General features: G+C 49.5%; 1 protein-coding gene and 1 pseudogene across 1 annotated transcript; both read right to left on the reverse strand.

Moving 5' to 3' along the window:
• Positions 1-29,199: 29,199 nt before the first annotated feature.
• Positions 29,200-43,707, reverse strand: CCR7 (C-C motif chemokine receptor 7). The gene is made up of 3 exons (XM_043584375.1): positions 42,927-43,707; positions 36,409-36,458; positions 29,200-33,476 (listed from the first exon to the last, which is right to left on the reverse strand). Exons 1-3 carry the CDS (start codon positions 42,934-42,936, stop codon positions 32,397-32,399), a joined length of 1,140 nt encoding a protein of 379 aa, XP_043440310.1. The 5' UTR covers positions 42,937-43,707; the 3' UTR covers positions 29,200-32,396.
• A 9,953-nt stretch (positions 43,708-53,660) lies between these two features.
• On the reverse strand, positions 53,661-58,702 carry LOC122484676 (annotated as a pseudogene).
• Between the last annotated feature and the right edge of the window lie 12,099 nt (positions 58,703-70,801).

Raw genomic sequence — 70,801 nt, forward strand, 5'->3', positions numbered from 1 at the left:
ATGCTTGCTCTCGTCTTACTGCCTTTGGGTATCTACTCAAACCTCCTCAGATCATGGGGAGGGGTGTTTGGAGGATAGGACACTTGTTCCCCCCCTGGCCCCCTTTGTCCTGGCACTCTGGGTATTTAGATGGACTATCATGGAGCTGTGGGCTTTCTAGAAGGTGGGGGGTGGGGAGGAGGCGCTTGAGTGGCTCAGTGGGTTAAACATCCTACTTGGGCTCAGGTCATGATCTCGAATTCTGTGAGTTCGAGCCCCGCATTGGGCTCTGTGCTGACAGCTCAGGGCCTGGAGCCTGCTTCGGATCCTGTGTCTCCCTCTCTCTCTCTCTCTGCCCCTGCCAGCTCATGTTCTGTCTCTCTCTCTCTCAAAAATAAATAAATAAATAAATAAATAAATAAATAAGAAGGCGAGGGAAGGGGGTTAACAGTGCAGAGGTGATGAAGGGAAAAGGGAATTAACCCAAGCATTCTGCTGCAATCTTCTACAACTGATGGGGCTGGGGGACAGCTCCACAGGCTTCACGTGCAGGTGAAACAGGAAGACCGTGAGTGACCAGGGATGCACGACGGGCTGTGAGAAGATCCGAGGGCACAGGCACAGCCTATGTGTTCAAGGGCTTCAGAAATACCCCACACAAACTCCCTTCTTGAAGGACTGAGGAAAACACTTGGGAGTAGCCTCCAAATTTGGCAGGGCAAGGACCACAAGGGGAGTAAAAGAGAGACACGTTCAGAAGGTTCAGATACTGAAGGGGGAGGTGTTTGGGGGAGGTGGCCTCAAAGAGAAGCCATATTTTCTAAAAAAAATTTTTTTTTTCAACGTTTATTTATTTTTGGGACAGAGAGAGACAGAGCATGAACAGGGGAGGGGCAGAGAGAGAGGGAGACACAGAATCGGAAACAGGCTCCAGGCTCCGAGCCATCAGCCCAGAGCCCGACGCGGGGCTCGAACTCACGGACCGCGAGATCGTGACCTGGCTGAAGTCGGACGCTTAACCGACTGCGCCACCCAGGCGCCCCGAGAAGCCATATTTTCAAGACTTCTGAGATCAAGAGTTAGGGGGGTGGTACTCAGGAGCAGAGAAGGAGAGAAAACTCCTCGGCCTGTTCCAGCCCCGCGTAGGAACCTCCTCCTAAACGGGGAGTCCTGATTTCAACCCACACGGCAGAAAAGGATTGAAAACAAACCCTGTACAAAGGTGTTCTTAAGCAAGAAGGTAGGAGGCCTGAACCTTTCTTCAAGCAGAAGCCTGCCGGCAAGTGTGGACGCATAAAACAGTTAAGTCGGAGCTAATCCAGTTGAAGGGAGGTGGGCATTGAGGAAAGGCATATGCACCCCAACTGTTCGGCCCCCTCCACCCTCCTGCACCCCCCTGCCCTCCAAGGGTTCTCTACAGCACGGTGTGCTCTCACCCCCTCCTGGGCAGTGAAGGAAGGCTGTCCTGGGTGTTGGGTTGTGGCAGAACAGGAAGAGGTCCCCACGGACTCCTGCCCAGCGCTCTTCTCTTTATACCATCTGCCATCCTCGCCCGCACCCCTCCGTTCACTGGGTGCCTTCTCTTACCAGACCCTGAGGAGCTACCCAATGCGCACACAGTCACTTGGCCCCAGAAGGAAAAGAGGGAAGTGTTAAAGCCCCATCTGGCGCACCATTTTGGGGGGGGGGGGCTTGGGGACGTGGGAGTGAGGTGTAGAACTCTCTGCTTCTCCCCGGCAGCCTGGGCTGGCTGCAGGGTGTGGTGGGAGTCAGGAGGTCGGGGCGTGAGCCTGGCCCCAACTCCTCGAAGGCAGCGAAACGTCACTGGGCCCCACCTTTCTTGCTTGTAAACTGGGACAACCCTCTCTGCCCTGCCAGCCCCCTGTTGTCAGAGACAGAATCTTCACGTTCTGTGGCAAGATTGCCTGAGTGAATTATACTCTCAGGAGTCCCCTGGCCCACTCTGACCCCGGGTGAGAGTCCCCGTGCGTCTTTCTCAGGGTTGGAGGTGACCTCACAGCTCCCCCTGCACTTCCTCAGCGTGAGTGGCTCCGCATGGAATGTCCTCCCACACCGTGAGCTGTAAGAGGTGGATCACGGCTGAGGGGAACTCCTTGTGGTTACCTCACCTACCTCCCAGACACATACAGACACAAACGCATACATATCCTGAGGTATTGAAGAGTTTACCACACCCCGGAGAATGCTTTCCACAAAGCATTCCCTCAAAGTCTTGAGTCACCCGACTCCTTCACTCTGGGCACCCTTCTAACTGATAGTTGTCCTTTTAGTGTTTCTCTGTGCATGGAAGCCAGATGTCATGGGTTCAAGTCCCTCTTCTACCACTGAGCTGTGGTATGCTGCTGGCCCCACATTATTTGCTAAGCTCCGTTTTTTCCCTTCTATAGAATAGAAATAATAGCGCCAACCTTATAGAGTGGCCGTGAGGCTGAAGTGAGGTAATATGTGTGTGACAGGATGGAAATTATTAGTGCACGAGTGTTCCTTCCCAGGCGTTCCCTCCTCCCTGCCCGTTGGAGCACATTCGGCTTGGCTTACTCAGTTGCTTTGCCTGCCTCAGCCTCTGAGGAGGGTGCCGACTTGTCAGAATAATCCTTGAGCAAATGTGATGTAGCATTGAGAGGAGGGAGAGAGAGGGGGAGTTGGGGGCGGGGCTAAGAGAGCAGGGCCTTGTGAGGGCAGCTGCCCTGTGTCAGGAAGGAGAGCCTGGAGATCAAGGAGCATCGGAGGGCAAGGAGGTCTCCACAGCATCGCTGTGACCTACAAATCCCTTCTGGTGGGGTTAAGGAATTCCAATCCACAAGCTGAGTTATTTTGAAGTTATCATTTTTTGGGTGGCCATTGTGGATGGTAAGGCGGCTTTGAGACGGGACCACTTGGGTGATGACCTTGTAAGCGAGAACATATGTTAAACGCTTGGCACACAGTAGGGACGCAGTGGGCAACATGACCAGTGCCGAATCCACTCAGTTTTGGATGATGCTTGTGTGCACATGCACTGTCTCCCCCACTGGACTGGGTGTTACCTCGGTGTGGATGTGACCACATCAGCCTGGGAGTTGTGCTTTGTCCCCCCGCCCCACCCTATCAGACTGGGGCTTCTTGAGGGTAGGGACTTTGGATTCTTCATTAGGCCAGTGACTCCCAGTATGTTCTTCCACCCCCCAGGCTCTGTGCGAGGCCCGGGAACAGGGTCCTGCTTGCAGATTGTGTCATATCTTTATTTTGCCTGACTAATGGCATGACCGTGCCTGGGTGGGAGGTGAAGGTAGAGGGGAGAAGAGGGGAGAGGTCCAGGCCCAAGACATCTTCTTCTGCCGTGTGCTGCCCAGGAAGGTAAAGAGAAGAATAACAGAGAAAGCATCCTGCCCCTGCCCAGCCCCAGAGCTAAACATGTCATTCTTGCGAATGAAAAATCCTATCCCCACCCAGTGGGTTCCCATAAATCCAGGTAAGCTCTGTCTAGTCCTCCTGACTCTGTCTCATGGGGCGGGGCAAGGGCGAAGCCAAACCAAGGTTCTGTCTCGTGGAGTTGAACGTGTTTACTTGTGTTTGGCATAGTGGCAAGGTTGGAGGCAGAGGTCATTATGACAACAGCTCAGAAACTCCCGCAAGAAAGGAACAAGGTGTTTGCAATGTGGACAAGTTAGAATCTGTCTGCCTTGGGTCACGACTTGGTTTTTGTGTCTCAGCCTGGAAGTTGTTTAAGGCTACCCATAATCCAGTTTAGTTTGTTGCAGTGCAATTCGATTCCAACATTTGCTGAGTACCTACTATGTGCCAGCTACCATATTGGGTGCTGGGGGGAATCTTAGGAACAGGAACAGGATGTTGCCTTAAAGGAATCCTTCTCCACCCAAAGGACAGGTGTGTGCACACAGCTGTCTCTTTTGCAGAGAAATAGCAGCTACAACAGAAGTGTGAACAGGTGCCAGAGGTATGAACAATGAACCTTCTGCCGGGTTGGAGAAGACTCTGTAAATGTGGGAATGTTTGATGTGAGCCTTGAAAACTGAGCAGTCATTCAAGAGTGGAGAGGGGGGAGGTGGAAAAATAGCATGAACAAAGTGGGCATGGGGGATAGCTCAGTATGAGGTGGGAAGGAGGAAGAGTAATTCCATTTATTGAGCACCTACTAATCTCCAGGTTCTGTGCTAGGTGCTTTGCATGTGTATTATCCCATTTAATCCTCCCGGTAATTAAGGAGGTGGGTACCGATTAAGGAGGTGATATCAGTGTTAAGGAAACTAACATTTGGAGAGAATCGATGATTGAACCATGTTCTGAATCAAGTTCGTCTGACTCCAAATATCAGGCTCATTTTACTAGGCCAGTGGTTTCTTGAGCATATTCTATGAAACTTAGGATTCTGAAGAGGTGCTTTAGGGACATGTCCGATTTTAGTTTCATAGATTAAAATATATTTTAATCACACTCTCAAATATTATGTAATAAAAACAAGTTTTCCTTCCATCTCTGTGCAGATTTTTGAATTTCTTGTAAATGTGCCATTGATTAGAAAGACTGCACAGTCTGCTTAGGTCCATCCGTGTAAAATCATAAAAGAGAAAACACTCCCGTGCCCGCCACCCTCCATCATGAGGCAGGTGGGACTTCCAGTCCATGACGGTCAACTAAACGCACATTGTGTCCTCTTTCTTCAGAAATGTCTTAGAAATAAATAATAAACATATACACCTTTCCAAAGAAAGGCTTAAGGGAAGGGCATCTGTGGGCAAGAGAAATCTCAACAAATTTCTGGAGGAGTGGTTTGATGGGGGAGAAACTTGGGACTTGGGTTTGCTGGGTTAAATGGAAGACGGCAAGCGATATGTGGCTGAAGATGGGGGCTTAACTGAAAGTCTATAAATGGAGGGCACCTGGCTGGCTCAGTTGGATGAACGTCCGACTCTTGGTTTCGGCTCAGGTCATGATCCCAGGTTGTGGGATCAAGCCCTGTGTCAAGTCTGCTGAGTCCACGCAGCGTGGAGCCTGCTTGAGATTCTCTCTCTTTCTCCCTATGCCCCTCTCCTCTGCTCATGTGCTCTCTCTCTCTGTCTCTCTCTAAAAAGAAAAAAAGTCTATAAATGGGACAATAAATTTCCCTGAGCCTTGCACACAAAGTGCTCGGCCAGACAAGCATGGTGCTTAGCTCTACTCCCCACCCCCATATTACTTTTTCCCCCTAAAATGGAGAGTCTTCTTTAAAGAAATTAAACTGTCTGAGGAAAACTAGGAAAGTTGGGTTTTGAGGTGGTATTTTCAAGTAAAGCACATCACAGGCTGACATTTAGAAGCCCAAAAGTGTAAAGACCAGCTCACTCTGAAACAAAGCCTGCCATTCATCTCCTCTTATCCATGTGCACGAAACTTCCAGGAAACTTTTCTACTGCCTGATTCTTAAATATGAAGGGACAACCACGAGCCAGGAGCTATTTAAGGAAACCTGAAATATGAAATAGAAAGACAAAGATAAACAAACTGAAAATAAGACCTCCGAGTCAATCACAACAATTTATAGGTAGCAGTTAAAAAGAGAATTCAAGAAGGCACTGAATTTCTCAAAAATGAGTAGTATTAAAAAAAAGGAACACTTAGGGAACAAAATAGTCCCTGGACATAAAAAAAAATTAACTAATATTCATAGAAATGTTGGAAGTTAAAGTCAGGATAATCTCTGAGAAAATAAAGCAAAAAGGAAAATAATCAAAATTTTATTAGAGAAAAGATGAGACAGAGGAAAAAAGAAACAATGCAGGAAGTCCACATTTGATGAATAAGTATTTTAGGGAGAAGAGAGCAAGCAGGGGAGAGAATTTCCAAATAAATAATTGAACGGAATTTCTCAGACCAAAAAGACTCAAGTCTTCAAACTGACACAGCTCACAGAGCCCGCAGCATAAAGAACACACAAGATTTTGAAATTTCAGAATACCCAAGAAAATGAGAAGGCATCTCCTAAAAGTTTCCAGAGAGAGAAAAAAAGTGACCTACAAAGGGATGAAGATCAGAAAAATGCCAGATTTCTCACCAGAGGTGCTGGATGCCGAAAGACAGCGGAACAGTATCTTCAAAATTCTGACGGAAAATGACGCTCACGTTAGAATGCGCTACCTGACTCAACTGTCTGTTAGGGACCAGGGCAAATCAAAGACATACAGAGACAGACGAGGGCTGAGGAAGTTTACTTGCCACACGGTCTTTCCGAGGAAGTTATTTGAGGATGTGCTGAAGTAAAACAAGGGGGGAACCAAGAAAGGGAAAAGCAGAATTTTTGTCAGCCTGCAAGTTAGCTTGGTATGTGGTTTTAACTGATTAATTAATTAATTACGTTAGTATGTTTTCTCTTAGGTTTAGGCATCAGGGTTATGTTAGCTTTGTAAAATGAACTAAGTTTATGATCTTTTTTATGCTCTGAATGTGTTTGCACAGGGGATAATCTCTTTCTTGAATGTTTGCTCCCCTCCCCAGTAAGCCCAACCCATTTAGATTTTTTTATTGTTAAAAGTTTTATCCATTCAGGGGCACCTGGATGGTTTAGTCGGTTAAGTGTTTGACTCTTGGTTTCAGCTCAGGTCATGACCTCACGGTTCATGAGTTCCAGCCCTGAGCCAGGCTCTGTGCTGACAGCATGGAGCCTGCTTGGGATCATCTCTTTCCCTCTCTTTTTATGTCTCTCTCTCTTTCTTTTTCAAAATAAATAAATAAAACTAAAAAGAGTTTTATTCATTCATTCATTCATTCATTCATTCATTCAAGCTATCTCTATGCCCAATGTGGGGCTCAAACTTACAACCTTGAGATCAAGAATTGCATACTCCACTGACTAAGCCAGCCAGGTGCCCCTAGATATTTTTCTATTTTAAAAACTTTTTAAATATTTATTCATTTATTGAGAGACAGAGAAAGAGAAAGACAGAACAAGTGGGGGAGGGGGAGAGAGAGAGAGAGAGAGAGAGAGAGGAAGAGAGAATCTTAAGCAGGCTCCACACTCAGCATGGAGCCCAATGCACTTTGAGATCATGACCTGAGCTGAGATCAAGAGTCTGATGCTTAACTGACTGCGCCACCCAGGCACCCCTAGATTTTTTTTTTAAAATAAGCAATACTTTGACAATATTTTCTATGTTTTCTTTCATCATTGTTTTACGACCTTTGTGGCAGGTCATTCTGCTATCCAGTATTTGTTCTTATTCTTCCTTTGCTTGAAAGAAATCAATTTTGCCAAGTTAGAAATTAAATTTCACGGGTCCTCTTGCGGAGAGGTGGGGAAAGTGACCCAGTTCTGGCCAGTGAGAAAACACACATGTACTGAATGAAAAAAACGACCATTTTCTGGGTAAAAGGGACAGACTCAGCTGCCCTTTGGCCCTTCTCCCTTCCTCCTGCCTGGGACGTAGATAGCATGCCTAGGCATGGAGTAGGAATCCTGTGAGTGTGAAGACAAAAGCCACTTGCTAAGAAAGTGCAGCAGAAGGACAGAACGAGCCCTGGTCTGGGGTACATCACCTAGCTTCACACCAACCCAGGTCTGCTCACCTCTGTGTTTCCTGTTGCATAAGAAAAATATATCCCTTATTAGTTTAAGTTACCAATTGTTCAGATTTCTGTGGCTTCTCCCCCCTCCCACCCCCAGCAAATTCACCTTTCACTTGATCCAATCTTTAAACTCGGAGCTGCCTTCTGGAACACAGAGGTATTCAGATCCCTGAAAAGGTGTTCAGATGCTCTGGAACACAGAGGTATTGAGTGAATTGAGGGCTGTCATCGAGGGGGACAATTTTTTCCTCTCCCCATTCTCCCATCAGCCTATGAAACAGGAACTTACATCCTCTTGGAAGTATTGGGAAGAAACCTTTCGACTTTCTTGCCACCCCCTTCCTGGGTCCTCAGTGTGAGAGAAGCAGTGACCTCTTGGGTTGGTGGGGCAGGGAAAAGGTATCAAGTGTGCAATTGCTCAGCCTGTTCTTGGCTCTCGCTCTGGGACTGACCTGACTCCAAATGGCATGTTGCCCTCTCTGCTCCTGCGTCCTCCAGGCGCTGAGCACCAGGGCAGGCCCAGCCCCGGCCCGAGAGGACTTCAATAGTCCAGCTGCTCTGGTGTGAGTGGGTGGGTAGGGTCAAGTCAGGGGAGAAGGGAAAGGAAGCCCATTCGGGTCTTGGGTCTCAGCCACATCCTCCGATCCATCTGGACCAGCAATAAAGCCGACATTTTAATCCCTACTTGTCTCCTGTGACTATTTCTCAATTGGATCAGAACTTGGAAAATCGAGGGGTGTGATTAACTAGCACCCGCAAAACCCAACATCTGTTGACTACGTAGCCCCAGTGGGAAAAGCCACAGTTAGATGAAAACAGTGGTTTCAAAGTTTGATAATTATTGGACAGTGCTTCTCTATACTTAATTGCATATGTCTTTTGATCTCACTGTAGAACGTGTATCACTTTTTTTTTTTTTCCCCCAGAGTAAGAGGCTGGATTGAGAGCGACAAGCTTCTAGGTTATGCTACCACTTACTGGCTCTGTGGCTTGACTTTTCTGGGCTTCAGCTTTGTCAGTTATAAAACAAATGGGTTCGACTAGGTGATGGGTAGGAGCCAACCCAAGCGTTGATATTCTTTCATTCATTCACCGCAGTTTTATGGAGTACCTCATTGACATGTGTTGAACGTTGTGTCGGGAGGCTGGTTATCCAATATTGTACAAAAAAATTATGGCCCCACCATCTTGGGGTTTAGAATCTAGTAGGAGAGATAGATGTCAAATAAGCACATAGATAAGTGTGTAGTTATAAGTATCTCACTCTTAATTAATAAAATTTTAAGAAATAAGCACCTGGATCATACGCAGCACTCCTACTGGGTATCGCTTACCCACACTCAGGGAAAGCCCTGCTGGTTGGTCCGACAGCCACACAAGGTGGTGTCACAAGTTTTGTAACTGTGTCAGAACCGCCGTGCTCAGGAAGACATGGCAGAGGAACTTCCAAAGGGCCAGGCTTTCAGATTAAAAAATGGTTAAACACTTTGTTTTTGAAAGTGACAAATTAATAACATGCTTGTTACAAAAATTCAAGCAGCACAGCAAAAAAATTGCAAAGAAAACCTCTTTCCTTCTCCCCCTCCAAACTCACTTGGAAATAGAAACAATGGGTAGATGTGTGCCCCTCCAGCAACCTGCTCCCCCAATTGTACAGGCTCTAGGAAGGCAGGGATGGGACCCGCCTTATTCACTGCAGTATTCCTAGTAGGTGCTCGGTAAATATTTGTTGAATGAGTTAACAAATAAGTAATAATTACACATAAAGGCTCAGACGTAGGTTTTGTAGAAGATCACAAAGAGGATCATGCCATGCATGCTTTATTTCATGTACCCTGGTTTTTTTGTTTTGTTTTGTTTTTACTCAAAGTCCATAAGGAACTTTCTTCCGTGTATCCGTTTCTAATGTATGCATTGTCTTTGTTGTGGGTTGAATTGTGACCCCAAAAACGTATGTTGAAGTCTTAATCCCCGGTACCTGGGAATGTGACTTTATTGGGAAAGAGGATCTTGGCAAGGGGCGATTGAATGCAGATGAAGTCACACTTAATTAGGGTGACTGGTCTCCTTATAAGAAGACGAGAGACAGAGATGCAGCGATGTCACGTGATGACAGAGACAGAGGCCGGTGTGATGCAACCACAAGCCAAGGAGCACCAAGGATTGGTGACCACCACTGGAAGCTAGGAAGAGGCGAAGAAGGATTCTGCTCAGAGTCCCAGAGGAAGGCTGGCCCTGCTGCCTCCTTGATTTTGGGTTTCTAGCTTTTAGAATTGTGAGACAATGAACTTCTCTTATTTTAAGCCACTTCGTTTGTGGTATTTGTTACAGCAAACCCAGGAAACCCAAGACACTCCTCTTGAAGGACATTTATGTTGCTTCTAATCTTGCATTATTATAATAGTGATGCTTGCTATTTTCTGAGCCGTGTGGCTGAGGCCTGGCCTGTTTGGAGAGAGGAGCCCTAGAATTAGTTCCTTTCTCCAGAAACTCCTTGGAACAATCATGGACTCCAGCCCGGGTGCCAGAGACTCAATTCATACTTGGCAGGGTTGCCAGATAAAATACAAGACGCCCGTGTCATATTTGAGACATACCTATTCTAAAAAGTTATTTGTTGCTTCCCTGAAATTCAAATTTAATGGGGGCATCTGTGTTTTTATTTGCTGAATCTGGCAACCCTAAATCTCGGGACTGTGGGCCACCCACACTGTACCTGAAGGAACCCAAGGATCCTGATTTTCTGCAGGAATTCTGGAAGATCTCTGCTAGTCCTGGATCTCTGACTCTCTCCTGGCATCCTCAGTGTTCTCAGTGGAGCCCAGATGTCCTGTGGGGCCTGCCTCCCTCAGAACCAAGCTGAGTCTCCCTCCTGTCCACATCAAAGCAATCAGTGCTGCTTTGCTCTGCCCCACCTTTTCGGTGGCAGACTGTCCCCATCTCCCTCTGGCCTGCTCCCTCCCTTCCCCATTCACCCCCCACCGTAGACCTGGCCTTCAGGGAACTAACTAATCACTCCCCTGTGTGCCATGTGCTGACTGAGGTTGGGGAAGGAAGTGCTGTGGGAGCCTGTAACAGTGATGGCCAGGGTCTCCCAAACCCGCACTACATAACAAATCCCCCAGGGCTTGCTGAAAATGCTCTTCCAAGTGAGTCAGCCTCAGAAATCTCCAGGGAGGCGTCCTGTCTCCAGCTTACTCTAGACAGGTGGCTCTCTAAGTGTATACACTGGAGTATTTGTAGGATCAGATTTTTTTTTTTTTTTTGGTAGTTTGGTGACCAAATAACCTTAAGTAAGAAAATGGATTTAAACAGATTTGCACCTGCTCAAAGTTACTGCAGGAGTTTTCAAGATCTGCATAGAGGCAGAGGACGCAACTTTGCTCAAATCGACCGGACCACAGAACTCTTCTCCCAGGGAGCATTTTGGGAAACGTCACTTTTAAGGATCCAGAGGAAAGTAGACATAACCGGATGGATATCAATATGATTTAGAGTCTAGAATTTATTTTGTTTTGGCATTTTGGGGGAATTCCTTCCCTTTTGGATGTATCGTCAACTTAATGGAGACAAGTTTCATGGAGAGTAGATGATACAAGTTAAAAACATGAAAGAACTTGTTGTGTGCAAAGAATACTTTGAAACTTTGAAAAAACAGTCTGTGCTAAAGCTTTTAGGAGACTGATTAAAAATAAATGTCAAAATTCTTCGAAATGTGAAAAAAAAAAAAAAAAAGAAATCTCTAGGGAGGGGACCTGGCCTAGTGTGGAGGCCCAAGGGAAGTCCCTGCAGGGAGGTGATGTCCAGGCTGAGGCTGAAGGTTCAGTAAGGGTTAGGCAGGTGAGGCTTTGGGGCAGGCCAGCTTCCGGGAGAGGCAAGATCACAAGCTCCTGCAGGGAGATGGGAGGGGCTGGCCTGTCTGAGACCAGGGAAGAGGCTGGTGTGGCTGGAGTGAAGAGGGCTGAGAAGAAAGGGGGGAGTTGAGCCTGAGAGAGATGAGGCCACCTCTGGCCAGGCCTTGTTGGCTTCTGCAAGTGTCTGGTTGCCCCATTCTCACACGACTGTCACCCTCTTTCCAAGTCTGGAATTCACTCACTAAGCCGGGCCTTTCTGTTAGGTGAGGTGGGAATCAGAGGCCATGAACACCATGAACCTTAGCTCCATGGGGTCAGGGGACGCCCGCCCGCGGCCTATGAGAAACGGGTGTGGGAGTTTGCCGACAGATTTAGAAAATCCCCATGTCAGACAAGTCATGTCGAAAATACTGTTTTTTGTTATTGAGAAGATGCTATAAGTGTTCAAGTACGTGGTAGGCATACCACACGTCCTTGTGTATTCCCCTCCCTCTGAGTGTGGGCTGGACCTAGTGACTTGCTTCTAATGAATCAAACATGGCACACATGAGAGGATGTCACTTTTGAGGTCAGGCTATTCAGGACTGTGACTTCCATCCTGCTCCAACCCACTCTCTGTGACTCTTCTCTCTCACTCGCTCTGTTGAAGCCAGCTGCAGCCTTGGGGCTGCCCTATGGAGGAGCCCATGTGCCAAGGTGCCGAGGGAGCCCTCCAGCCAACTGGCGGTGAGGGAATCAAGGCCTCTGGCCCAGCAGCCCACGAGGAGCTGAATCCGGCCAACGACCGCGTGAGTGAGCTTTGGACGGTGCCTTCGCGGCGGCCCTCGAGAGACCCTGAGGCGGAGGACTCGGCTAAGCTGTACCTGGATTCACGACCTTCACCGTGACCTGTGGTTTAATAAAAGTTGGTGAAAGACACTTCAGTTTTAGGGCAATTTGTAGCAGTGGGTAACTAATGCAAAGTATGATTTGGAAAAGTATGACTGACTTGAAAGCCATCCTTGTCACCATCCTAACGCATAGATACATTCACGTAATTTGAACTCCTGGTGGGCAGGCTAATTTTGAAATCTCCTTTCTCCCCTCCATTTATCAACAAGGGGGACGATATCGTACATCAGGGTCTGTGGTCCGTGTATGTGTCTCCCGGGGTCCTGCCAGAAAGCAGAAACCATACCAGTTACCTTCACAGAATTTATCTTATTATTCTTCTTTAAAATTAAAAAAATTTTATTTGTGGTTTGTTTATTTATTTATTTTGAGAGAGAGGGAGAGAAAGCACGAGCGGCGGAGGGGCAGACGGAGAGACAGAGAATCCCAAGCAGGCTCCGTGCTGTCAGCGCAAAGCCTGACCTGAGCCAAAATCAAGATTCGAACACTCAACCAACTGAGCCACCCAGGTGCCCCTGTTATTATTATTTTTTTAAACCTTCACAGAATTTATGAAGAATCACATCACTTAATTCCATCACAGCCACGGTGTGAAAGGTGAAAATCATCAATAACCAATAATCAAAATCACTCTCTGAAAATCCTCTAGGTCATTAGGACCTGGGGCCTCGGAAACTCAAAAGCAGAGAAGTCCTTAGCTTTATATTGTCGCTGTGTTTCAGCTTGTCTTTCATTTCCTTGGGGGCGGCGGAGGCTAAGAATCTATTTTGAACACCAGCAGAGATTTCTCTCCCTCTCCGTGTCTCTGATAAGCGTGGTTAGTTGAGTTAGCTAGTGGGGGGGGGGGGGTGTTGGTGGTGACACAGCGGGTAGTAAAAGCATTCCCCATTCCTGTCACAGTTCTACAGCTGCAGTTTTCCAGGCCTGATTGCCCATTGTGTTGATGTCCCAGTTTACTAAACCACTTCCCTAGTCTGGTTCCCAGTTTTTGACCTTTAAAGAAAAGACTTCAGTGCACGCATTTATGCAGATAACACTGGGCTTCCGCGGGAATTATTTCCTTGGAATAAAGTCCCAGGAATGAGATTATTGGGTCAAAGGAAGAGAAATAGCTTTATGGGTGTTGCTGTGAGATGCTTTATTGCTTTCAAAGGAACTATGCCAACCAACGTCAACAGTTTAGAGCATGTGAAGGGATAGCTTCAGGGCAACAAGCAATTCACTCTTGGGAAATCGGTTCCCAGGCCCTTCCAAAACTACCTGAAAGGCCTCACAGATGAGGCAAATGGGGTGCAGTGTGGAGTCCTGGGCTGAGAAATAGGAGGTCGGGGGGCGCCTGGGTGGCTCGGTCAGTTAAGCGTCTGACTCGGCTCAGGTCATGATCTCGTGATTTGTGACTTTGAGGCCTGCGTCGGGCTCTGTGCTGACAGCTCGGAGCCTGCTTCAGATCCTCTGTGCCCCCCACCCCCCAATAAATAAACACGTAAAAAAAACTCTTAAGAAATAGGAAGTCTGAAGGTCTAATGCCGAGGCTACAGGGTAGTTAACAGTGTCGACTGTGGACAACGGGTCCTCAGTTCAAATTCTGACTTTGCCCCTTAATCTTTCTGAGACATGTGTTTTGTCACCTATAAAACAGGGATTATAGCAATACTGAGCCTTGCAGAGGTGAGGTGAGGATGAAATGGGTTATTACCTGCTGGGCGATTAGATCAGCACATGGGACATCACATGGTAAACACTGAGTAAACAGAACAATTGTTATTACCATTTCCATTATCTAGTGACTGAGGCTCTATCCTCGTCTCTTGGCCTCGTTTCTCCAGCGGCTGGTCATCTCTTCCTCCCGACTTCCACACGAGACCCCACCCAGGCCCTTCAGTTTTCCCTGTGGGTTGGGTCTCCTTGTCTCTGAAGCGAGAGTAGTCACTGGCTTTCAGGCGTTGAGTCCCAATGGTCTCTGGATGCCCCCTTGTGGCCAGCTGGCTTTCTCTTGCTCTCCTCCACTAAAGGGAAAACCAGCCCTGCACTTGTGAGGGACCAGATGTGTGTGTATGTGTGTGTGTGTGTGGTGGAGGAGGCTTCCATTTCTGCAGATAAAACAGGAAATAGCACGTCATGGCATCCTCCTTGCTAGCTAGAAAGGGGATGAGTCTCTATATGCTTATACCTACGCACGAATGGGAACTGCTTGTGCTGGCTTGCATGTGTGTACGTGAGCACTTGTGTGTACACTTGATATCACTCTTCTTGCCGCAGGGGTCTCATGGGATTCCATTGAGACTATCTGGTCTGAGAAACGAAAGCAATGTGCGGACATCATCAGGCCACTATTATGTATAAGAGCACCTATAACCACTCGGTTTATCCATTTGCTCAGGTGGACATTCAGTTCCACAGGTATTTACTCAGCGCCTACTATGTGCCAGGTCTTCGGAGGTCTGGGGAGGCAACAGTGACAAAGTCAGAATCTGTTTCTACCCTCTCCCAATCTAGTGGGTGAGACAACCGTTGCAGTACAGGGAAGGGGTAGAGGCGCCAAGGAAGACTGCCTGGCGGAGGGGACACCTGAGCTGACCCGCGAAGCTGTGGGTGCTCTAGGCCCTCCGCAGCTTTGGGGTGGAGGGGTTTATACAAAGAACACTTGTGAGGGTTTTGAAGTGCCGATTTTAACCCCAGCTCACCGAGCTAGTCTTTTTCTTGGGGCCTGTTTCCTCCTGAGGTAAGCCAGTGGGCTGGCCATGATACCCACGGTTTCTGTCGACCTTGATGTTCTCTGATCTTTCATTCCATCAGCCTGAGGAATTCTCTTTCTTTCTACTTTTTGGTCATACGCCACCCCCTTCCCTGAAGAAATGAAAACCAGACTGAGTGAGAGAGGAATGGCAAAACACTGATACACTCACGTAGGACCTGTGCCTGCACACACGTGCGTGTGCATGTGCCCCTCCATTCCCACCTTGGCTCTGCCAGAACCCCCGGGGAGGGTCAGCAGTGATCTGACAAGAGAGAGGCAGAATGAAGGTGAGGCTTTCTCCTGAGCGCAGCGTGGAGGTGAGGGCCCAACAGACACGGCTCCTGCTACTTGGCCCGGTCGCTTAGCTTCCTGGAAACTGCTTCCAGGTCAGCCAAGTAAATACCCACCGGGCAGGGTTTCTGCAGTGATCAGAGGTGACATATGGGCAGTGCCACCCCCCCCCATCCCCGTTGTAGGACCTAGCAGGCTTTTGGAAAATAAGAACTAAAAAGCAGTTACATTTAACAATATCTAGGGTGGCTCACACACTTGGCCCTGCAGCGGAGAAAGGGTTGACTAGAACACCACCCTGACCCTCCCAGTGACAATAACCTCAGGGAGGATATGAGACAAGTGCCCAACTCACTATAGATGGCTCTGTTCTCTGGTTCCAGTTAGAATGAAGCTTATTAACTGGGTAACTTTGGCCAAGTTACTTAATCTTTCTAAGTGTTAGTTTTCTCATCTGTAAAATGGGGACTTAACAGCAACTCCCTCACAGAAGTGCTGGGAGCATAAACTGAGGTAATGAATGTGAAAGCACTTAATAGAGTTGCAGGCAGATAGTAGGTGCTCCATGCATTGGTAGCTGCTTGTATTGGTCAGGACAAGCTAACTGGTGTAACAAATAGGCCCAAGAATGTATAATGGCTGAGAGACGATTCGAGGTTTGGTTTTTGCTCCTAGGATGGTCTCGGGAGATACCAGGTTGGCCGTGGAACTCATTGGGAGACCAGGTTGCTGCCAATTCCGCCATCTTCAACGTGTGGCTTCCAAGATTTCTTCGGCCATGGGCATCCAGACAGTGGGTGGGGAAGAGAGTGTAGAGAAGGTACATCAGCTTCTTACCGCCTCGGCCCAGGAGCTCCACATGTGCTCACATTCTATTGGTGAGTCTCGTGGCCTCATCTTAATGCCATGGGGGCCAGGAAATGTAGTTCTGGGCGGGCAGCCACTTCCCAGGGTCGACTCTGTGTACTACAGACGAGGAGGCAGGACTCTCTGGGAAACAAAGATTTCTATTTCTGTTATTATTGCTCTTTCCATCCAGAGCAGAGTGTAGTAAACATTGGGTGGGAGGTAAAAGCACAGGGGGAGCTTAGCAAAGGGGGTGATACATTCTGACTTCCGACGTGTGTGTGTGTGTGTGTGTGTGTGTGTGTGGTGGTGGAATCTGAGGGGTCTTGAAGGAGAGGCAGGACAGCCACATAGGGGGAGGTGGAGAAAGCTCATGGAGGCCTAAGGGAATCACATGAGCAGAGTCAAGAGGGAGGAAAGCTCAGGGAGGGGGAGGCGGAGGCGGGAAGGGGTGGAGAGGTGTGTTGGCAGCCCACGAGGAAGCCTGGAATGTCAAGATAAGGGGGTGGAAATGCAGAGTCACGCGTGGTCTTTCTGCAGTGGAGTCCAGGGGAGTAGGTGGTCATGGAGACAAAGGAGGGAGAGATGGGGGAGGAGGTGAGGAAATAGAAAGACAAAGGAGGTGGGGGAGGAAAGTCTGGGGTTCACAGAGGAGAGGCTGGAAGAAACAGAAGAGAAGGGGGGAAGAGAAGGGGTCTTGGGCCGACCACACCCTCAGGTCTCCCATTTGTCACCTGGCAGCCTCCCTTCTTGGAGGCCTGCCCACTTGGGGCCCAGCCCTCCACACCCTCCATGCAGGGGGAGGTTTTATCTCCTCTTTCTGCTTTGTTCTCTTTCCAGGAAGGAAGTGGCTCCAGATGCTGTGGGTGGGACATTCCTTGGCTCTGCTCACCGTTCCCAGATTTCTCCTGATTCCTGGTGACAGAGTTGGCACCTCTAACCAGTCTTGGAGAGGGGCAGAGCCTTGCTCAAGAACACTCTGCACCCCAGGAAATCCGAGTCTCGTTTTGAACCACCCTAGCTCTCTAGGTGCAAGACCTGCCTCCAGAGAGATGCCATGACAATTCTGTTCCACCCAGGCCTGCGAGGCACCTGCCACGTTCCCAGTGCCGTGTGGGGCACCAGGGAAGTCGCACGGAGAAACCACACAGGGTTTGCCCTGGGAGCTCGCAACAGACTGGGGCGAGGGGGGTGGAGGATGAGCTATTCTTTGGAGAACTGTAAACTTGGTGGAGTAGACCCACGGGGAGCTACAGGAAGGGGAGTTCGCATTAAAGTGTTAGTTGGAGGAAGTGGCATTGGTAATGGGTCATGACAGAGACACGGGACTCGGACAGGTGAAGATGGCTGGGTGGGGATTTCAGGGGGAAGAAAGAGCCCAGCAAAGGTGGAGGGGAAGGGAAACGCAGGTCTCAGTGGGGGAACACAGACCAGTCCAGTTGAGCTGAAACCAAAGGGGTGATGGGGAGTCAGGGGGGTATGGAGCAGGGTGGGGTTAGACAGAGGAGGGCTCGAATGTGAAGCTTGTGTTTCACTGAGAGGCAGTGGGACCCTTGTGAGGTTTCTGAGCAGAGGAGGGACGAGGACGTAACTGACAGCCTGCTCTTTGTGTGGAACACACCTTTCCAGCCGCCCTCACCCCGTGGTGAGACCGTCCACCTGCCTGCGGGGCGGTGGCAGGGTCAGGCCCCGAGCAGCGCTGACCACACTGAAGCGGCCAGAGGGCTTGCGTGCGGGCAATTCGGCTTCCAGTCTCAAGAATCAAATCAGGCTCACATTTAAAGGACTGAGATCCTGGGGGAAGTATCAGCCCTGAGCGGAGAGGGAGCCAGAGAAGCCCGGGCTTGCCTCTTGGCTGCTGCACCCACCAGCTGTGGGACGTTCGGCACGTTGGTAAATCCCTCTGGGCCTCAGTTTCCTCAGAGTGACCTGAGCATAACAACACCTGTGGCTCACGGGTAAAATAAGATGGCCATCCTGGCTTACTTCAATAAATATTAGTTTTCTAAATATTGGGAATGGCACGGGTGGGGGAAGTCTTCAGTACTGTGGCAGGCCAGCCTGGCAAAATGGCCCCTGCTCCTTTTCACCCCGTGTCTGCCCTGGTTGGGGGAGAGGAGGGTGCAGCTGGAACACCTGTGCCCTTCCCGGCCCCGGCTGGCTCCTCCCCCGGCTCTCCCACCTGGTAGGATGGGTAGGGCCCTGGGATCTGTGCCGTCCTGGACGCTGTGACATCCGGCCAGCAGGAGCCCTGCAGCGCCAGGGGCTGGGAATGAGACTACGTGGGGAGAGGGGTGGTGGTGTCAGGATCTCTGGGCCCTATGCCCAATGCTGGCACAGCCACCAGGTCACCAGCGGGTGCCACTCAGGCTGGCTTGCCGGCTCCCTTTCCTTTTGTAAACTTTCTCCAGGAGGAGCGTTAGAGAGAGGGGCTTCAGGATGGAGGTTCATTTTGCCAGTTTTTGCCCAAAGTCCATGAGGAGGGATGTGTTGGAGCTGTCCGCCTCCTTTGGCTGGTCTCAGAGGCAGAGCAAACGGACTCATGATCCTGCCTCGCTAGACCTGGCTGGTCGTGGGGGAATCCCCAGGATAGACAGAACTTGGGTCTAATCCTGCCTCTGCCTCTTATTAGCTGGGTGACCTTGTGAGCATTATTAACCTCTTCCAACCTCAATCTCCTTGACTATAAAATGAGAATAATAACAGTACCAACTCACAGCGTTGTGAGAACCCAATGAGCTAATGGTTACACAGTCAGCACAGTGCCCAATGCATATTAGGAGCCCCTTAAATACCAGTTTCCCTCCTTCCCTTCTTCTTACCTCTCTTCTTTCCATTCTGGGGAATTTCAAAGCTGCTTTGAAGGAAGAGCTTTGAGGCAGCCCCCTCCTCATAGAACCCCTTGAAATCCCAGGTCAGGAGACAGGGGCAAACTGGAAACTGGTGACTTCACCCCCAGGCACAGACCTCTGAGGTTTTGCCCTTGCAGGAGTGGCTGGCTGGAGTAGTGGGGGAGAGGAGTAGAAACGAGCTAGACCCCTGCTTTCCCAATCCTGAGACCAGGTCTCTTAAACTCTCACAGGCCAGATGTCCCATCCCACCTCTGCCAGTAGCTAATTCACACTAAGATGTTAAGTGAATAAGTGAATCAATGATATTCACACCCTAGGGGCGTTGATAGCTGTTAAGGGCTTTCTGTTCAGCCAAACTGCTTTCTTAACCAACATGAATCCCCTCCCTGAACTCCCCTGGGGCTCTGGGGCTCGTCTGGAGTGCGGATTGCCTGCAGGGAGTGGAGGCCCAAGTTTTGGCTCTAGTCAACCGAGGAGGTTCAGAATAGAGCTAACCAGGGGACACAAGCCAAAGGGCAAGGGGTAGGCACACCTGGAGTGCTGGGTCACCTTTGTGACCATCAACTGTTGGGAGAGTGGGCGAGCCGGAAGACTTTCAAAGGTTTGGTCAGACCAGATGACACCTTGCACGTGGCCCCCTGCCCACCACCACTCCGTGCTTCGAGACGGACAAAGTCTGGAAGGTGGAGAGACGTGGGGGATGAGAGGTAGGTTCGGGCACGGGGCTTCTGCCCATTGTCAGCACAGGCAGCCAGCACCCTCTGAGTCATGAGCACACCCACCTCACCTGACTTTTCTCTGGGGAAAGAAGGCAGTGGTGACTGAGGTGAGCTGGCCGCAGCCTCCCTGGGGCACAACACAACTCCCAGGAGACCTGGGCCTGGGCTGGGGAGTCAACTAGGAGCTTGTCAAAACGCACATTCTGATTTCAGAGGTGTAAGACCTGAACATCTGCGTTTCCTATAAGCTCCCAGGTGCTGCTGGTTCAGGACCACGCTTGAGTAGGAAGGATAGATAATGGGGAGTGGGGGTGCTGGGGACTCTCCAGGCCTGAGGCAAGTCCTTGCGGTGTTGGCCTGTGACCTCTGGTGTCTCCATTCTGACACCCTGCACAGCTAAGACCACATGGGGGTGGGTGGCCACAGTGCTGAGCTCGGCCACTCTACGGCTCTTCTCGATGCTGTTCCAGACTGACAGAGGAAGGCAGCTTCCCTTTGATGGGGACTAATAATAGTAACAGCTGCCCACCACCAAGAACTAACCACGAGGAGACCATATCTCACTTATAAGCGGCAGAATTGGCCCTAAGATATTTTTGTTTGGGTCCGCGGGACCCTGGGTGTAGAGAAAGTGCAGGGACAGGACACATTTTTTTTTTTTTTCCTTTGGCAGATATTTCCACTCAGGACCTCTCCGGACCTTTTGGGGGTCAGGGTACTTGTTAACAATCCCTTTGTTGGACCGTAGCATGGCGCTGAGCTGGGGGATCCGTGGGGGTGTGGTATATGGCCCCATCCTGCCTGAACTTAGCAACCTGGTGGGAAAGCTGACACCTCACAGAGGCTCAGATCATGTTAGAGGCAATGTCCCCTGCAGGGGGGGCACCTCAAACCTGCCGTGCTCATGAAGGAGGTCTCAGTGAGCTCAGGTAAACACCGAGCTTTGTACCCCAGGAAGCTCCGGGTATAGGCACTTCAGTCTCTCCCCCTCTCTCTCAGGGCTGGGTTCCTGTCAAGGAGACAGAGAAAGTTTCCACTGTGTGGAACTTGCATGTGTGTGCAAGTGCGCGCCTGTGACACCACCCACATGGAAGTGCCCTGTTATCTTTTCTTTTTTGCAGAAAATCAGGTCAGTGGTTTGACTGTTGTTGTTAACCACATGGTGCACTGAATAGGTAGCATGAATGGCCATGGCCTCCAAGTGCTGAGGGCAGAAGGGTGAGGCTGGGGTATGGGGCCACTGGGCCACGGGGGCCCCCAGAAAGCAGCCACATGGCTACCAATCTGGGGAGGGCACGTTGCTGGCCGTGTCCTGTTTCCTCTCAACATTCCTCTTGCTCTGCTGGGGGCCTCGGCTGCCTGCCTGGGGTTGAAGCGTCCCGAGTGGACGCTGTTGAGTAATCAGGGAACCCGGCCCGCGGAGAGGCAGGCCATCAGTCAGTCCGTGGCCGGGCGCTCTGCAGGAGGGGTGGGCAGTGTGGAGAGCTCTGGGGTCGAAGCAGGGTGCAGTGGAGCTGTCCCCACAGGTAACAATAACAACAACAGCAGCAGCAGCAGCTGAGGGCTCTGGGGTGCAGAGCATTGTCACACGTTTCCTCACCCCGCCCACGACACCCTTGGAAGGGGCAGGAGTGGGCGTTATTGTTATGTCCCGAGTTGCTAATGATGATGCTCAGAGAGAGAGAGTGTGTGAGGTCAAGGGCCTAGTTCAAAGGCATCCAAACTCCTGCCCTGGCTTCACACTCCCCTTCTGGGGCCCCTGAGGGTGCCTGGGCCGTGCACCTGTTGCCTTTATAGGTGGTGGGAGGCAGAGGCCACAGCCGCCCTGGGCCAGGAGTCCAGGTGGGCTTAGCTGGGTCCTTTGGCTCTGGGTCTTTCCCAGGCCGTGGCCGTCTCAGGGCTTGACTTGGGAAGGACATGCCTCCCAGGCCCTAAGCCTGAATGGACAGGAGAAAGAGAGCAGAGAATCTTCCCCCACCCCTGTTCCATATAGTTCTCATCCTGGCTTTTAAGTTCCCCATTGCCTTGTCCACCAACCACACCCCCTCCAGCTCCCAAGTCCTTCTATGCTTTGCTTTTGCTTTCGTGGCGGTTTCCTCAGAGGCTCAGACAATAGAGGCTGATGATCCAACCGCTGAGAGCACCACCTCCCCTCCCCCCTGCAGCCAGAAATCATCTGTTACCCATCGCTGGGGCCCAGGCTGCCAGACTGAGACCTTGTGTATCTCTCCTACTTCTTACTGGAAATGAGTCCCCCGTCCACCCCCGCCCCCCACCCCCGTCCCCCACCCGGCCTCCCTGGGGAGGTTGGAGGACTCATTTCTCCCTCTCCTCCTCTGCTGGGCACCACTCCACAGCGGGGAGGCAGGCAGAGGCTGGCGACTGCTGCCCCCAGAGACCCTTCCGGGAGAGGACCCTCATTGTGATGTCTCTGGGTCAGTTCAGCTGCCCTGGTCTGGACTCACACTCCGAGGAGCAGCTTGCCGTGAGGTTACGATGCTGACGTTGCACAGAAATGTGCTGGAAATTACAGAGTGCCTTGGAGGGAAAAACAAACTGGGGTTTCAGTTCCCATGGAAACGGCATCTATTTGCAGACGAGCCTGCGTCAGCACCTGGACCCCGTGCTGGGGGGTGGGGGGTGGGGGCGGGCATCAGAGGGCAAGGTCATCTGTTTATGGTCTGAAACTCTTTCAGGACAGCACGTCTGAAAGGGCCCCCCTTACCTTTAGCCTTGACTAAGCTCTTCCCACACAGAGGCCCGTCTGCTGGGCATATCTCTGCAGCACAGGGGATTTTGGGTAGATTTTAAACTTATGAGTCAAGGGTGTGGGAAGACCCCAAATTCACCATTTATACATTTATTCCACAAATGTTTTTGACCTATTCTGTGCCAGGTACTGGGGTCGGCTGGCCAATCAGGAACTGGTCTGTATCAGCTCAGGTTGGTGGCTGAAGCCTCCTTTCCTGGAAGGAGCTGCAGTCATGAAGGAGCACGGTGGGCACCTGCTGAGGACCGACCACATGGTACAGGAGCACACAGGGGCACCCAAGCCACTGCCCTTGTTCTGCAACCAAAGCAAGAGACTCCTGTTCTCATGTGCCAAGGGGGGCGGGGCTACTTCCCACACCTTTTGGGGAAAAATTGCCCCTAAATGGTCAAGCATGTACTCACATAAGAGGGGAGTATTCCAGTTACTGTGAAGGAAAGGGTGTCTTTGCCAAAGGTGTCGTCCAGGCTGAAGGGCTTTTTGTCTAGCGATTGCCAGGCCGAGGCCCTTGTTTTGTGTTAATTTCCCAGTTAGGTATCATTTAGCAAGCCAACACAAAAAGGCTTTATTTCCACACGACTTTACTGTCACAAAGAGCTCCTGTCTCCCCTATGTCATTCAATCTAATTCTCCTGACAGCTGTAGGAAAGTTGTTGGAAAAACACCATGCCCATTTTCAGAGGGAGAAACAGAGGCTGTGGAGGGTAAGGCACTGGTCAAGGCTACACAGACAGTAAATGGTGAAACCAGAATGGGAATTGGGCACCAGATCCCTTGTTTTGCCCCGCTCCTGCCTGTCAAGGGGTACCTGGTGACCAGACCGCCTCTCCCCCTCCCTGGCTGACCTCCAACCTGCCTGAGGAATGGGAAAAGTCAGCTGTGTGTGAGAGAGACTGGGGGCGGGTGGGGAAGGACGCTCTGAATTTCGTCTCTTAGGGGCCGCATGGCAGAAAGACCACAGGCCCATCTTCCCCATCATTTCACTCATCAGTGCCTCAGTTCCCTTCTCCATAAATCGAGGGAGTGTGTGCGGGGATCTGAAGGATCTACACCCTTGTAAGAATTCTAATGAAATCAAGGTTCTTGGTGGTCGTCACTCAGATGGCCGTTCCACTCTTCGTGTGGGCGGGTGTAAGGGGGGCAGGGCCATGGCCCTCACTCTGCAACCAAAGCAAGTGACTTCTTCTCTCATGTGTCAAGGGAAATAGTTCCTTCATCTCTTAGGGGAAAAGAGGCACCCCTTGGAGCTGATTTGCTTCTCAGTTAACTCCTTAGAGTCTGGTAACACTGAACAGATTGCTGGGCCCTTAGGGTAGTGACAGAGTCTGGAACAACTTTAAGGAGGGAACATTAGGATTGGGGGCAGAAAGCAGAGAAGGAAGAAAATGTTCCAGGCCTTGAGGCCCTGCTTGGTTTGAGGGGGTGTGTGCAGTGGCATCAAAAGGGGCCTCAGGATGCTGAAGGTCTTTGAAGGGATGGTGGGTCATGGAATGTGTCTACCTGTCACATCTGTGTCTGGCTAGGGAAGGAGGGGAGGGGAAGACAGGGAATAAACACGTCTGAACATCTGCCATTAATGAGGGGTCTGGAGTTTCTGAACCAAGGATCAGATTGCAAGGCCTGACAAGGAGACAAGATGTTGAAGCTTGGGAAGAATCCAGGAGGCGAGGCTGCGGGATCTGGGCGTACCTCATACCCCTCCGGTGTGGACATCGTTTTCTCCATTCCGAGGAGGAGGAAGCTGAGGCTGGGAAGTTGAGTGGCTTGCCCAAGGCCCTGGAGCTAGTGAGAAGAGGAGGTGGGGTTCCTGTGACTGCCTCTCCAGGGTGGAGTGGGGGTACTGTGCTTTCAGGGGCGGACAGTGCTGTTACTTTTTTGAGTCAAAGACCTTTTTTTCTTTTTTTTAAGTTTATTTATTTTGAGAGAGAGAGAGTGTGTGTGTGTGTGAGCAGGGGAGGGGCAGAGAGAGAGGGAGAGAGAGAATCCCAAGCAGGTTCCATGCCGTCAGTGCAGAGCCTGACGTGGGGCTTGAACTCACAAACTGTGAGATCATGACCTGAGCTGAAACCAGCCTACCCAACTGAGACACCCAGGTGCCCAGAATCCAAGGCCTTTTAAACTTGTATGGGACCACTGCTCTGGCTAACTTGCCTGGAGACTCCATTATTGTTCTTCTTGTTCTTTTTTGCTGTCTCTCTCCCTTCCACCCCATGTCCTGCTCCCTTCCCACTGATCCCTCCACTTCCCAATCTCTACCTTGCTTCTGGTCCCAGCTGCTGGCCTTGGGCTGATGAGAGAAGCCAGCTGTAGCTGTTGGAGAGGCTGGGGACAGGAGGAAATGCTTTCCCACCATGCCCCTTCCCCAAAGCTTTGTTCGGCTGTCTCTCAACGTTAAGGTGATTGAGCTGTGCCAACAGGTGTGGGTGAACTGCAGGTGTCTCAGTGTTACTGGTGAGTGTCCATGGCCCCTCGGTCATGTGTGTGCTGCAGTGAGTGTGCATGGAGGTTGAGGGGACTACTGCTCTACGTGGGAGTGTATGCACATATCTATACTTGTGTGAGTGTGTGTGTGTGTGTGTGTGGTGTATATAAATGCTTGTGTGTTTCTTAAGCATATTGTGAATGTACATGCTTTTGCGTGTACACCAGCAGGGTTCAGTGCAGAACTTGTACAGTCCAGTCCAGTGCAAAATGAGAACGCTGAGCCTCTTGCGCAAAAATTATTAAGAAGTTCAAGAAAGAGACAGCTGAGCATTAAATCAAGTGTGGGCCCTTCTGAGCGCAGCTCTGTGGGACTGCACGGGTCTCAGGCCCGTGAAGCTGGTTGTGTATATGAGTGCGTGCAACTTGTATATGTGTATGTGCATGCCGGTTGTGTGCAGGTGCGGTCTCGGGCATGAAATCGAAGCCTTTTCCTCACCGCCCCCAGGCCAGGCACCTCGGCAGCCGCTGGTGTCTATCAAAGGAAAGGTGTGTTTTATTTTTGGCACTTTTGGCGCGCTTTGCTGCCTGCTCCCATAGTGCCCCGGGAGGCTTTTGTTTTACTGCTTTGTTGGAAGGGTGACAAACACTTCCCTCCACCTGCTGCCACGGTGGCCCCACCAGAAACCACAGCTGGGGGTGGGGCAGCTTCCTCAGCCCCTCACCCACTCACTCTGTACCCCTTCCAGGCATCAGTGTGCCCAGAGCCCTGCCTGGCCGACCCCACCCAGGTGAGGAGCCGCCACCGCGTCAGAGCGGGAAGCAATGGTGGAAATCATTTGGTGCAGCTCCCCCACCTCACAGTTAAGGAGATGAAGGCCCGGGATGGGGGTGGGGGGGAACCACTCACCGGTGTTGCCCAGTATGTCCGTGGCAGAGCCCAGACACTTGCCTCCTAGAGCCTGCAGCCCTGCAGGGCTGGCCTGTGGGGGAAGCTTGGGTGGGAAGCAGAGCCTGGAGGAGAGAAGGGGAGACCAAGCTCTCAAGGAGCAGCAAAGACCTGGTTGCCACAGGGCCCGTGGGGTCACATCCCCCTGGTGGATGGGGGCTGTATCTTTGTTATTTGGTTCTCCCTCCTCCCAGGTCAGAGCTTTGTGTCCAGTAGGTTTTGCAAAGTTTTGGCTGGTACATTTTGAGAATATTGGCACAAGGCCTGGCGCAAAGGAGGGGCTCCATGCATATTTGGTAATGACCGAGCAGCTATTTAGTTGGCTTGTGTAGTCGAGTGGCAAGAACACGGGCTTCGGAAGCCAGCTGGTCAAAGAACTGGTCAAGAACTAAGCCACTTAGTGAAGATTTATCACGTAGCAGCTGTGCGTTTTGGCCAAGTTACTTAACCTCTCTGAGCCTCAGATTCCTGGCTGTAAAATGGGACGCTAGCAGGGTTGCTTGAGGATTAAATGAGTTAAGGTTTGATGGTTAGTACAGGTTTGATGCTAACACAATTGTGGTAAGGTTGTAGTTATTCTTTTTTTTTTTTTAACGTTTATTTATTTTTGAGACAGAGAGAGACAGAGCATGAATGGGGGAGGGGCAGAGAGAGAGGGAGACACAGAATCGGAAGCAGGCTCCAGGCTCCGAGCCATCAGCCCAGAGCCTGACGCGGGGCTCGAACTCACGGACCGCGAGATCGTGACCTGAGCCGAAGTCGGATGCTCAACCGACTGAGCCACCCAGGCACCCCAGGTTGTAGTTATTCTTATGGCTGTGTTGCTTCAGGTAAGTCACACAGGCTTTCTGAACCTCAGTGTTTTCACCTGTTCTAAGAATTCAGCAGGAGGTGGTATACCCAGCAGTCCCTGGCACATCATAGGCACTCAGTAAATGTGAGCCTGTCTCCCCTCCTACGTGAGGTCTTTTCCACCTAGAGGCTCTGTGATTCCTGCAGTCACTTCTGTGATAGCCTCCCACCCTGTAATTATCCAGCCTCTGACTCAGAAGCTCCACCTCTGACAGGGACTGAAGGATTTCAGGCAGGTGTAGGCCTGTGTCTTGATCTGAAGGTGAAGTTGAAGGCAGAGGGGCCTCTCCCTGAACTCCCCAGGCTCAGAGCTTCCCATTGTTCTTCCTGCTCCCCTTTCCCTGGACCCCCAAGGCCAGAGGCTGCCAGAAATACCCCTTGGTAGCTGAGCGTCCCTGAAATGGGGGTGTCCAAAGAAGGCAGGTGGCAGAAAGAGGTGTTAGTGCAGGCAAGATGGCAGGGTCCGGGGAGTTAGCTACCGGGGTGGGAGCCCAGGCTTCCACGCAAGAGACAGAGCTGGTGCCACCAGAGGTGACTCCTGGCCCCTGGCTGGACCATAGGATCTGACCATGCCACAGAAAACACCTCCTGGGCCTGGGAAGAATGCTCCACTTGGCCTTCACACGTGACCATGTTCCTGTTTCAGTCACTTGAGTAGTTTGCATAAACCATAGAAGATAAATGTGCGTGCATTTCCAGGCCTCCTTTTAAACTCTGGGAAAGGGTCTGGGGCATTTCATCTGTAGTATCTGTTGAACTTCACCGTGTCAGATATTTACTTGGGACTAATATAAACTACGCTGCCCTAAACAAGCTCTGACATAGGCAGGAGAGAACTCTGGGGCAAGGCATGTTTCCTCACTTGCCCTCTTGCTAGGGGGATGGCCGTCTGACCTCTGGACCTATTGCACCCGGAGGGAATGAAACTGGCCAGAACCGGGCAAAGCCTGACCCCACCCTGCTCGTGCAGGCCGATGTTTATTTACACAGAGAGGAGCACCTGGAGGCCACACGGCGTAGTGGTTACTATTACACATAGAACAATCCAGCAAGTGGATTCCCTGGGGTTAGGAAACAATAGACAAAAATAAGGTTATATCCATCTTCACAGCGAATGCGGGAGGAAGAGCAGTCTGAATTGGCCACGCACGCACCCAAGGAGGGGAGTCGCGGAGCAATCACGTGCCCTTGCTGCTGATTTTGGAGATCAGATGAGATTTGTTGGTCTAGAGCTGCTTTGGCTGAGCAAGGGGCCATGTAGCCTTTTCTACAGCAGACCCCTTGTCTGTGTCTCTTTCTAGGCCCCCGACAAGACAAATGGCTGAGCTGGGGGGTGGTGTGTGTGCACACGTGTGTGTACGTGTGTGTGTGCGCGTGTGTGATGAGGCTTCTCCTCCCTGCAGTGCCTCTCAAACATCTGCTCTCAGAGTGGAAGCTGGGAGGGCTGACACGGTTGCTCTTTTGATTTCAGGGAGAAGACACCCGCTTCTTTTACTCCATAGGGTTTTTCTAGGGGCTCAGACTAGGGGAACTGGGCTGTTTCTAGCCTCCTCCTGGCAAAGAAGGCCATGAGCCCACCTGTGTCTTAGATTAATAGAGCCCCTTTCTCCTCACCTGTGATTGGGAGGCCCTGGGAAGCCGTGTGTGTGTGTGTGTGTGTGTGTGTGTGTGTGTGTGTGTGTGTGGTGGGAGGACATCTTTCCATCCACTGACAACACTCTCCAAGTCTGGTCCCTACCTGAGTAGTCCCTAGAATATACCCCTGCCCCACCTTCCCCCTGCCTTTTGCCCCCACTCAAAACTGCGCCCCTCTGCTCCCCATCTTATTCGCCTCAACTCCCACCCCCGCCCCCACAGGCCTGTTTCTTCTCCCTCCAACTATTTACCTTCAATACAGACAAATAACTGAGAACGTGACCCCCAGAAAGGATCGTTTCTTAAAAAGATCAGTTGCCTGAATTCCCTTGGGCCTGCTGCCATCGTTCTTTTCTTTGTACCTCATTCTCCCGGACTCAATGGCAAGGACAGGAATGATTTAAGGGGGAGAGGGGAGAGTCTCTTTAAGGACCTGGCCACAGGACAGGAGGGCTGGCGCTTGTCAGGGCAGAGCTACGTGGTCTGGGATGAGGGTGGCATAAGCCAGGGTGGATGTGTAGGGCAGTGTGAGTGAGTGCAGGAGGTCGGGAGCAAGAGCTCTGGATGGAGCTTGGGAACCTGGGTTCAAGTTCTAGCATGGCTAAGAGCTCCTGAGAGACCCCAGGGGAGTCATTCACCTCTCAGAGCCTCAGTTGGCTCACCTGTACAATTGGTGGGAAGGACAGACTGACTAATCTTCAGCTTGTCTTCCAGCTCCATTTACAAATTGTATGAGAATGGAAATGGGGCTAAAGAATTGAATTTGGTTTCCTTGTGGTTAGCAACTTTTTTTTTAGTTACCATGTCTTGAACATTTCTGAAAGATTATCAACAACACTTCCGTAAGGATTTCTAAGCATTTTACATATATGAATTTTATTTGCTCCTCATGACAACCCTAGGAGGTAGGTGCAATGATTTTTGTTTCCATCACATGGATTAGGAAACCGAGGCATGGAGAGACTAAGACCAGTAGCGCAGCTGAGATTCAAGCCAGGCAGTCTGGCCGCAGAGGCTGGGTTCCTCACCGCCACATGCAGCATTCCAGGCACCGTGCTAAATGTTTGCCAAATCCTCTCCACTTTGCAGTTGAGAAATCTGAGACTCAGAGCAGTTGAGCAACAGTTGGAGGTCACACAGCTGGGAGGCAATAGAGTTGAGGTTCACAGTCAGCCAGTCTCCAGAGCCTCGGCTCTCCCCCATCCGCCTCCACAATCTTGCCAGATCCTCAGGCGCCCAAAGCAAGTTTATCCAGTATCCGTACATTGCAGTGTCTATTTAAGCAAGTCAGTTCCTCTCTCTGAGCCTCAGTTTCCCCATCTAGAGAGTGATTGGGGCTTGGGCCAGCTGGAGGCCCTCCCTGGAAACACCATTTTGGGGATCTTTGAGGCCCCTTGCAGCTCCGTGAAACCATGATTCTAGAGGTGTGGTGCTTCTGGCTGGAAGGGCAGATTTGTGGCCTGGAGTTGCAGCCAGGGAAGCTAGGGGGCAAGGTGCTGGAGCTGGAAAGAAGGGGGAAGCTGTGGGAGACGGGGGGGGGGGGGCTGTGGGGGCCATGAACCTAGGAAGACGGGGCGGTTGTATGAAGCAGATGAGAGAGAGAGAGAGAGAGACGCCCTTGGGGGAGTGCTCCCCAGTGAGTCTATTCTTTCTTCCTAGGGGTCCCCCAAAGTTCCTTGAAGGCACATGAGGGTGCTGGGCAAGGAAACAGGGGCCAGGCCAGCAATGAGCTGAGATAGAGCAGTTTGGGGAATTAACTTTGCTGGGGTTTTGTAAATACTTGGAGATGTCCAGTTATTTTAGAAAAATGTATTTGAAGCTGAGATGGCATGTTCATGCGGTTGGACTGGCTTCCTGTTCACGACCATTCCTTTACATTTCTCCCTTCAGGAACTGAGGCTGGGTTTCCTGCCTGTGCCCTCGTTAGGATGTGCACACCAGTGGGCTCCACACTCCTCTGGGGGTCCCACAGGCACTCTGGGGCTCCCCCTTTCTCCCCACACTCGTGCACACACATTTGCAGCTGCACCATTTAATATTTAATGCTGCTGCGGCAAGCACTGCCCCACGCTGACTGCGTCCGTGCCGGGTTCCTTTTTCCCAGGGCGCCGGTTCCCAGTGTGGAAGCCGGCTGACAAACAGTGCCCAGGGCATCCCACGGCGGAGGGTAAGGTAATGTGCTTGTGAAATTGGACAATGGGCTTCATTACCAGACAGGCTTTTTTTTCGCTTTATAAAGTTGATGGAATCACCTTTGCATGAATGTCACCCCCTTCCCCGCATCAGGCCCCCAAGTATTGGTGCTCAGGGCCCTTTAGACCCCTCCTCATACGTCACAGCTTGGGCTAACTTCCGCTCTGGCTTGGAGGGGTCAGGTTCTGGGCATCAGGGCACCCAGGGACATGGATATACGTGGAGGGCAGTGGCTGTTTCTTGATTCTTGCCCCTCCATGGTGGGTAACCATACATTGGCTATTGCTGCAACAATGGTCAGTAGGGAGGGACGTGGGTGAACCTGGCTTTCAAGCAGCCAGCAAAGGGTAAGCCTATCACATGGGTCTCATCCCAAGCCCCCTTAATCCAGCATGCTGTGGTCTCTGTGCCCAGGGGGAGGCCCTCCCTGGAAACACCATTTTGGGGAACTTGAAGGGACTGACAAAGGGTCAGGGGCTCTGGTTCCAGGCTGAGCCGGGACAGATGAGCAGATCAGTGTATAAATGTTCCTAAAGGTCAGGGAGAGCTCCCAGCCATTGAGGTTACAGGGACAACTTGGTTCTTTCCAAAGGTCAGCTCACACTCGTGTCTCTAGATCACTGCTGATGGTGCAGGCTTAGGTCCTCTCCCATGAGCTCTGGAAGGGCATTTGCAAGACAGGCACCTTGTGCCTCCCCTCCCCCTGCTTCTTTTAGTCTCTTGGGGCTGTGTCATTGGATGGGCTCAGGACATAGCTCGGCAGACCTCGTGGCTCCGAGCATCTCTGAGCAATGAAGACCGGGGCAAAGAGAGGAGTGGGGGTGGTCAGGTGGGAAGTGAGAGTTTGCAAAACAGGAACATGCCCATTTGTCATTTATCAAAAAATGTTCCCTTCTTTTAAAGCTGTTGTTTCCTCAAGGGAAAACTTGTATTTGTATGTGAGTAAACCGTGCTGGACAGGATGAGAGTTTTTTGTCCCCACGACTAAGAACAAAAAGCAGCTCATTGGTCTTTGGCAGCCAGCACTGTCACCCCTCCCTGGCCCCTAACCCCTCTCCCTGCCCTCTCCTCCATCTGAGCAGAGCTGAGGCCCGAGAAGGGCTGGCCACACATCATCCTTGCCCCAGAGTCCTGGCTGGGAGCGTGGCTTTGGCCGGGCAGAAGCGGCTGGCCTGACCTGCAAGAAACACCACACCCCTCCCCGAGGAGAGCCTGGGAGGGCAGCAGCCTGATGAGAGGTGGCAGGCGAGGGGCAAGTGTGCTTTGGGGGAGGCCTAGAGGCTGCCATTTCTTGCTGGCTCAGATGACAGTGGAAAAAGCGATGAAGGCAGAAAGTCGGAGTTGGGCCCCCTGGCGTCCCCCTCTCGCTGCCATGCCAAGCCTCCCCACCATCTCTGGTCTTGGAGACAAAGCCTTGTTTTCTGGAAGACCTTGTCTCAGCCCTTGAATCTCAGGGAGGATGTCATTCTAGGTCAGAAGGAGTTTCCTTCAGAGGACCCGCCGGGCCCCCTCCGCCAGCCTACCTGTCACCAACTACTTGTTCACCCCAAGAGTGTGGACCGTATTCCGACTTCCACTTTGGGTTTTTGGTTTGGGAGACAACAGCCTCGGTTTGGGAGTGTTGCAGGACTTGGTGTGGCTCATCGGCCACAACTCTTTGCAACCTTGGTGGAGGTAGCTAGGGCCGGGGTGAAGCCCGGGCTGCGGCACGGGCTTTCCCCACGAGATAAAACTTAACAGCCAGGACTGCTTTTCCCTCTGCAGTTTTTGGAGCCCAAGTCATCTGCTCCCTATCCCCAGCCCAGGGGCCCTGGGGGAGGTCCATCTAGTCCTGGCAGAGGAGCCTCCTACGGGGAGAAGGTGGTGGTGGTCTCAGCCTCCACACTCATGGAGGAGCGCCGGGTGTGGCGGCAGGAAGACCACTGACGGAGCCGCTCCTGGCTCAGGCAGCCCAAGTCCTTGAAGAGTTTGAAGAGATCGCTTCTGAACTTGACGCCAATGAAAGCGTATAAGAAAGGGTTGACGCAGCAGCGGACGCAGGCCAGGCTGTAGGTGATGTCGTAGGCGATGTCGAGCTGCTTGCTGAGCTCACAGCTGCCGCTGCCGGTGATGTTGAAGTTGGCCACCGTCTGGGCCAGGACCACCCCATTGTAGGGCAGCTGGAAGGCTATAAAGACCACGACCACAGCGATGATGACCTTGATGGCTTTGTTGCGCTCAAAGTTGCGTGCCTGGAGCAGGGTGCGGATGATGACGAGGTAGCAGAAGCTCATGGCCCCCAGGGGGATCAGAAAGCCCACCACCATCTGGGCCACCTGGATGGTGATCAGGGCTTCCACGTGCTCAGTGATGAGGGAGCACCGCAGTGCTTGTTCGCTGCTGCTCTTCTGGAGGCCGCTGTACATCAGCTCTGGGGTGGACAGCACCATGGCCAGCATCCAGATGCCCACACAGGAGAGCTTGCTGATGAAAAGGACGCGGGCGCGGTGTCGGTGGGCCGACACGGCCTGGACAATGGCCACGTAGCGGTCAATGCTGATACAAAGAAGCAGCAACATGCCGCTGAAGAAGCTTATCTTGTAGATGCCAAAGATGATCTTGCAAATGTGGACGCCGAAGGCCCAGGACTTGGCCGCGCTGTATGCCCAGAAGGGAAGGGTCAGGAGGAAGAGGATGTCTGCCATGGCCAGGTTGAGCAGGTAGGTATCGGTCATGGTCTTGAGCCTCTTGAAATAGATGTAGGTCAGCACAACCAGCCCGTTGCCCAGCAGACCCATGAAACAGATGACGGAGTACATGACTGGCAGGAACCAGGCTTTAAAGTTCCGCACGTCTTTCTTGAAGCATACGGACTCATACAGCGTGTAGTCCACCGTGGTATTTTCTCCGATGTAATCATCTGTGACCTCATCTTGGCACAGGCACACCTGCGGGGACGGGAATAGGGCAACATGATCCAGCTTAGTGAAGTGGTTTCCAGCTCAGCTCAGCGAATCTTGCTGCCCTGGGATTGCCCCAGGGCAGTGGTTTCAACGTGTGGCCCCCACCACTGGCATCATCAGCATCACCTGCAAATTCTCGGACCCTACTTGAGACGAACCATAATCTCAGAGGGCGGGGCTCTATGGATCTGGGCCACTTTCCAGGTGGTTCTTTGGTGTGAAACCAGTGCTTCCCAAATTTTAACACACATATGAATTATCCGGCGATCTTGTCAAAATGCATGTCCTGATTTAATAGGCTGGAACCCAAGATTCTGCATTTCTAATAGGTAGCAAGGGTCTGATCTTGCCATCTCTGAGACACTTGTCACTACATGCCCTGATAGGGGACTGGAAAGTGTCTGGGTTTTGGGGTCAGATGAGCCTTGGGCCAGATAAACACACTTTATCTCTGGGCCTCAGTTTTCTCATCTGTGGAATGGACATGGGGACTATCTCCCTCACGTGGCTGTGGCGAGGGGCCTAACTTAGGTTCTGGCGCCTGGAAACTCCAGGAGAGTTGGGATGTGTGCCTTTCTTCTTGAGCCTCCTTTAGAATCTGCTAGAAAGATTTTTTTCCAGGGAGCCTACAAAATACTTGAGCTTTTAAGGGAAAATCCACCTTGGGGTTAAGGTTGAGGAGGGCCTAGAGCGAGAAGAGAGGAAGGCAAATGCTTGGTTGAGAGGCCTTGAAACCCTGGTGTGGGGTGAGCTGCTGCGACTTTGGGTGGTTAGGGACTCGAAGAATTCTATGAATCCCTGGGGCCCGAGGCACCGTGCCCGGCACGCAGTAGGGGCTCAGACAATGTGGGCCCAAGTGCACTCAACTGCACAGCATGGCAGGAGTGGTTGATGCACCACTGGGCCATAGCCTCCTCAGCTGTGACGGAGTCCTCCCTGCACCTCAGGAAGAGAGTGTGGTTCTGTCTCCCTCTCCCTCTGTGCTACCCTCTTCCCCTACCTCTCTGTCTCTTTCTTCCTTGCAGTCTCTTCCGGCAGATCCCAATCAGCCAGGCTCAGCTGCTCAGGGCTTTTTTTAGCCTGTCTGCAGGGCAGGGTGAGGGTTCAGGCAGCCTGCTGTGATTTTATCAATGAAGGAGGACTCACGTCCGCCTGCCCCGTGCCTCAGCGCACAGCGATGGCTAAGCCTGTGCAGCCTGGCAGTGGGGCTGCAAGATCGCCTCAGGAAGCCCACGGTCCCTCCTCTGGGAAGTGGGCTCTGGGCAGCTCAACAGGATGGGGTTTGCATACAACTGGGGAGCTGGAGTGACTTTAGAGCTGAGGAAAGGGAGGCTCTTGGAGAGCCTCGCTCAAAGTTACATAGCCAGAGTGGAACCCAGTCTACTGACTTCCCCACATCCTGTCTCTCTCTTTCTTACTTCCGATTTCTGAATTTATCACTGTCCTGCTTGGGGACAGAACAAGGACAAACTAATGTCCAGGAGCCTTTTCTTTGGGCTTTGCTATCTTGAGCAAATATCAGTGACAACCCCCTTTCCCTCATGTGGGCATGATGGCAGCCTGGGAGTCCTGGAAGAGGCTGGTTGCTCTCAGCCACCCATGGTAAGGCCCAGGATTTTAAGTCCGGGGTCCCTGGACATAAGGGGGTACACCCAGCTATGAAGCATGCTCCCCACCACCCTGTCCCGCCTTCTCTTTCTCCCCTTTATTACCTCCTGGCTCCAGGCCACCAGGCTTGATGCCTCTGTAGCCTTCAGCCCCACCACATCCTGCCCCATCTGAGCCACCCCCCTCCCCCCAAGGAAAGAGAAGAATGAGCCCCAGCTGTCTTGTCCCCTCCCCAACCTTCCAGGCTCCACTTGCAGCAACACAGCCCCTCCCGAGGCCTGGAAATGGGAAGCAAGAAGGGAGTGAGTGGTGATGAGGAGGGGGGCCAGGCTGTGGGCTGCAGCCCAAGCTCCGGGGGGCCTCTGGGATGGGGTTTTGGGAACAGCGCCCAGGTTGGGGCCTGCCTCTGGCCGGAGCTCTTGGAAAGCTGCCCCTCTGGCCTCCAGACCTGGGGAAGCGCCAAATTCTGAAGGACTGCCTCTCCAGTTCTGGCCTCAGCCCCCCCCTCCCCCTCCCCCTCCAAGAGAGCTCCCGCCCCGAACAAATGGAAGAGAGTAGACTGTATGAGTTACAGTTTCTTCTAACTCTGGTACTTCACGGGGCCAGATTTCCTGTCTCCGTTTCTGGGATTGCGAAGCAGAACGTTGTAAACTGGGGGACTTTGCTCCTGCAGAGTTCAGGCCCCCATAAAGTATGTGCACCAACCCCCACCCCCAGTGTCCCAGGCCTCATCCTTTCTTCCCTCCCCATTAAGTGGGGCTCAAATGGGCCTCTTGACTTCACAGAAGGGACTGGGGCTCCAGGGGAGGCTTCGGCTGGACACTGGGGGAGGGAGACAGCTTTGCGGTAACTGGATAGTAACCAGGCCACCAGACCAAGGGTTCTCTCAGCTCACGTATGAAGTTTTACATGTGTGGCTGTGAATACATATGCACAGACTCCAGTCACCTCACAGCCTTTGCTTTGTGCAGTTCCTTCCCACGAACTCAGATGGAGCCCACATTTCTGGATCCTGGATGGTGACAGTGGACGTGGGGCGGGGGAGACAGTGGTGTCTTATTCCCTGACCCCATGTTTTCATTTAAATGGAGTAAAGGACATTCAGAGACCATCTGTGGCTTTGTAGGTCACTCAGCAGATGGAGAGGGATGGCCATCAGCTTAAGGAATAACGAGTGGGTTTGTGTCTGGGTCTATTTCCTTCCAGCAAGTGCCCACCTCTTCCACCAGGACCCCAGGGATGGGAAGGGGGGGACTTGGGGAGGGGGTATGAAGGAGGGAACAGAGCTTTTCTCGGCCACAGATCTCACCTGGAAAATGACAAGGAGAGCCACCACCAGCACGCTTTTCATTGGTTTCCCTGTAGGAGACAAGGTGAGAAAGTTATTGCGTGGCAGGGCCAGGGATTTGTTATGAAAGAAAGCCTCTGGGAGGGGTGGGGGCACTGCTGGGAACTTTCATCACAAGCCCCAGGCACCACATTTGCCTGGAACATCAGAACCAGATTGTGCCTTGAAGCACCTGGCTGCCTGCCCAGCCTTGCCGCCCTCTCCTCCTCGTTCTCTACTCTGAGGTCCTGGGAAGGAGTGGGATCAGCGGGCAGTCCCTGCTCCCCACCCCCTTCTTGGCTCTTCAGGGTGTCTTCTGGAGTTGGAAAGTCCACTCTGGCCCATACCACCCCTCAAGGCTGAATTTTGATTGACCTTGACACCTGGGTCTGAGCGGCCCCTCCCAGTCTAGGTTATATGGGTAGCACAGCCCTGAGGTGGTGGTGGTCAGGGTGTGTGTGTGAGTGTGTGTGTGTGTGTGTGTGTGTGTGTGTCCTGCACCGTTCTGGTGCCAGTAGCCACTGGGGAGCATTTTTCCTACACCCAGGTGAGTGGGCAGCCCCAAATACAGCCCTGAGTGTCTTCTGGGTGAGGCCAGCTGAGGAAGTAGGGTAATGTCACAGGGATGGGTGGAGGAGTGAGGTTATTTCCTGGCATCTCAAAGATGGGAAAGTGCTCTGGGGACCCATCTGCCTCCATAGCCTCTCATTCAAGTGACATTCATCAAGGCCAACTGGTGGTTTACTTTGCCTGTTCTCTCAGCCTGCTTTTAGAGCAGGGATCTCTTCCCTTTTACCCAGCGCAGACCCCAAATCAAGAAGGCCCCCCGGAATTGTGTGTTGGTGAATGAATGAACGAATGAATGCCCTGCTTCCCCTTCTTCCAAGGGAGAGAGAGCACCAGGATGGCCTGAGGGGACACTGTCCTGTGACAGTGTGGTATGATGGGAGACTTCTCTGAAGTAACTACTTTTTTGGCTTGACTGAGTGTGTGTATACGTTCTCTCTTTAACTTCTTTCTAATCCAGGGCCTCGTGTGATGTGGGAAAGGGGAACGTGTTCAGCTGTGGGGAAGGGACCCTGTCTGGCCTGTCCAGAGTGTGCCCTGGGTACATTCTGGAAGCCAGGAGGCTCTCCTTGAGTCTGAGCAGCAGGCCGAGACCGTAGGTGAGCACAGGCCTGGTGTGCTGCGGTCACAAGATGGACAGTTGGCTGCTCAGTTCGGCTTTGTAGAGGAGCTGAGGGGCTGGAGCCGGAGCTTACTTCCTCTGAGCCTGAGCAGGGAGGACAGTTCACAGGGTACTTTATGTACAGATCACCTAACCTTCTGGGAGCACCCGGAGGGCAGGAATTGTGCTTTCTTGCCTTTGTAGCCCCCTCCCTATAATAACAGGACCCTCAGTTCCCAGCCAGGGCCTGGCCCACAGGACAGTCAATAACTGGGGTGCCACCAATGCATGCCCAGGCAGGACTTGCAGGCCGGTCGCACCTCCAGCCTCAGCAGGGACAGGGAAATGCTTCGGACTGTGCTTCAGGCACCTTCTGGAAGCCGGGGGCCCTCTTCCAGCAGCGAGGAATTCTGCTTCCAAGAGGGAGAGCACCAGAGTCTGTTTCCTTGGCCACAGCGCCACCTGCTGGAAGCCTCTCTGCACGACACCCAATTCACACACCGTGTGCTCTGATGGAGAGCCTAACGCGGGGGATTCTGGGCTTGGGGGTTCCTGAGTGAAGGAGGAAGGGCATCAGGCCACATAAGCAAATAGGTATTTCTCTCACGTCAAGCAAGTTATGCGGCACACTACTGCTAGACACGTCTTTCTGAGGCTGACCTCTGATGCCCACCCCGACCAGCTGTCCTCCGAAATCCTGAGGACCTCGCCATCCACCCCTAAGGAGGAAGCCCCCTTAGCTTAGTATGGCAGTCAAGACCCTCATGGTCTTGCCTCATGGACCTGCCTTCCTGGCTGTCTTCTCTTTCTGAGGGCAGGCACCCACTAGCCTGTTGTCCCCAGCTTGCCCCCCTTGTTCCCTGGTGGGGAACAGATTGTCATGCAACATCCTAGCCCCCCTCTCCCATCCGCCTTCCTTGCTGAATTACCCGGAGGGGCCCTGCCCAAGCCCACGTCTTTACTTCAGCCACGCTCTCGTCAGGGTCCAACGCGCACAGCCCAGCCTCCACTGACTCATCTTGGCGTGAAGCGCTCGAGGTTTCTTTAAACACGTACAAATATTTCGTTACTCTAGAGAAAGCTCGTTTTGACTGTCAGTGAGAACTGAGAAACCTCAAAGGTTTGATTAAGTCACAACGGGTGAGATACAAGGAGCAAGAGGTGTCTCTATTTTACTCCATCAACCCCTTCTCCTCCTGGGCCCTGTCCCATTCCTTTGCTCACCGGTGGAGGGCAAGAGAAATGGGGCGAGACCAGGGTGTGTGTGTGTGTGTGTGTGTAGATGATTTCTCATTCCAGGTGTGTTGGAAATGGCGGATGAGCAAGGATTTGTAGAACAAAAATAGGCCGTTTTCAAGAAAGGTTATCAAATGGGAATTTAGGGGAACTCTGTTGGTGGGACAGGAGCCTGGTCAACGGCCATGAGTCAGATTGCTTCTGTCTGGCACAAAGTCATAAAGCAATGGACCCTGAGCACCAGCTTGGGTGAGGTCACTGACGTTGGGAGTCTCAGGGGTTGAGAAGTGGGTGACTTACATGTTGGGTATTTTCTGAGTTCTTGAGTTTCTAGTAATAATCATAATGGAAAGAAAATTCCCTAGAACTCCAGCCTGAGCCCCCAGCAAGGGAAACTGCCTCCCTGTCTGGGAGGAGGGGACTGCTGGTCAGTTACTCCCCCAAATCCTGAACTTGCATCTCCACATTTTCCGGGCCCTCCAGGCTGCCCAGAGAATTATAGCTGCCCATCAGCTGCCCCCTGCAAAGCCCCCCAGACTTTTTCCTCTCTGGAATTCCTCACCTGCTGACACTTTTTTTTTTTTTTTTTTTTTTTTTTACAGGGGGCAGGGTTGGAGGGAGAGGAGGCAGTGGAGAAGGGGAGGGAAGAAGCAAGGAAGCAGTAAGGAAATTTGGAGAGAAGGTGGGAGAACTGGGGGGGGGGTGCCCTTCAGGCAGTAGGCAGGGCTGTTGAACCCTGCAGTCACTGTGATATCAAGTGTTTTATCCAGTGATATCATTCAGATCCCACTGAGCTCTCAGTCCACACCAAACCCTTCCCAGTTCTGATAATTTCATCCTCACAGAAGACCTGAGGTAGGTATTCCTGGTATCCCCATCTGGCACTGAGGAAACTGAAGCACAGCGAGATTGGTAATTTTCCCAGAGTCACACGGTCAGCTAGTAGTGGAGTTGGGCTTTGAATCCTTCCATCTCCAGAAACCACACTCCTAACCCCTCTTTTGTTCTTCTCTTTAGTCTTTGTGTATGTCTCCCTTGTAACATCCTGTGAGCGATGTCTTGCGATGTTCATACTATATTCCCAAAAATAGAGGCCCAGAGAGGTTAAGCCACTTGCCTGGGGCCACACAGCTTCTAAGAGACCGATCTGAGATTGGAATGGAACTCTCACGACTGCATCCCATTACATTTCTGATGAACCCACTGTGTATAGGGACCTCCATGGGGCAGGATGGGAATCCTTACTTTCCCATATCTTGCGGATCATCCAGTTCTGTTGTTTCTATCCCTCTAACATCGCAGAACTGGCCCCACATCTGCCCTGACATAAGGGCATTTGACTTATTGGCCTCTGATGAAAATTGTTATCCCTGCCACATCCCGCATCCCTTGTTCCTCCTTGTCTGGTTTGGTGACGCTTACCCACCTTTCAAAACCCAACCGAAATGCCCCTCTGACCCATGCTCACTATTCTTTTCTTTGAGTTTCCCAAGTGCCTCACGCTTGCCCCATCAGCTTTGTATCTCGCTCTGTCTCAGTGGCTTGTTGACATATGTGTCTCTCACTCCACGAGACTTGTCATGCCCCAATTCGCCCATCAGTGATAGCCGATGGAAAGAAGGTGCCAAACCAAGAGGAGAGATTCCTCCAACAGCCCCCTCAGGCTGTACCATTCCCACCCCCACCCCCACCCAGCCAGGCCCCCAAAAGGCCGGGAGGCGTTGGCCCTGAGTTCCTTCAATACCCCTCTGCCACCATTTCAGGTCAAGCTATGAGAGAGAAGTCTCTGATGGGCTCATTTTTTTCTTCTCTGCTTTGGAGAATTCTGAGGTCTTAAGTTTCCTCCCTCGAAGGTGGGGAGGATGCTTGGAGTGGGGGGTGCTCATTCAAATCGTGAATCAAAGACCAGTTCAGTCCTGCTTCAGTGTTTTCATTTTGTGTAACAGAAACTCTGTCTCCTCGCCCACCTCTTGCTCCCTGCTGGGCAGATGAAGAGAGAAAAACAGATCCTCTGTGGCCCACACGCCTTAACCAACCGTCCAGAGTCCGTTCTGAGCAACGCTTCTCTCAGTGGCTTCCCTTCTTACCAGCATTTCAGGCTTGGCCGTTGGGGCTGTCTCTTGAGTTGAGTGAGGCAGGCAAGAACATCCCTTTCTCCTAAACCAGAGGTTGCCCTCCTTCCCCGCATCAAAGCCTGTGAGACTAGCTCCCCAAACCTAGGTTGGGGAGGGGTGGGGGACCCTCAGTGGTGGACTAGAGAGCTGGTTCTCACAGGCCCAGGGAGCTAGTTGTGTACATCCTTCCCTGACTAGTGCTCAGCCCTTTCATCCCTTGAAATTGTCTAAGGCTTGAAATTAACCATGGCAGGAGAATTTACACAATGGAAATTGGCAAGAACTACCAATCAGAGCCCTTCTTCCTAGGGGGGTCGGGGGGTGGGGAGCAGGTTTTCCAACATTTCCCATCACACCACTGGGACCCTGCTTGGTTTCCCTTCACAGAGGTCACACAGAGAGTCAGGGACCGCTTCTTAGGGGGTGATGCCTGCGTTCTGTGATTATGGTAAGTGGTGGGGTCTGGGGAGTGGGATTAGCGAGCAGGCTGCTGGCAGGAGAGGAGGTTGGAAGAGATTTTTAAAAACTAAAATCAACTCAGAGTTCTCGATGTCATTCATTCATTCCACAGATACTTTCTGCTCACACCCCCAAAGCACCTGTGATGGAGAGGTAAAGATCAGACCCCACCTTCCCAGGAGCCCCAGGTGGTGGGGTGGGTGGCTACTTTAACCCCTTTACAGCTGATCGCTCTGTCCGCCCAGGGTTCCGGGCAGGTGTGGGGGAGGTAGAGTAAAGGCAAGAAGCTGTGGTGTGGTGGGAGGAGTATGAGGACAGCACTAGTGAACCTTCACTTTTTAAAGCCAACCTCTTGCGGCTTTGAGGCCGCCGTGGTGCTTCGCTTGCTGGTGAGAATGAACCATCCAGGAACCTGGCCTTTGTAGCCTCAGCCGGGTCTGACTTCACAGCTGAGATTTACAAATGGGGTGTCTGGAGCTGGACGTACCCCTCAAAACCCTCTCAAGAGCTTCGTTCCCTCTAGTTAAGACTGAGGTTAGACCAGAGGACAGGCTTTTTAAAGGGAAGACTCATCTGCCAGGGCAGAAAAAGCAATGAAGTGACGCAGAGGCTGTGCTGGAGGCCTGGGCTCTGACTTCAAACTGAATGGCCCATTGCGGTCCCATCTCCCCTAGCCCACCCAGCCTTTTTTTTTTTTTTTTTTTTAAATTGTTTTTCAACGTTTTTATTTATTTTTGGGACAGAGAGAGAGACAGAACATGAACGGGGGAGGGGCAGAGAGAGAGGGAGACACAGAATCGGAAACAGGCTCCAGGCTCCGAGCCATCAGCCCAGAGCCTGACGCGGGGCTCGAACTCACGGACTGCGAGATCGTGACCTGGCTGAAGTCGGACGCTTAACCGACTGCGCCACCCAGGCGCCCCTGCCCAGCCTTTAACCTGCAAGAGGCGGCGGCAAAGCCAGAGAGGTGGGCAGCCGGCTTGCATTTGCACCGCCTATACCACTGGCACAAGGCATCATCTCCTATTCACTCCTCCTCGCAACCCTGAGGTAACAGAGCTTCTGATCCCTGGTTAGCAGGTGATAAAGTGGAAATCAGAGGGAAGACGGGAAGCGGAGGGGCCCAGAGCCCTCTGGGGAGACTTTGTCCCTGATGGAACAGGTCCTAGAGAGCCTCACCCATCACCCCGAGTTGAGATGAGAACAGGTGCCGTCCAGATCACCACCAACCCTAGCCCTGCAGCCTTCTCCCGTCCCTACTGTTCTAGAAAGACACAACCTCACTCTGCCTTGTCTTTCCTGGTACCGATGGTTACCCCCTTCCCCAGGTCTGACAGGTGCATCCACCATGCCTGGGAGAACAGGGTGGCACTCTCTGGGAGCAGACACCAAATTCAGAACCTGATTCCTCAGGAGGCTCCTCCATACCTTCCATCCCCCTCCTCCACCTCCATTCCACAAAGTCAGGCTGGATGTCAGAGTGACCCCAGTACTGCTTTTTCTCACATAGGAGGCTCACTCACCCAGGTCCATGACACTCTCTGGGCGGCTGAAACCACACAGGAAGGCTGTGCCGGGTCTTGAGCTCTCACTGTCTGGGGAGGAAGTGCTTTTAAGTTGTGAGAGCAGCCACCCTCTTCTCTGCCCCTCCTACCCCCGCTCCTCCCTCCAATCCGGCCTCAACCCTATAGTGCTTTCTGGAACCAAGGGGAATGAGAAGGTGACAGTGATAGCCCACTCATTGGTCATAGGATCATGAATCATCAGGTTATTTATATTCAAAAAGCCCCCTGTATAGTCCAACAGACAGATCCCAGCCCAAGGCAGGAGAATACGGGCCAGTTATAGATTTGACACGTGTTTATAGACTGAATCTCACGGGCCAGAGAATCAGAGGTGAATGAGGGGTTATCTCCATCCTTCCTCTGCCCTGCTCAGTGTCACAGGGAACTACATTTCCCAAACAATTTTGCCCCCCAGCTTCTTGGATAGGTTTGGCCAATGGGAGGCATTGAATGAATGAGAGACATTGTCAGAATGTTTCTTTCTTCTTTCTCTTCTCTTCCTTTCCTTTTTTTTCTGACACCTTTATTGAGCTATAACCCACATATAAATTTAAGATTCACTCTTTTTGGTTTTGTAGATTCACAGAGTTGTGCAACCTTTACCACAATCAATTTTAGAACATTTTATATCACTTTCCCCTGCAACCTTCCCCCTATTCATTAGCAATGACTCCCCATCTCCCCTCCACCTTTGCCCCCTGCCCCTGGTAACCGCCAATCTTTCTATCTCTATACATCTGTCTATTGTGGGCATGTCGCATAAATAGAATTATATAATATGTGGCCTTTATATCTGGCTTCTTTCACTTAGCATAATATTTTCCGGGTTCATCCATGTTATAGCATGTCTCATTTCCTCATTGCTTCTTATGGCCCAATAATATTCCATCGTATGGATATACCACATTCTGTTTATTCATCATCAGTTGGACACTTGGGTTGTTTCTACTTTTTGTTTTTTATGAATAATGCTGCTATGAACATTCATTTAGAAGTTTTTGTGTGGGGCATATGCTCTTATTTCTCTTGGGTACAGACCTAGGAGTGAAATTGTGAGGTCATATGGCAATTCCAGGTTTAACATTTTGAGGAGCTGTCAAACTATTTCCCAAAGTGGCCTCATGATGTTACAGTCTCATAAGTTCTATATGAAGGTTACACATCCTTGACAAAACCTGTTATTGTCTTTTGAATTCTAGTCATCTAGTGGTTATGAAATGGTATCTCACTGTGGTTTTGATATGCATTACCCTAATGGTGTTGATCATTTCTATATTTCTTTGGAGAAATGCCTATTTAAATCATTTGCCCAGTTTTGAATTGGGTTATTTGTTTTTTTATTGTGAGTTGTAATAGTTCTTCATTATTCTGGGTATAAGTCCTTTATCAGACATAGGACTCAAAAATATTTTCTTCCAATCTAGTAGATTGTCTTTTCATGTTCTTTTTTTTTAAGTTTATTTATCTACTTTGAGAGAGAGAGAGAAAAAGAGAGTATGTGTGTGTGTGGGGGGGGGGACAGGGGAGGGGCAGAGAGAGAGAGAGGAAGAGAGAGAAAATCCCAAGTAGGCTCTGCAATGTCAGAGTGGTGGCTGACACAGGGATCAAACCCATGAACCATGAGATCATGACATGAACCCAAATCAAGAGTTGGATGCTTAACTGACTAAGCCACCCAGGTGCCCCTGTCTTTCACCTCTAACATAAAATTTTTAAATTTTAGGTCCCAATTCATTTATTTTATTTCATCACTTGTGCTTTTGGTATTCTATCTAAAAAACCACTGCCTAATTCAAGTTCAAGATTTAATTTGTTCCTATGTTTTCTTCTGACAGGTCTATACTTCTAGCTCTGACATTTAACTCTGATCCATTTTGAGTTAATTTCTATATATCATGGTCTCCTCTATTCCCAATTTGTTGGAGTTTGTTAAATGCTTTCTCTGTTTCCACCTTGGTTTTTGTTTTTTTTTGTCTTTTATTCTATTAAATATGGTGTATTATGTAGGTTGATTTTTGTATGTTGAACCAGCCTTGGATACCTGGGATAAATTATTGGGTTATGGTGTATAATGTTTTTTTTTTTTTCAAAAAAAATTTTAAGTTTACTTATTTATTTTGAGAGAGAGAGAGAGAGAGAGAGAGAGAGAGAGAGAGAGAAAGGAGAGAGCAGGAGTGCAGTGAGAGAGGAAGAAAGAAAATCCTAAGCAGGCTCCTCGATGTCAGCACAGAACCCACGGTGGGGATTGATCTCATGAACTGGGAGATCTTGACTTGAACTGGGATCAAGAGTGGGATGCTTAACTGACTGAGCCACCCAAGAGCCCCTAATCTTTGTTATATGCTGCTGAATTGGGTGTTAACATTTTGTTGAGGATTTTTGCATATATGTTTATAAGGGATAAAGGTCTGTAGTCCTATTTTCTTGTGATGTTTTTGTGTGGTTTGGGTATCAGGGTAAGTCTAGTTAGAGATCTGTCAATTTTGTAAATCTCTTCAGTATACCAGTTTTTGGTTTTATTGATTTTCCCTACTTTTTTGTATTCTCTATTTCATTTGGTTACATTCTTGCCTTTATTCTTTCTTTCCTTCTACTTGATTCAGGTTTAGTTTGGTCTTCTTTCTCTGATTTTTCAAGGTGAGAGCTAGGTTCTTTATATGAAATATTTCTTCTTTTTTTCCCCAATATAGTCATTTATAGCTGTAAATTTCCAAGCACTGACTTAGCTGCATCCCATAGGTTTTGATATGTTGTATTTTCATTAGAAATATTTTCTAATTTCCTTTGTGAGTTCTTTGGTCCATTGATTATTTACAAGTGTGTTATTTAATTCCCACATAATGTGGATTCTGAAATTTTCCTTCTGTTATTGTTTTCTTTTAATTGTTTTAATGTTTATTTGTTTTTGAGAGAGAGACAGAGCACGAGTGGGGGAGGGGCAGAGAGTGAGAGAGGGAGACACAGAATCCAAAGCAGGCCCCAGGCTCTGAGCTGTCAGCACAGAGCCCAACGTGGGGCTCGAACTCATGAACCATGATATCATGACCTGAGCTGAAGTTGGATGCTCAACTGACTGAGCCACGCAGGTGCCCCATTCCTTCTGTTACTGATTGTGATCAGAGACTATCATTTGCGTGGTCTTAGTTCTTTTATTTTTTTAAAATATTTTTATATGTGTAGTTTTTTTTTAATGTTTATTTATTTTGAGAGAGAGCAGGGAAGAGGCAGAGAGAGAGGAAGAGAGAGAATACCAAGCAGGCTCCACACTGTCAGCACAGAGCCCAACACAGGGCTCAAACTCACAAACCATGAGATTGTGACCTGAGCTGAAATCAAGAGTCAGACCTTAACCAACTGAGCCACCCAGGCACCCTGATCTTAATTCTTTAAAATTTGTTGAGATTCATTTTATAGCCTAACATATGGTCTATTTGGAGAATGTTCCATGTGCACCCGAGAAGAATATGTACTCTGCTGTTGTTGGGTGAAGCAGTCTATGGACATCTGTTGGGTTCAGTTGATTTATAGTTGGTCAAGTTTTCTGCTTCCTTATTGATCTACTGCCTAGTTTTTTAATCCGTTATTGAAAGTAGGGTTTTGAAATCTCCGATCATGATTGTTGAATTGAATATTTCTCCCTTTGATTCTGTGTTTGCTTTATGTGTTTTTGGGCTCTGTTTTTTAACTGCATATATGTGTATTTGTTATATCTTCTTGATGGATTGATCCCTATATCATTACTAAATGTTCTTCTTTGTCTCTATAATCAATTTTTGTCTTAAAGTCTGTTTCGTCTGATATTAGTATAGCCTTTCAAACTCATTTGTGGGTGTTGTTTGCATGGTATGGCTTTTTCCATCACTAGGGTGTTTCCTTCTCTGCTTCCAGTGGTGTCCCCAGCAGTGGCTTCATGTCTGTGACCCTAGAGTCCATCAGCCAGCCCCTGCTGCTGTGGTGCCGGCACCTGATGAGTACCCCCACCTTGGCTGCAGCTCCTGCCCTAGTTTCTGGGCTTTGGTAATACTACTTTCTTCCTGTGTCCCTTCAGCCGCAGGGATGCTGGAAACTTTCTACTGTTATTAATCTCTGGGCAGCCTCACCATCCCTTGTTTGACTTCTCAGCTCTTCCATCACCTGGATAACTAGCCCTCCATATTAAATTGATTTTGTTTTAAATATCTAGAGTGGGTCTTGCTTGCTTCAACCCTGACTGATACAAGGTGATTCCTGTCCCCAAAGAGTTTAAGGTATAGAAGAAGTTAAGGTTAGATTATACCCCTGTTCCCTACAGTTATAACCAAAACCAAGCATGAAATGATGCTTTACCTAAGATAACGGGGGAAAAAATCCAACATTTCACCGAGCAGATGGGCAAGTAGATAGAATAGGATTTCGTCTCCCCAGACATATGAACATTCTTTTGGGGTATAGTGCAGTGGGCTTAGCTCCCTGTATGATCTTGGGCAAATTGCCTCCCCTCTCTGGGCCTCAGTTTTCTCAAGTGCAAAGTGAGGAGACTGGGCTGCCTAGAAGATGCCTAAACTTTGGCATCTGAGACTCTGAAGTGCAGGACTTTTTTTTTATGGCATCCTGCTTATTGCTTAACCACTCCCTGTTATTCCAAATCCCTAAATGGAAACATGAGAAGACCTCATCGAACTTTTCCTCCAGCCCAAAGGTTTTGGCTACTCTCATCATTGGCATCTGGAACCCATTTGCTTTTAGGGATATGGGCAATCTCTTGAACCAGGTGGAAAGGATCCTCAGGGGTTATATCTGGGCAGGGTGTTGGTAAGGAATGTCAGGACAACTTCAGTTTGGAATTATTCTGGAAGCTTCCTCCTGGAGCCCTTTTCCATGTGCCAGATGCTTCTAAGAAAAAATAAATTCAGAGGCAGAAGATCTGTGTTCTAGTCTTGCTTCTGCCATAACTTACTATGTGACTTTGCTCAAGTCACTTCCTCTCTCTGGTTCTTGGCTGCCCATCTAAAAAGTTACGGGATTAGACCACATAAGCTCCAGACTTTCTTTTCAGGATATTCCTTGTTATCCTTAGGGATTTTCTTGGTTCTCTCACTGGTATAGGCCACCATGGAAAGTCCACAAGTACACTGGGAAGGACTAGAGAATTTTGTGGCAGATACGCCACGTTTTTGGGGGTAGAGAGATAATGGGCTGCTACTGATTGTGGTCTCCTTAGTAGCTTCTGCCTGATGCTAAGTGGTGGTGCTCGCTTCAAAGCCTTTTCCTCCTCTCACTGTACTGCCAAGCCCCTCCAACTCTGGCTACGTGGATGTGGCATGTTGTGGCCTGGGAGCCTTCAGTTTCAGTTTCTTAGCTGGTCTCTGAGTGAGACGTTGGGGATTCCCTAGTATTTTCGACACTGATTATGAGCTTTCCCTCATAATCCCTCATGCGTGTTAGCATGCCGTCAGTGACTATTTACTGTGAATACACTCTTTATGGGAGGTGCAGTGTAGGAAGAACTCAGTATGACCTTCCAAGTCCCATCCCATCCTTGGACACTCAGGATGGCCCACCTCCTCTGCCCTTTCTTCTCTCCACTTCCATAGCACTTTAGTTTGGTGACACCCAAATTGGTATATATGGCCATGGCACGTGAACTATTTTCTATTCTGGAATAGACTCTATGCTTCTTGAAAACAAAATTGTGCTGGGTACTTTTCTGGGTCGTCTTTGCATTGTCTCAAACAATGCCGTGATTTAAACAACAACAACAACAACAACAACAACAGATTTTTTATGTAGTTTGGTATAATTCAATAGTAGTTCAATAATGGGTCCCACAGTGGTATCCTCCATCATGGAGGGTTCTGTCTCATCACACTTGTTATGGAGCATGAGATGCACGTTGAGCAAGAGACTTGAAGCCAGCTTCTTGAGACTGTTGCCTCTTTCCCTCTGGAGAATCTTAGAAGTCAAAGCAGAGACTCTAGAAGTAAAGCCCCTTACTGATGCTTAGGGGCTCGTGGGAGTGGCCACGATCATGTTCAAGCTGTGCCACGGATGTGCTTAGTCTTATAAACTGAAGGAGAGGTCTCTGAGCTTATGTTCTCCATTTGGAGTGCCATGAATACTCCAAAGTGTCCATACAAAGGACATGTCCATAACAGAAGCAGACACATAGTGCTTGCTTATATCCAGGGCATCTTAGAACCACTAGGTCTTTGGTCTTTTAAAGACTGATTGCCGGGGCACCTGGATGGCTCAGTCAGCTAAGCGTCTGACTTCAACTTAGATCATGATCTCATGGTCTGTGAGTTCGAGTCCCACATCAGGCTCTGTGCTGACAGCTCAGAGCCTGGAGCCTGCTTCAGATTCTGTGTCTCCCTCTCTCTCTGCCCCTCTCCCACTCGCACTCTGTCTCTCTCTCTCTCAAAAATAAAATAAACACATAAAAAAACTAAAAAAAAAAACTATTGCCTTATAGAAATGGAGGCTGTCCAACACTGAATTCCTAATAAGCGGGTGCCTGATAAACATTTAATTGGTGGCTAAAACGACTTTCTTAAGATGCCAGCACTTCCTGCACTATTTTCTTGCGAATTCCCTTTTCTCCTCTTAAATTTACTTTGTTGGGAGTTGACTATAGATGGTGGTCTCAGCAGCAACTTGAATAGGACCTGTATTGTGGCAGAGCAGAGAACACTTTGGTCCCGGGGAATAGGCCCTAAGACATCGGTTTTGGTTCTGCAGTGACTTCGTTTTCATTCATTTTACAAATATTTGACAAGCACGTATGTGTCAGGCATGGCTGTGGAGTCTACAAAAATGAACACCCATGGTCCCTGGCCTTTCCTAGCCCACTTGGGGCACAGTGGATGTAGCAGTCAGCTCAAGCTGACAAAATACCATACATTGGGTGGTTTAAACAATAGAAATTTATTTCCGCACAGTTCTGGAGCCTGGAAGTCCCAGATCAGGGTCCAGGAGAGTCAGCGTCTCTTTCTGGCTTGCAGATGGCTACCTTCTCACTATGTCCTCACATAGCCTTTTCTCAGTGTGTGCAAAGGGGCGGGAAGAGAGGGAGAGGGAGAAGGAGAGAGAAAGTGAGGCCTCTGATATCTCTTCTTATAAGGACATTAATCCTATTGGATCAGGGTCCCACTCTTACGACCTTATTTAACCTTAATTACTGCCTTAGAGGCTCCACCTTCAAATGCAGTCACCTTGGGGTTAGGGCTTCAACATATGGGTTTTGGAGACACACAAACATTTATTCCATAATAGTGGGGAAGATGGAAAAATAGAGAGGGAGTTAACCCATAAGCACTGAAAGTACAAAAATGTGCATGACAAGGCATACATTAAACTCAATATGGGAAGGGAAGAGGTTGCAAATGGAGAGGTATCTAGGAATATGATTGTATTATTCATTATACCTTTATATATTTAAATATTTCAGAATATTTTAAAAATAATGGAAGACAAAATATAGTACAATGTTGTAGGAACGAATGGAGTAGGGGTGGGGCAAGCCCAGGAAGCCACTAGAGCACACAGGAAGGGAATCAGGAAGGCCATGAAAAAAGTGCCATCAAAGAGGAGTCGGAGTGACCCAGGGGAAGGAAGGAAGGTAGTGGTGAGTGGTCAGTAGCGAGTGCCAAGGCCAGAAGTGTTGCCCAGCAGACCTTGAACAGGTTGCTTACTTTCTCAGCATCTCTCAGTTTGGGAGTTCAGGACACAGGGAGAGCCACACTGTTTAACTTGGCCTTCTTGCAGGGAACACGTAGCCTGTGGGTCAGGTTTCTGGTCTTTGTTACCTGAGCGATGGGTAAGTTGTGTTCGGCATGTGAAACATCTTTTGCTTTCGCTGTATCTTTGGAGCGAATGAATCTCTCTCTGCTGTTGTGATGTGTCAATAGATGGTGTGCAAAGCATTTCCTAGAGTTGACTGTTCCTCACGACTCTGCTTGTCCATTCGTCTATCCATCCATTCACCTGGCATCCATTTACTGAGCCCCTACTCAGCCAGGTGTTGAGTCAAGTGCTAGGACTTGAAGGCCCGATAAACCATAGTCAACTAATGACCAAAGAGCATGCCAACTAATGGGAAGTAATCAGTCTCTGCATATGCATGGAACTTGCATATTTCTAAGCACATTCTTATATCTTATCCATGTAACCTCCAGGGCTACTCTGTTCGCTACGTTTCAGTTTTCTGATTAAAGAAACTGAGACTTCCAAGAGAGAAAGTGACTTGACCTTTGATTCTAAGCTAAGGGGCTTTTCCCATCATGCCAGACTGACGCTAGGCATGACCTGACATACATGAAAGACAGGTCCTGGCTGTCCCCCTCCTCGCCTGGAAAAGATGCCCTCATACTACACTTTCTGCACCCTGTCCTATTCTCCGAGGATGTGCGTACTGCTTTTGGGGAAGTCCTGCCCATGAGCAAAGGTTTCTAAGAAGGAGCAGGGGGCAGGATCTGCAAGAAACTTTTGTATTCAGTTCAACCACCCATATATATGTAAGAATATACCTTAGCTGAGTTGTCTCTGTCTGCAAAGCCCTGAACGTGGTCTTGCTGTTTCTTACCAATTCTCGGACCCACCTTGTATCCTTTTGATGAACTCCTTTTTTGGAATCAATTGGTTAGAGTTGTGCTTTCCAGTTAAGAAGGTAGGCTGCTAGACTTTGTAAAGAGTGATATACTATCTACTGATCTGATCCATCAAGTTTTCTCAAGTGAAACGTGGTTCGTGTGCTAATTCTGACAACAGACTGGGAAAATACTGATTTTTCAAGATTAGTTTTTAAAGGCCTAGGTTAGACTAACTGGTCTACTCAGGTATGTTATACAGGACATGCAGACTAGATGATATTGGCTGAGTACAAAATCCGGAAGAAATTAAAATATACCAAAGGCATGTCTGAAAACAGTATTTAAAAGTCTGGATTTTCCCTCTTCGCTGAAATCTCAAAAATGTTAATAAAAACACATTTATCTTTGTCAAGCTGAGGCGTCAGCTGAAACATGAGACCACAAGACAAGGTGGGAAGAGTTCAGGAGCAGTAAAGACTGAGCAGGAGTGTGGTAGGAAACATGGTCACTGTAGGCAACCCTGACGGGCAGTATAGTTGAAAGTTCCTAAGAGAGTAAATCTTAAGAGGTCTTATCACCAGAAAAAAATTTTTTCATTTCTTTTTGTATCTACGAGATGATAGATGTTAACAAACTGTGGCAATCATTTCACAATATGTGTAAATCAAAGTCATTGTGCTGTGTACCTTGAACTTAATACAGTGTTTGTTATGTCCATTATGTCTCAGTAAAAGTGGAAAACGTAAAAAATAAAAATAAATAAATACAAAGGAATAACTTAGCTTACCATAAACTCACCCCCCCCCCGCCCCCATTACTATCAGAAAGAACAGGGTGAGTCTTGAAAAGGGCAAGAAAGAACAGAGATCTTCTCTAGAAGGTCTGATCTGGAGAGACCTACCAGAAGGAAGCATGCCCAGAGTCCCTTGGAGGGAGCCAGATCTGCAGAAACTCAGTCCTGCCTTTCCTGCAGCTGGAGCCCTGGTCAAAGCACCAATTTCCTGACTCTCCCGAGTGTCCTCTGGCTCCCCTCCCTCTGGGCAAGTAGATCAAGTCCACGATCATATCTCTTAGCCCTCCCCCAGCTCCAATCCCTGTTTTAGTTTACTTGGGAACAATCTACTCCCATGTGAAGCCAAGCAGAGTGGGCCTCTGTCAGTGCTGGGTAACTTGGTTAGTTAGATTTAGGGCTCCAACCAGACAGGGACACCCCAAATTTGAGAAACGTTCTGCTTTGAACTTACCTAGAATTTTGTAACCCAAAAATCTAAAGAAGCAGCTCTCTTAATTCCAGCGTGTGTGTGTGTGTGTGTGTGTGTGTGTGTGTTGGTTGGTCAGTGTTACAGATTACATTTGGAGAGCAGCTATAATCTTTTTAGGGTTTAGGGCCTTTTAAGGTCTGTATCAGGCCTTGGACCACCACGAAGGGCAGGAGCAAGAGGTATGAGGTGAAGAGCTGTCAGGCTGCAGGAGGAAGGAGGCGGCTGTCCAGGAGGAAGAAAGGGAAGGAGGGCCAGGCACAGGCTAGCAGGAGGCGTCAGGTCACCCTGACACCTGTTGCCACGGCCCGGTGGCGGTTTCCTGCTGCTTGTCGGGACACGCGTGCACGGAGAACACAATGGGTTTGCCTTAACAAGAAGATGCTTCCTGTTTTGCCACCTGGGTTCAGTGTCGAGAGGAAGAGTTTATAGGTCTGTGTTTTTCACGTCGCCAAGCTCTGTGAGGGAAGGAGTGGGGGCAGGTGAGAATGGGGGTCTGAGGAAAGGTGAAAGGGAAAGCAAGGGAGCAGTTGTTCTAGAATTGCTCAGAGAAACCTCCTGCCATTCTAGTTTCAGCCCGTGGGGAGAAGGGATGGCCACACTATGCCAACTGTCCCAACAGCTCCGTGCCAGAGCCCCTGTGTGTGGTGGAGGGCTGCCCAGAATCCCCTTGGCTCTTTTTGTTCCTTAGTGAGAACCTGGTGATGACTTCTGCAGTGACCTTTATCTCGGGGAGGTGGTGAGGGCGACTGGAAACTCGGGCTAAAATAGCCTCTGTGGTGAAAGCAGGGGCCGGAAATGGTGAGGTTGATCTTAAGGCAAGTGATGGGTGAGAAATCCACAGTGCCAACTCCCCACCCCCCAGACCGAGCCCACCATTAGGCTAATCCTACATATTTCACAATGGAGTCTGTACATGTTAGTTAGTTAATTAATCAAGTAAGGTGTGCGAGAGGGTAAGCTTCATTTCTACTCTCAGACTCTTACAACTTTCCATAAAGTCTTCATCGTTACCTCAGACATGGCAGAAAATAATAAATGATCCACCTCTGTGCATGACACACTGAATTTTAATGTCCACCTCCTCTCGGGGAAGGGAGGTCACACTACACACTTTTGGAGACACCCCAAAGGTTTTCTGGCACTTTGGTACAGAGAGGATTTGGTCCGAGTCCTTGCTGGCTTAGGATACTTGAAGGTGCGTAAAGTTTGGTTGCTCAACCTCCCTGGGCTGCAGTGGGGCAGAAGGTGGACAAGGAGGTGGTCTGGAGCAGATAGGTAGACCATGGATGCAGGCTCGAGTTCTCGTTGACAGAGGTAGTTGATCCTGGGTGGCTGATGGGGCGGCTGAGGGCAGCCTGAGGGCTCAGGCTGGGTAAATGCTGCTTTGGTTGCCTTCGTCTGTCCAATCCACCAGCTCACTGCTCTGGAACCATAGCTGGATCTCCGTCTGGGCCCCCTCCATGGAGTCACTGGTGTGGCTGATGTGGATGCTGAAGTCCCCTCTGATGGTGTCGGGGGCAGTCTCTGCTGAGTCATTGTGTCCTATCAGGGCCCTTGAGGACCAGACCACGTCGAGGCCTTCCCAGACCATGGCTGCCACCAGCCGGAGCTCCCGCAGCTGAGGAGGGCTCATTAGAAGGGCTTCGTCTGCAGGTCACGACCGTGCTTGGCAAGGACTCTGGTGCCTGTAGCATCTTCATACCCACCCGGCTTGAAGCCCCTCCTCTCAAAGCACAGGATCACATCCCCAACAAGCCGCTGCTGCATCCCATCTGACTTCACCGCAGTCAGGGTCCACTCCTGGGTCCAGGAGGACCCTCCAGAATTGGGGCATATGAACAGGCTCAGGCCCAGGGCCTAGAGCCACTCAGCAGTCCCACGGCACATTCCAAGAAGCTGCCCGTGATCTCTCACCTGCGGGCTGCTGGCTCAGTGCCTGGAGTTTGTACATGTTAGTTATTAGAAAGCCCAGTGTCTTTATGCTTGTTTAGCTCAAGACCATCTGTTGTGGTGGGAGAGTTTGGAGTTCCAGTCTCAGCCGGGCCCGCCAAGTTTCCAGGATCCCCTCTCTTGCTTCCTCCTCTGGGGGCTGAACCAGATGATCCCGGATGTCCTCTCTGGCCTCACGGTTGGGGATTCCATTGATCATCTGCAGGAGGGGCTGTGGCATTCAGAGAAGCTCCGTTTAAGCACATTTCGGAAATCCTAGTAGAGCATTGGTGAGAAAGAAAACACAGGAGGAGTCTTGAAACCATCCTTCTCACACAATTGTTTAGGGAGACCGTGTCTGCTTTGTTCTCCTCTTGTGCATGCAAAGCCCTTCTCAACACAGCTCATTCACCAGCCCTGGCCTCAGTCTCCAACCCCAACCTGTACCCAGCCTTTCTGGGCCAACTTTGAGTTCTCCCAAAGCACTATGCACTTCTCAAGGGGAGAAGTCTCTTTCTTCCCCTGTTAGACTCTAACTTGTTATTTAAGACCCAACTCAAACAGCCCTCAGCTCCTGAGGAATTTCTGATGTCTCAAGCCCACAGCACGCCATTTGCACCTGATGCCCACACCATGCTGTTCACACTGCTGTGATGGCACCCTCAGTCTAATATTTATCCTAGGCATGTATGCATCTTTCTCCATCAGGGTACAACTAAGTGGCACCTTATTTATTTCTTAGATGTTTATTTCACAGCACCTGGCATATTTTTGGTGTTCAACTAGTGGATGTTAAGTCACACCGAAGGGTTTTTCTGTTGAATTGACCCCAAATAGGATTCACCTAGAGCTCATGAAATAGTGGCCACTCTGGTACAACAGGGAGGATTTGGGTGGAGGAGGGAAGCTTAATGTGCCTATCTCTACGTAATTGCATGGCCACCTGCCCCTGCTCCTTACAGGTTAGCGTCAGCTTTGGCTTCTGAGTAAAACTCATAGGGTCTGTACTCTGGGAAGGCTGGTAAGGCAGGGCCATTAATTTCAAGGATCTTACCTACCGTTTGAGGAAGGAAGGGAGCTAATACTTATTCAGACTCTGCGGCATGCCAGACCCTGCATCACCTCATTCGATCTCACAGTAATCCTGCGAGGTAAGTATTCTGCTGCCCATTCTGCAGATGAGGAAACAGAAACTCAGAGAAGTTAAGGACTTTCCCAAAGGGGACTCACAGCCAGTAGCCGAGAGCAAGGAATGGAACTCCCCCATCCATCCTCTTTCCCCTCTATACTCCACCACCGAAAGCCCCAGAGTGGACCGCCTCTACTGCCAACACGTCAGCAAAAATGTAAGCCCCTTACTGTCTGGGTGTTCACACCTACTCACTTCGAAATCAGTCTTCATTGCATTTCTGATTGGCAGAGAGTAGGTCACGTGCTCATGTCCTAGCTTCAAGGGAGCCTGGGAGTTTGAGTTCTTGACTTCTTCCTGGGGAGGCAGGACCTTAACAAGGGAATTTCCTCCAGAAAAGAAAGGCTATCCGTAAGATGATGGGCATCTACGAATGTGACAGATGTTCGTGACACTGACTCATGCTAAATGTCACCCTGAAGGAAGTTATTTTGGGTGCCTGAACATATTTCTCTTTCAAATCCTTCTCCTTTCTTAAAATGTGGTTTGACGAAAGAACTTTTATTACATAATTTTTTGGGATATAATTTACGTAGAGTAAAGTTCACCTAGTTTAGTGCCCACGTCTAGGGGTTTTTATAAATGCATACAGTTGTGTAACCACTGCCACAAGTGAGACACAGTATGTAACAGTTTCATCATCCCCTATAGCTCTCAGAGCAAAGATTTTTTAAGCAGAGAACAAAAATAGAGCTGAAGAGATTCTATGTGTAACTATCAACATAGGCACATCAGAATCTCCCCCTCCTTGGCTCCTGCCCTGGGGGTAGAGAAAGACAAAGATTACTGCAAATAGACTGAAATGGTCAAAAGTATAATTTCCTTTCAAATGTCAGGTTTAGGGCTTAACAAGAGAAGAAGGATGAGGTTAACTGTCGTGGTGCCAGCTCACTGCATGAATTCCTGCTTAGTAGGACAGGCACACAGTGCCTTGACCTCGTGCAGTGCTTTCCGCAGATCCGGGTAGAGGAAGGCCCATTTCTGGCCTTCTGGTGGCCCTCCTCCCTGTCGGGCAAATGAGGGGCACGTGGTGGGTCTGTGTCCCCACTTCCGCGTCATGCTCCAGGTCACAGCATCCAGAAACTCCCAGGTTTACGAGGTGGCCAAAGGCTGGCAGTATGTGTAGGTGGTGGTGTAGACATAGCTTAGATGTGCAGGCAGGGGCGGAGAAAGAGAAAAGGGGAGTGGACTGCAGGCCTGCGCTGAGGGCTGGGAGGGAATCTCTCCATGGAGTCTGAGAACTCTAAATTTGAACACGGCCTTTTAGGTCATTATAAAATACATTTTTCATTATGGAAACATAGATTTTCAAACTAGGATAGAACCTATGTTATTTAACAGTTTATTGGCTTGATCTATAACATAAATATCTGGGCATGTGGTATGTAGGCCTCCATTGCTTGGTACTCTTGCCTGGGCCCTGCAGATGTTTGAGGCAGGCCTAAAGGAATCCATTCAGTTTCCTCAGAGATAGTTACCAAAGCTTCCCGTGGGCCCTGCTCCCTGGTGGTAGCCTTGTTCCCCTCTCCCGGGGAGGTAAGAGAGGAAGAGAACGAGCAGTTTTTAGACATCAACTATGTGCTGGGATCTGACCTGGGCCCAACTACCTTGACAAGTGGGTATATCATTGCCAATTTATAGATAAGGTAATGGAGGCTTAGTGACGTGTCAGTGCCTCCAGGGTGCAAGCCGGGATTCCAGCCTGGATACAGCTGCAGTGCCCCATGTTACTAGAGAGTTGTACCTCGCTTCTGTTCTCCTTAACACCAGGATTTGTATGGGGCAAGCAGTCAGTCACTTGGATGGGTTGGAATCAGGCCTGTGCCACTGCTTTGAGGGGGGGAGGAAAAAAAAAAACCTTATGTTTCCAGAACCTTCCCTGGTTGACCCTATTTTTGTTCCCAAGCATAAAAGGGCAAGGTACAGGTAGCTAGGGCAGAGAGAGTGCAAACACTCAGGTCAAGGAGGTACGTGGGAGTTGGCTGTGAACAAGAGAAAAGAAGGGAGGCGGGAAGGGTTTGGCACAAAAACCCTGGGTTTCGAGTCATTCCTGATTTCAAATCCAGGTTCCACTACGAACTGATTGATTTTGACAGTCATGTAACTACCTGGAACCTCGATTTCAATACCTGCGAAGGTACGATCGCTCACAGAGTTTCCTCTGTCTCTGGAAGGACGACACGAAACAGAACCAGGAAGGTACCTGGCCTGAAGCAGGTTCTCCACAGGGCTCGGTCCCCCACAACTCCTTCCCCCTTGTCGACTGAATCACTGAACTCATTTTGGCATCTTGTAGGTTTCTACAGCTGAGAAATCTAAAAATAAACTTGAATATGGTGGGTTTAGCCTTGAGGTCACTGGCAGGCACTTCTGCGTAAATAGCAGAAGTGAAAAAAAAAAAAAAGGCCATTTCATTTCTAGTATTTGGAACCTGAGTAAAAGAACTCCTATCATGTGGGCAACTCATAGTAGAGGGGCGGGGGTGGTGAGGGGGCAGGTTTGGTATTTTTTCTTTGTTGTTTTTGTTTTTGTTCTGTGTTGATGTGTGGGACTCTCCAGGGACATGTATCACAGAGCTATAAGGAGAAGGGGCAGGTGGGAAATTTCATTCTGTTCCTGACGTTATAGGACAGATCTGAGGAAAGGGGGAGTGTAGGTCAATGGATGGAAAAGGGGATCTCACATTCAAAGGTCCTGTGGCTGTCATGCCCTTCATACCTCTGGCTTCAGGTCACGGTTGGGCAAGTTTCTTAATTCCTTTTTCGTGAGCTTCTGAAGAAAGGCCATCTTTGGGGACTTGCCTTATTCCTGAAATGCCAGTATGCCTGAGACTTTAAAGTTTAAAGTGTGTGTGTGTGTGTGTGTGTGCGCGCGCCACAGAGACTCATAAAAAGAGAAAGCGAGAGGCTGGCTTACTTGGCCATTGCCCACATTGATGGGAGTTACAGGTTCTTCATCTCATTGTTATTTTTAACAAAATGCTTTCCCACCCCTCAAATCTAATGGTCATGATTCCTACAATCCACGTTTTATAGGCTCAGTGAGATGAAGTGAATTCTCCCATGGTCTTAAGTGGAAGAGCCAGGACTTGGACTGGCTGCCTTCCTCTTTACACGGGGCTGGCATAGGCCATCCCAAGAAGAGTGTACAGGGTGGGCTCGGGGCCTGAGGCCCGGGGAATCCAAGTCACTCAGACTTTTGCCCTGCGACCTGGAATGCTCTGACTCACTTTCAAAATGGACACAATGACATTATATGTCAGTGTTGCTTTAAAAAAAAAAAAAAGGAGTGAATAATCCAAATAAAAACATACCATACCATGCTTGATAGTGCATTGATCTAGAATTCTCTGAAGGTGACTGTGGACAACCAAGTCATCTCCTATTCCCATTGCAAATAGCTGGAGGGAAGGGATTTAAGTGTCAACGAGAGGCTGTGGGATGATGGATCTAAGGGGGAGCTTCCTGATTGCAGGGAGTTGTGAGAGCCACCGAAGCATGGAAGTGACACCTTTCCAGTCCCTGAGCCTCCAGCACCTTTTGGTGTTTGCCAAATACCATCACCTCTCACCACCTGTTGGTGCCTGTATTCATCCCTCTCGAGCCAGCTCAAATGCATCCCAACCCCCACACCAGACTTCCCCACATCATCATGAAGAATTTCGAGCCTTTCTTCCCTGCTCCGCAGCATGGCTTTCCTACCTGTATTTAGCATCCATGTTCTCCTTGACTTAAAGCCAAGCCCTTGAATTCCTCCCTGCCCTGAGTGTTCAGAGGGCAGGTAGGTGTTCCATTCATCCTTATCTCCAATACCTAAGGCAGTACTGGCACATAGTCAGTCCTCATTAAAGGGATGCCAAACTTCACTGTGAGTCGCCTGTGGGTGGTTTTTTTTTTTTTTTTCAACCTGGTTAAATTTGAGAACTCAATCCCCAGTGCTAGCATGCATAAAAATAAGTACCCTCATGCTCTGTTGGTAAGAATGTAAACAGGTTTGACAGGAGAGCCATTTAAATTACTTTGAATCTGGTATGCCTCTTGACTGTATTGTTTTCTTTTCTCTTTCCTTCCCCCCCCTCCATCTTCCTAAGGGGTTAGTGAATGGCTTTTCATAAAGATATTGCTATTGTTATGTTCCTAGCGATTTTTTTTAAACAATAGCAAAAATGGGACCAATATTCATATGGATTTGGATAAAAAAGTTGTGGTTTATACATGTGATAGAATACCAGGTAGCCATGACAATCGGTACATGAATGGGTATTAACCAAGTAAGCAAAGTGACAAAAATCCATCACAAAATAGGAAGCATGGTATGGCCCCAATTTTGAACAAAACATAAGGCTATATCCACGGGAAAGTGGGAGGATTTACATCCAAATGTTTTAATTCTTTTTTGAGGTGGTGGGATTTTAGGGGATTTTAACTTTCTCCTTTTTATTTTTCTGAATTTTCTCCATTTCCTACATGTTCCTATTACATTCAGAGCACGGCAAAACATCTTCAAGTGCTTGAGTTGATCCCCTAAGTAAACGCCTTGGTCCTCGAATTCTGAATACTGCAGAAACGAAATCAAATGTAGGAAGTTAGGGTTGGAGGGGCTGCTGCAAGTTGTCTGGGCCAAGAGGTTCTCAGACTTGGCTGCATATTAGAGTTGCCCGTGGAGCCTTCAAAACTCTGCTGCTTGGTCCACACCCTCTGCCAATAAATCAGAATCACCTGGGGGTGCATCCGGGCATCAGAGTGTTACATTTGTCCATACGGTTCTAATGTGCCGCTTTGAGAGCCACTTCTGTTGAGTCGCACTGTCCCACGTGGCAGCCACCAGCCTCATGTAGCTATTTAAATTTAATTAAGTAAAACTGAAAATCCGTTCTTTAGTCACACTAGCCATGTTTTCTTTAATTAAATTTTTTTTTTAGTATTTATTTTTGAGAGAGAGGGAGAGTCAGAGCGTGAGCAGGGGAAGGGCAGAGAGAGGGAGAATCTGAAGCAGACCCCAGGGCTCTGAGTTGTCAGCACAGAACCTAACACGGGGTTCAAACCCATGACCCGTGAGATCATGACCTGGGCTGAAGTTGGACGCTTAACCCACTGAACCACCTAGGCGCCCCACACCAGCCACATTTTAAGTGCTCAGTAGCCACATGTGGTTAGAGGCTACCATATTAGACAGCACAGCTCTACAGCTATCCTTCAGTTTTCAGGACAGGAGATCAGAAAGGCCTCTTTCTTGGAGGCCTGATGCTCATGGAAAGAGAAAGTCCCTATCCTTGCCTGCTCCAGGGCTGCCTGGGCCATCAATAATCCTGTGCCTAGAAAGTTCCTTATGCTTTCTTGTGTCTACCCCATCCTCCACCTTGAGCATGGGGAAACTTTATGCCACATGTTTATTTTCAAGGGCTCGACAGGCCCAGGCCCTTCCGACCTGTTCAGCCGGGTCAGGCCCAGCAGGCGAGCTGTTTACATGGAATCCAAGTGCTCAGCGGAGAGTAGAACAGGGCTGTGTTTTCCACGGCTGCTGAGAAAGGTGAGTGAGCCGAGGCAGAATAACAAAAAGCCACTTCAAAAACATGCCAGAAAAAGTCAGAAAGCAGACACAATCAGAGGTTTGAGAGACACACACTCCCCCCAACCCCCCCTCCAAACCCTGAAAGAGAGCAAAAACAAGTCACGGGGGAGCCTCTAGCCCTGATAGTTTCGAGACGGTCGCGGTTGCTGACTTGAGAACGGGCCTGTCCCAGCAGTTCTGTGAGGGGCCGGGAGCTGAGGCTGTGGGGGCTCAGAAACTTCACCTGAGTTCTGAGAACATTGTGGCCTGGGAGGTGGGACAGTCCCTGAGCACTTGAAGCTCTGGGAAGACAGAGGTGTGTGGGAATGGCAGGGCCAGGCTGTCTGGGTAAGAGTGTTTTAACCCAGATACTGGTAATCTGTTAGGAAGCAGAATCCCACATGGTCCTGAGCTTTGGGAACTTACCACCTGGGAGGGTGAGGTCCCCATGGACATAGTTCATTGTGGAATTCAAAGCTTAAGGCCACCTATGTCCAGGAAGCCCTCCTTTAGGACCTGACATGAGGACCCAACCACAGAGACACCAAATCAGAAAGGGAAACCTCATTCTCCCCTCCCCACTCCCATTTTCCAAACTACTGTAGGCCAGTGAAGTACAGTGAAGGGAGCCTTGGAGTTGGAGACTTGGGCTCAAGTCGCAAGCACTGTCATTCCCTTGCCATGTGAGTTGGGTAGATCAGTTTACCTCTTGGACCTGAGCTTCTTGACCTGTAAATTGTAGGGTTGGTGTCGCCCAATAGTTCTCAACCCAGGTTACGTATTGGAAAAACCTGGTGAGATTTGAGCCATTCTGAGATACAGAAATTTTCAAAGCCCCTTAGATGATTCCAGTGTGACCAAGATTGAGAACCACTGGTTTATCCAGTACATCTCAAATGTAGCATAGGAGACCGTAGGAGCCATTGTGTTAAAATTCAGATCCTGATTACATAGGCCTGGCGTAGGTTACGAGAGTCTGCATTTCCAACAAGCTCACAGGGGATGCCCATGGGCCACACTTGGTAGTAGCAAGTCTATCTTTAAAAAAAAAAAATTTTTTTTAACATTTATTCATTTTTGAGAGAGAGAGAGACAGAGCATGAGCAGGGGAGGGGCAGAGAGAGAGGGAGACACAGAATCCAAAGCAGGATCCAGGCTCCAAGCTGTCAGCACAGAGCCCAATGTGGGGCTCGAACTCATGAACTGTGAGATCATGACCTGAGCCGAAGTCGGACGCTCAACCGACCAAGCCACCCAGGAGCCCTGCAAGTCTATCTTTAATATCCACTTGTCTCTACCAGCGCTTCAATCTATGTTGTATTTTGGGAACTGGCACGGGTTGCCTATTTCTGCCAATAGACACCATCACTTCTAGGTTCTTTCTTTTCTCTCCCTCTCTCACAAGAATCAATGAAATTCTCACTTTTCATTTGAATTCTGACAGATTTGAGTCAAACACGTCTCTTCCCTTCAAGGGCAGAAGATGAAAGATAAAGCCAGGTGGTGATGTGAGTTCCAGGGGGCGGGCAGAGTCCATTTTGCTGGGGCAGGGGCAGCAGGTGGAAAGATACCAGGTAGCTGATAATAACAGGCGTTGAGACCCCACTTCTGCTGGGCACTGTTCAAGTGCTTTTTACAAGTTGTCTCACTTACTCTTCACAACAATTTTACGATAAGTACTGATAGGGCCCTTGTTTATACACGAGGAAGCTGAAGCTTAAAGAGAAGCAGAGACTTTTCCTAGCAAGGAGCAGTCTGGGAGTTGAACTTAGGTGTCTGTGTTGACTACTAGTCCATGTAGAGCAGGGGTAGTATTTCAGCTCCATGCCTGGACAGACCTAACCAAACGCAACCAGACCTGATCAGACTTGACCAGACTCAACTAGACCTGACCAGATCTGACCAGACCTGACTAGATCCAACCAGTTCTAATCAGACTCGTACCTGACCAGATCTGACCAGAGTCAATTAGACCCAGCCTCTTGGCATCAAGTTGTTGGCAGGGAGAGGGTTGGGAATGGGTTTGCATAAGTCTAGTCTACCTAAGCAACCTCTCCACTCACCTTCCATACCTCCCCAACCAGAAAAGGGGAGGTGGTAACAGTTTTCCACCCCCTGCTGCTGGGGCCAGGCCTCAGGGCCCTTGCGTGGAGTTTGGCACCTAGATTCACACCTTCCCCCCCCCCCCCCCCCCGCTTGGCTGCCTGTCCCTGCATAATTCTCTGCTGCCTGGATATTTTTCTTTTTTTAATTTATTAAAAAAATTTTTTTTTCAACGTTTAGTTTATTTATTTTTGGGACAGAGAGAGACAGAGCATGAACGGGGGAGGGGCAGAGAGAGAGGGAGACACAGAATTGGAAACAGGCTCCAGGCTCCGAGCCATTAGCCCAGAGCCTGACGCGGGGCTCGAACTCACGGACCACGAGATCGTGACCTGGCTGAAGTCGGATGCTTAACCGACTGCGCCACCCAGGCCCCCCGTTATTTTTCTACTTGTATCATCTTCTTTTCTCCAGGGGAACAGGCAGTGTGTTCAGCTTTGTGACTGTTTTATCTTCCTTTTGTAGGCTTGTCCCTTCCTAGGAGCCCAGAGTAAGGCTTACCCCCAGCCCACTCCCAATAGTGCCACAGAGAAGATCATCTGGGCAACCAACATTACTGCACACTCTAAATGTCTCAGATTCTACTGGGTTCTTAGCCAAAATGGCAGCCAATAGCCCAACCCAATAGTTTTTCCAACTTGATTCAACCCAGGCTTGTCTTACTTCCTGATATCAGGGATATGGGACTGGAGTGGGGGTGAGGGGGTGAGAAAGAAAAAAGGGAGACTTTCTTATTGCCCTAGTAGGTCTTGAGACGTTGGAGACAAGGACTTTGTCTTTTCATTTTTGTATCCCCAGTATAGAACATGGTGCCGGGGAGATAAATGTATAATGTTTGTCAGATAAACGAATGAAGGTGATAAGGGGGCCTCATTGCACCAAATGACTGGCAGCACTGATAGCTTGTCCTGCTTGACAGGAGAATCACCTGGCATAGACAGAGCTTGCGAAGGCCCCGGAACCACGTGGGCACAGTTACTGAGAAATCTCTCTCTTTCACCACATCTTCTCAGATTCTGCAGAAGCTCAGGAAAGTGAGGTTTCCTTACAGAGCCCCAGCCCCTTGATACACTGGGTGCATTGCAGAATGCTAACATTGAGAGCAATTAGGAGAGGCCAGGCACTACTTAGGCAGCCCTGGGATTATAGGATGAAGGAATGAGGGGACCCCTCTCTTCTTTACCTTCTGCAGAAGGGGATCATAATATTCTCAAAACTGGGTTTGGATATCTAAACTTGGAGGCTGGGATGCAAAAGGTAGCGTGTTCAATCCACATGGAAGAAATTTTCTCTGCAGATAGTTTTTCTGCTACCAAGAAAGAAAGAAAGAAAGAACAAAAGAGAGAAAGAAAGAAAATAAAGAGAAAGAGAGAAAGAAAGGAAAGAAAGAGAAAGAAAGAAAATAAAGACCCAAAGAAAAGAAAAAAGGAAGAAAGAAGGAAAGAAAGAACAAAAGAGAGAGAGAGAGAAAGAAAGAAAAGAAGGCAAGAAAGGAAGGAAGGAAGAAAAAAGGAAAATACAGAGAAATCAGATACATGCCAAGGTGCTAAATGTGGATATGAATCTAAAGTGACTTTGCATTGGCTCCAGCCAGGGAAATGTTCCCATTTATTCGGTTTGTGCAAGAAAATGTTCTCAAGTCAACTCCTTAAGACTCTGTCTTGTGTCTTGAGCCTTACAAGAAATAAGCCAATGAGAAGTATGCCCCCACTGTTCAGGTACCTGTTCTGGTAGGAGTGGGTCCAGCAAGAGGGGCAGAAGTTAGGAGAGGGTCCCTAACCAGACCCTCTGGATTCACATGGGTGCTACTGTTGGGATCACGTTATTGCTGTAGAGCCAACTCTTTTCCTCTGGTTTTCCTGGGGGACTGTGAGGTTAATTCACTTATACCATCTTCTCTGAAAGCATCATCCTGTCCAGGGGCATGAAAACTGGTGATTGGTGCTATTTCTATCCCCTCCTTCAATAAATAGCTGGTTTTCTTTATTTAAATTTTTTAAAAATTTTATTTATTTTTGATAGAGAGAGACAGAACACAAGTGGGGGAGGGGCAGAGAGAGAAGGAGACACAGAATCAAAGCAGGCTCCAGGCTCTGAGCTGTCAGCACAGAGCCCGATGTGGGGCTCAAACTCACAAATTACAAGATCATGACCTGAGCCAAAGTCAGACGCTCAACCAGCTGAGCCACCCAGGCGCCCCTGCTTTTCTTTATGTTAATTGCCAGGGTTAGAGTTTTTGATTGTGTGGAACCATGAGGTGGGCCTGGGAGAATGGATTAACATTTCTTTCATTTAATGAAACATCTCTCCTGGAGTGTCCATCTACTCCCATGACTTTTATCTGTATGTTGCTGACTTTTAAACCTATGTCTTTGTTTTGACCTCTCTCCTTAACATTAAGCTTACATTTCTTCTTCTTTTTTTAAGTTTACTTATTTATTTTGAGAGAGAGAGAGAGAGAGATTGAGCAGGGGGAGGGGCAGAGAGAGAGGGAGAGAGAGAATCTGAGCAGGCTCTGCACGGTCAGCACAGAGTCCGATGTGGGCCTCAAACTCTGAACCGTGAGATCATGACCTGAGCTGAAACCAAGAGCTGGTTGCTCAACCAACTGAGCCACCCAGGTGCCCCTAAAATCACCTTGCTAACAAAAGAAAAAAGAAAAGAGAGAGAGAAAGAATGGAAATTGCACGTAAATGATTGCTGTTAGCTTGCGGAAGTCATTCTGCAATACACAGTCAGTGACTCCATTTCCAGGTGCAGAGACTGAGGCCACGAGACTGGCTAGATTTGCCTAAAATCTCAATAGAAAATTCGTGGCAGTGCCTCTGTTCTGAGATTCACCTGCATCAGAAACAAACCAGGTTCCCCAAAGAGGGGGAAAAAAAGGAAGAAAATTCATGGCAGAATTGGGAGCAGGGCTTCCCCACTCAAAGCCCTGGGTAGAGCCTTAAAATCAGGGCAATGGAATTGATGCGTGTCATCTTGAGTCCCTATTATTAGGCACAGTCTGCCTTCCCCAGGGAAGGGAGCTCTCCTTTGTCTTCCTCTCCCCTGCACCTCCCAGCCCAGTGGAGGGCACATGCTGGGGGGCTCAAGGGGGATGTAGGGAGTTGAAGCTGGTGGTTAAATCTGACTCATGAAACTCAGTCGTAAACAGCATTAAGTGAGGCAGCCTGACCCCTCCCCCTCCTTTCCACTCAACTGTGTCCAAGAGGCTTAGCTCAAATCACCCCATTTGTAAGAAGACCTTCCAGAAGAACTTAGTCTCTGGTGTTTGAAACAGTTCCTGCCCGTTCCCCTCATTGAACACCTTCTCGATGTGCTAATTTATGTGGGGAAGGGGGAGTGTGGCATATTGGTTTCAAGCGTGGGCCGTGGCTATGAAACCCGTGGTTAAGCCCCAACTCCACCACTTTCCAGTCCTGTGATCTCAGGCAACCCCTCTGAGCCTCAGTTTCCTTATCTATAAAATAGGTCAAGTCATAATTCCTCCCTGAGCCTCAGTTTCCTTATCTATAAAATAGGTCAAGTCATAATTCCTCCCTTCTAGGCTTTGTTGCGAGGATTATTTGGGACAAGTCACACGGCCTGTGCAGTGCGTTGCCAGGCACTCGGTACATTCTGGCTGCTATTGTCACAAGTTTCCACAACGAAATGTGTTGTTCTTCCACCTTCTTGGAGGATGGTTACCTGTCCTGTGAACGGGGGGGGGGGGGGGGGGGGGGGGGGGGGGGGGGGGGGGGGGGGGGGGGGGGGGGGGGGGGGGGGGGGGCGGAAATAATACGCAATCTTAGTGGATCGTCATGACAACGAAACCAGAGGATACAAATGCTGTGTGAACTTTCTAGGTTTGGGTGTGACGTGTGACTGCCCCCAAGGTTACACAGCTGGCACCAAGTGGCGCCCTCCTGGAACCGCCACACCCTCCCCCAGCGGGGACACACACCTACACGCAGACACAAACGGGCCCAGGGCCACAGCCGCACCCCCCTGGGAAAGCAGAAAGCTCTCGGCGGTCTGACCCCTACTGGCGGCCTGGGGAAGTTGTTCTTTCGTCCGGGGATCCGAGCCGGCCCTGGCTGCGGGGAAGCAGAGGGAGTGAGGCGTGGGCCTCGCTAGCCCTCAAGAAGCTTCCGGCCTGGCCTGGCCTAGCCCGGGAGAAGTGTCAACAAGTGTGACTCTAAATGAGGCCAGAGGACACAAAAGTGGTGGCGACAGAAAGGTGGAAAGAGGGGCAGTTTGGGGGTGAGAGGAGGTTTGGGGGCAGGGCTGGCATTTGAGCTGGTCTTTGGAAGATCGGTAGTGTGTTAAGTTAGTTGGGCTGCTAATTTGATCTTAATTCCCTCTTTAAAAATTTTTTTCTCAGGGCGCCTGGGTGGCTCAGTTGGTTGGGCAACCGACTTTGGCTCAGGTCATGATCTCACAGTCCATGAGTTCGAGCCGCGCATCGGGCTCTGTGCTGACAGCTTGGACCCTGTTTCAGATTCTGTGTCTCCCTCTCTCTCTGACCCTCCCCCATTCATGCTCTGTCTCTCTATGTCTCAGAAATAAATAAACGTCAAATAAAAAAAAATTTTTTTTTCTTAATGTTTATTTATCTTTGAGAGAGAGAGAGAGAGAGAGCATGAGCAGGGGAGGGGCAGACACAGAATCCGAAGCAGGCTCCAGGCTCTGAATCATTAGCACAGAGCCCGATGTAGGTCTTAAACCCATGATCTATGAGATCATGACCTGAGCCAAAATCAGATGCTTAACAGACTGAGCCACCTGGGCACCCCTGACCTTAATCCCCTCTTTAAAGGTCCTGTCTCCAAATCCATTCTGAGGTAGTAGAGATTAGGACTTCAACATATTAACTTGGGGAAGGGCACAACGCAGCCAATAGCAAGTGGGATGTTTGCTTATTACATTCGTTCAATTGCAAAAGTAAAATGTGAAATGCTGAGAAGTATGGAAAGGAAATAAACCACTAAGAGATGACCATATCTGCTCAATCTTTTTTTTTTTTTTTTCCTAAGTAGGCTTCACACCCAGCCCAGAGCCCAAACTCGGGGCTCCAACTCACAACCATGAGATTACGACCTGGGCCGAAACCAAGAGTTGGACGCTTCACTGACTGAACCACCCAGGCACGTGTCTGTCCAATCTTTTTTTTTTAAATAAAAGAAGGGACGCCTGGGGGGCTCAGTTAAGTGTCTGACTTTGGCTCAGGTCATGATCTCACAGTTTGTGGGTTTGAGCCCCGTGTCGGGCTCTGTGCTGCTGGCTTAGAGCCTGGAGTCTGCCTTGGATTCTGTGTGTCCCTGTCTCTCTACCCCTCCCCAGCTCGAGTTCTGTCTCTCTCTCTCTCTCTCAAAAATAAATACACACTAAAAAACTAAAAAAAAAAAAAAAAAAGAATATATGCCTTTCAAAAATAGGTATATAACACCTGTTGTTTTGTAATTGCTATTTTCATTTAACAAATACATCATGAACTTTCCTCCTTGTAATTAACTATTCTTTCACAACGTCACTTTAAATGGCTGTATATTGGGGCACCTGGGTGGCTCACTCCGTTAAGTGTCTGGCTCTTGATTTCTGCTCAGGTCATGATCTCGTGGTTCATGAGTTCGAGCCCCAAGTTGGGGGACTGACAGTGCAGAGCCTGCTTGGGATTCTCTCTCTTCCCCCTGTCTCTCCCCTCCCCTACTTGCTTTTTTCCCTCTCTTTCAAAAATAAGTAAATAAACTTAAAAATAAATGAAAAAACAAATCTATGTCTAAAAAAATAAATGGCTGCATATTGGTTCATTATAAGGATGTATCCACTGTATTCAAGCAGTGGGAGGTGGGATTTTGATCGGCCAAGCCGGGGTAGAGAAGTAGATTTGTGGGAGGGAATGATATGAGCTCCAAGAGCATAGTGTTGGTTACATTTCAGCAGAGTGGAACTAGCCAGAAGAGTTCCCAGAATCAGGTAGATTACACTTACATGTATGTGTAATTTTTTTGGGTGGGGTAGACTGTGGATGTGACAGTGCTATTTCTTCTGAGAATTCCTGAGGGGTCCCGAGAATTGAGACAGCTGTACAATTTGTGTCTGACTAATCAGGATCTCAATGACACCCCATAAGGCAACCGAAATTCAATATTTGACTCTACAGGGTGAGACTGAACTTAAACACCTACAAGTTTTTTTTAAATATATTTTTTTTAACGTTTATTTATTTTTGAGACAGAGAGAGACAGAGCATGAACAGGGGAGGGGCAGAGAGAGGGAGACACAGAATCTGAAACAGGCTCCAGGCTCTGAGCTGTCAGCACAGAGCCTGATGCGGGTTTCAAACTCACGGACTGTGAGATCATGACCTGAGCTGAAGTCAGACGCTTAACCGACCAAGCCACCCAGGCGCCCCTAAACACCTACAAGTGTTAATTGAGATGCTTTTTTTTTTTTTATATGAGTGACTCTTAGTGATGAGTGACTATTGTTTTTCCCATTTCTCATTCTCTTCTCTCCCTCCCAACTGTTTATCCTTGATGAGAGAAATCTTTGATAACACGAAGCAAAATGACGGGGACTTAATGATAACAATTTGTTTGTCTTGTTTCACACTGAAGACTCTGAAGGGTCCAAAGGGGAAGTTCAGGGTGGACGAGGAGGGCCTCTTGGGGAGACAGGTGTCAGGAAGCACATCTCCAGGATGCCCACACACTGTGGATTTTAAACAACTCAAAGGGCCATTCAATAGAGAAATAATGCTTAGCCCTGTTAATTTCAACACCTGAGCCTTTTAAATTATGTTATAAAGCCTACAGGCTGTTAGGTTTCATGTTTTTCTATCATGCAAGTGGGAGATGAGGAAATGGGAATGGCTTTGTAGATGATTTGATAGAGAAACTGACAGAAGAGCGTAGAAATACGAAGATGTCAGTTTCTAGATAACAGCCCATTCTCAAGTGAGCAAACCAGTCAGAACTACAGATGTCTGTGAGGGCTTTTGGTTTTTTTCTTTTTTAATGTTTATTTATTTTGAGAGAGAAAGAGAGGGAAAGAGAGAGACAGAGAGAGAGTCCCAAACAGGCTCCACACTGTCAGTGCAGAGCCCTACTTGGGGCTTGAACTCATGAACTGTGAGATCATGACTTGAGCAGAAATCAAGAGTTGGACGCTTAACCAGTTGAGCCATCCAGGTGCCCTGGGGCTTATTTTTTCTTATCTTTCCTTTCCTTTCCTTTCCTTTCCTTTCCT

The sequence above is a fragment of the Prionailurus bengalensis genome, chromosome E1 (assembly GCF_016509475.1).
Source record: "Prionailurus bengalensis isolate Pbe53 chromosome E1, Fcat_Pben_1.1_paternal_pri, whole genome shotgun sequence".
Taxonomy (NCBI): Eukaryota; Metazoa; Chordata; class Mammalia; order Carnivora; family Felidae; genus Prionailurus; species Prionailurus bengalensis.

Bases quoted from the DNA above. Each gene is read 5' to 3' on its own strand.
- CCR7 (XM_043584375.1), bottom strand. The intron at 33,477-36,408 runs GTGAGATCTGTG...CCGTCCCCGCAG, and splicing joins CTCTCCTTGTCATTTTCCAG to GTGTGCCTGTGCCAAGATGA.